We start from the raw sequence: 61,878 nt of genomic DNA, 5'->3' as shown, positions 1-61,878 counted from the left end.
GTCATAAGGTCACAGCATGTTTTGTAATTTGCTCGAAAGGTTTAAAAGTGATATAATAAAACCATTGTTATAAGATTACAGGAGCGTTGTTGTTGTAGTTTTTAATTTACGGTCCAAATTACACACGTTTCATCATTAATCTTGGCTTTCTGTATCAAATATCTACACAGAAATTTCGCTTAAAGTTAGAAACTAATTACTTCTCTGTCAATCACTTGTATTTGGATCCTGAGCTCTGGGCTGTTCAACAGAACCATTGGAATGCTTCAAGTTTACAATTCTTTCTCAAATAACAATCGGCAAATAATAACCTATTGAAATTATTGCCGCGGGATAAGTAAGATATAACCTACATCGCAAAGGGTAAATGTAATTTAAATCTTATCTGCATATCCTCAATTCATTCGAAGACCAAATTTATTTTTAAATTATTAAAGTTAGATCATTTCGGATGTTTCCTTTATTTAACATCCTTATTGAATATGTTAGAATAAACTATTTGTTATTATTGAAAAAAAAACTATTCTTAATATTGTTTTGAGATGTTTCAGTAACAACGGTAGTTATATATCAAATGATGCACTGTTGCCCACCCGTCCCCACTAAAGAAATGTATTTAACTAGGCTTTACATCCAGAATATAAGATAGCTACTGATTACAAGCAAGAGTGTATTATATACGTCATTTCATCTACTTGTTGGCTCAATATTAATTACAAGTCAGTCCTAATTTCACTGATCTGATTCATTACAAACGAAAGTGCATACTCTGTGAGGACTAGAAACCCACTTGAAGTAAAAATGTATGCTAAAGACTGTTGGTATAGGTATTGAAACTTTAATTAAAATAGAGTAAAGACCAACGTTTCGACCTTCTTAGGTCATCTTCAGGTTAGCGAAGGGAGTTTGCAACTGACCATTGTCGGGCGCATGTCTCAGGAACAAAAAATGTAAATGGGTACGGGATTGTAGGGGCGTTGTAGTTGGATGGTAGGTTATTAATTGTCATAGATATAAAGGGGTTCCCTTATATTGGTTTAATTTTCGTTTTAGTTGCTGTATAAGTAGGACTTCTTTGATCTTGCGTTTGTTTATGTTTGTTTCTTTATTTAGTATTTGGGTGTTTTCCATGGTTAAGTTGTGTTTATTTGACTTGCTGAAGTCGTTGCAGTTGTTACATTGTATTTTATAAATAATGTTGGTGTTGTGTGTGTCAGTGTAGTTTTTTACATAGTATGGACTTTAGTTTTGTACCTGGTTTTGAATAATTTTTGTGTTTACTGGATTGTTGGGTTTTGTTATAAGTTGGTTCTGTTTTGTTTTCCAAATGTTGGCTATTGTTTGGCTGATATCGGAAATACACGGTATGCAGCAGTATAAGGTTTGTAGTTTGTTGTTTCTTGGAATTTATTATTGTTTGTTTGTTGTTGATTGTGTTGTGCATGTACATGTACATATAATTTTCAACGGTTTTTGGAGGAAATTTGTTGATGTTGATGAAGTGTTGTTTTATTTTGTTGATTTCATCGGTTGAACATAATTTTATGGCTGTGTTTATTTAGTTCTTATTTACACTGCTGGCTAAAATCATAAGTCCATTGAACATAAAGACAAAATATGCATTTTGCGTTGTTAGACTCAACCACTTATTTTTCTTTATGTTCACTGATTTTGGCCAGCAGTGAATGTTGAGTTTTGCTTTTTCATGTGCTGGGGGTTTCAGAGGAATGTACAGTCCAGTATGGGTGATTTTTCTGTATAATTTTGTCTTGAATTGTGTATCGGTTCTAGTGATCTTGAGGTTGAGAAATGCTATTTAGTTTTCTCCTGTTCACAGGTGAACTTAATGTTGGAATGCATAGAGTTAACGTGGTTGAAAAATACTAAGTGTTGTGTTTTGTAGATGTGAATCCAGCAAATGTATCATCAGCATATCTGTACCAGTATAGTGGTGGATTTAAGGCTGAATTGATCGCTTCAGATTCAATCTGTGTCATACCAATGTTGGCTAGAACTGGTGACACAGGATTCCCCACACTTAGGCCTTTTATTTATACCTAGTTTTGGTCATTGAACATAAAGTTAGTTTTGGTGGTAGTAAATTCTATAAAGGTTGATAATTGGTTGCTGTGAATGTGTATCAATGGGTTGGGGGCCCCTGCCAGGTGGGTTAAGGCGTTCAACTCGTAAACTGAGGGTTTGGGTTCGAATCCCCATCGCACTAAACATGTTCGCTCTTCCAGCCGTTGGGGCGTTATAATGTGACAGTTAGTCCCACTATTCGTTGGTAAAAGAATAGCCCAGAGTTGGTGGTGGGTGGTGATGACTAGCTGCGTTCCCTCTATTCTTACACTACTAAATTAGGGACGGCTATCGCAGATAGTCTCATGTAGCTTTGCGCGAAATCCAAAATCCAAAATAAACAATAGCTTAGGGTTGTGGATATAAAGTTCCAAAGGTGTCTTGCAGGCCTCCCAGTGGTTGGGACTTCTGTGAAGAGCATACTGCTATTTTAAGTACCTAAGGACACAATTCTAATTAGAAGCGAGAGTGTATAGTAATATTTCAGCTCCCGTAATTGACCAATGCTAATCATAAGCGATTTTTCAATATTTAATTTCTTTATGGGTTAATTCCTTTTCTTCTTTTGATATGTTCCTTTATTACTTCACATTTTATACTATATCGTTTACTTATTTGTAAATCCGCTCAGAAAACTAGTCCCTACTCTTTCTGTTCCACCTCTGCCTTTGTTTCTTTACACATATACTCCGTTTGAGAATAAGTCGCGTTTTTACACTTCTATCATATAAAGAGAATGCGCATGTTGGTTCCATTGTATGTAACACAATGCCTTACACCTAATATACTGTATGGTGTTGGACATTTTTCATCTTTTGAGAGTCTAGAGTTGAAAATATAAAATAAAATCGAAAGAAAATTGAAGACAAAGTCCTCTTGTGATTCACCACAAGGTTACCAAAGTAAAGTAACCTTGTGGTGAATCCATAGTGATATCAATTTCCATGTGCATATTTGAATTAGGTGCCTTTAAGCTACAGCACAAACACTCAGTATAAATACTCAGAATGTAAATCTTTGTGTCTGTCAAACTCTACACAGTTGTAGAAGTACCAAACACTAAATTCTACCTTTTATTCTAACGTCATATTCCATAGCTTCTCTCTCATGGTATTTCTCAATGCTTACATAATTTTAAATTTTGTTTGATAATTAATAGTTTCACTCTTATTCATAAATTTTCAACATGTAACAGAATTTAATATGATATACATTTGCTGAGTGAGTTTAATACACGTAACCCCCCCCCAGAGGATATTTCCACTTGAAACATTCGATTACAATATTAGCTTCTTCTACACAAGATGTTCTCCCGTTGGTTCAGCGGTAAGTCCACAGATTTATCATGCTAAAATAAGAAGTTCGATTCCTCTCGGTGAACTCAGCAGATAGCCTGATGTGGCTTTGCTATAAGAAAAGCAGAAACACTCTAAACGAGATTAATACTTCTGTTTCATATATAATTTGTTATTATTACGTTGTAACAACGTGTTTAGAGAACTGTGCATTATACAAATACGCACGTTCTCAGACTATAGTCCAATGAAGTTGGAGGAACGTTTTAATTTTTTTGAAGTCATAAGAACTGAACTGAGTCGCTTACACCAAACACATTTTTATTAAAAAATTAATGGAGATACTTAATTATTGTTATTCTATACGTTGTCAACAAAATCATCTAGTTCTCAAACCTCTTGAGAGTTAGCTTGCATCTTGCAATTAGCTCTTGTTCAATAAAGCAAGTCGTTTAACAGTAGCAAAGACTTTTAATGGTAAATTAAGAACAGTGACTTTTCAAAGTTGACACTTATTCTTTTATATCATATTGGAGCTTAAGTAGCTCTGATTTATAAAAGTTAAGTACTTGCTAAGATGTATTTGTTTTACTATAAATTTTGTTGACAAAAACCAGCCATAGAATTCCTAAGGGGACATAGTGTTAATATAGTTCAGGAAAATATTCGTTCTTTAGCCTGGGAAAAGAAGTAATACCAATCATATTAAAACTTTATCGTGGTTGCTTATTTTTGTTTCTTTTGAGTTTCGCGCAAAGCTATTCAAGGGCTCTCTTCGCTAGCCATCCCTAATTTAGCAGTGTAAGACTAGAAGGAAAATAGCTAGTCATCACCACCCACCGCCAACTCTTGGAATACTCTCTTTACTAACGAATAGTGGGATTGACCGTCACATTATAACGCCCCACACGGCTGAAAGGGCAAGCATGTTTGGTGCGATCGGAGTTCGAACCAGCGACCCTCGAATTACGATTCGAACGCCTTAACCCACCTGGCCATGCCGGGCACTTTATCGTGAAGTAGAAAATATAACACATACATATAAAACAGTTCGTCATTACAAGCTTGTTTCATTACTTTCACTGTCTCATAGAATCTTTATATATATTTATATAGTATCACCGGTATAGCCTCAGACTGATAAATTATTGTCGTAGCGGATATATCTGTGGCAATAGCGCCCAAATGCACTAAGGATATCCCATCTATAAGATAAAATACAAACACTGATGTTAATCTAGTCAGCCGTCATTGAAAATTAAATAAAGGTTCTAAGCTAAGTGCTTACACGAACAACGTCCCAGCCCCTACTACCTTTTACTGTCTTAGCCAGTTATAGGAAGGCACTTACCTTTAAATTTGTTAAAATGGGTATGGAACCACCCTAACATTTCTACTGATCAGTAGTTTGAAACCTATTTAGATGGATAGATACATAATTAGATTTGGTCTTGTAGAGAAGGGAAAATAAATAAATAAGCGAAAAATAGTGTTCAAAATTTAAAAAAAACGCAACTATAAAAACAGACTAGGACGAAAAAAATAATAAGATGGGTCGTTATGTGTCATGTGCCCTGTTTCTTGAGACAGTACTTAGACCTATATTCTGTCTGGTGTAACCACAATTCTGCCGGTTTAATATCATTAATGAAACGCCCCAACATCCTACATATTTCGCTTTTTGCAGCCATAGGCGGGAAGGGTGATAGCTTGCAAAAATAATAAGAGTTTATAATTAGAGTATATACTATACATCAGTGGGGTCTGGCATAACTAGGTGGGTTAAGGCGTTCGACTCGTAATCTGAGGGTTACGGGTTTGAATCTCCTTCGCACCAATTATGCTCGCACTTTCAGCGTGGGGGCGTTATAATGTGACAGTCAATCCCACTATTCGTTGGTAAAAGTGAGTTGGCGGTGGGTGGTGATGACTAGCTGTCTTCCCTTTAGTCTTACAGTGCTAAATTAGGGACGGCTAACACAGATAGCCCTCGAGTAGCTTTGTGCGAAATTCAAAAACAAACAAAACAAACAAACATAAGCGTAACACACAGTTCTCTGCCTTTGGTAAGTACAACACATTTTGACAACTCATTGAAATGATGGCAAACTTTCTATATGCTATGTCTTGGTAAAAAAAAATGAAGAAAAACAGCACGTGTTTGTTTTTCGCGAACGAAGAACTAATGGTCGTGGGTCCCTTTCGGATCGCTATGGTGCAAACTAAATAGTTGGAGCTTCCAATGAAAACCCTTTTGACAACCTCGTCACGTCTTACACCAACAAACTTAATCTAAGAAAACATCCAATTCAAAAACATATTATCGGAAACTGGTGACTTTTTATGTCTTGACGCAAATTTAAATGGTGTCAAAAATATTAAAAACATATTTTTATTTTTATTTTTCGTTTCATGTTGACTTATGTTCTCAAGGATTGTTTGTCTAAGGTTCTGTTAAACACACAATCGAATAAACAGTTTTATTCAACTAATATTTAGATATTATGCAACATTTCGTGAGTAATGGAGATTGTCGGGATTTGTGTCCAATGTACTGGGCTGCGGGTGGGAAGGTTCAAGTTGCTATAGTTTTTTCCACGCCCTTTTCGCTTTCGGTGGTGTCTGGTATTACAATAATGACAGCCAACCCATATATTGCATTTAAAATATTCGCTGCTGACGTTCGCAGTTCTAAATTAAAGGTAATTATACCTAAAAGCCCTTAGGGGCATCTGGCCTAGCGGCTTAGACCATGTGTACATAGCAATAGGTTTTAATCAAACCGAAAATATCAAATACCTTAGGAAATATCTAAGCGAATTCCTTATGATTATACCTGTGTTTTCTGTTGTTGTTTTTAAAAAGATGATCTTCTATAATCATTATTTACTGTTAAAGTATTTGTTTGTTTGTTTTGGAATTTCTCACAAAGCTACTTGAGGGCTATCTGTGCTAGCCGTCCCTAATTTAGCAGTGTAAGACTAGAGGGAAGGCAGCTAGTCATCACCACCCACCGCCAACTCTTGGGCTACTCTTTTACCAACGAATAGTGGGATTGACCGTCACATTATACACCCCCACCGCTGGGAGGGCGAGCATGTTTAGCGCGACGCGGGCGCAAACCCGCGACCCTCGGATTACGAGTCGCACGCCTTATGCGCTTGGCCATGCCAGGCCACTGTTAAAGTAATACTTTAAGTTTCACTAAATATACACATGACAACAACAATACGATACTCGTAAGACACCAAAGTAAGGTAATCTGTTTTATAAATGTTGTTAATCAACTAGAATCTAATTTCCTTTTTTTCCTTATAAGAGGTTTCTATAATTGTTAAGCTATAAAGATGAGACATGGCATTGCGCATGCTCCTGACTTTTTTTTTTTTTTTTTAAGTTGGAATAAACAAACATAGCCGACCAAGATCTTAAATGTTAGATTAAGTATTTTTGAAAAGTTATGAACTGCTCTTGTGGTTCCGGTTCCAAGAGGAATAAATGTTTTGATTCAAAAACTCTGAAATGATATTGTTAAATATGTCACCTACGGGATTATGAGAAAGGGTTAGTATATATAATTAAAAAAACACGTCTTTGAACAAATCGTCTGCTTTGACTTAAGTTGGAATAACTGATTTTTTTCATAGAAACTTTTACAATTGTCACCATGTAGATGTTTAATGTAATTTTAAAAACATGTAATAGCATAAAGCGAACAAATCGATAACCGTTTGTTTGTTTGTTTGGAAATTTCGCACAAAGCTACTCGAGGGCTATCTGTGCTAGCCGTCCCTAATTTAGCAGTGTAAGACTAGAGGGAAGGCAGCTAGCCATCACCACCCACCGCCAACTCTTGGGCTACTCTTTACCAACGAATAGTGGGATTGACCGTCACATTATACACCCCCACGGCTGGGAGGGCGAGCATGTTTAGCGCGACGCGGGCGCGAACCCGCGACCCTCGGATTACGAGTCGCACGCCTTACGCGCTAGCCCATGCCGGGCCTCGATAACCGTTTCGTACGTTAGTGGCTTACTGTTCAAGTTTGCTGTTGGGTAACTACGAAACATTGTATATATATTAACTACTTTGGAGCGTGATTCCTGGAAAACACAATGTGAGTAAACTAGACTTATTCCTGCACCCTTTAAATTCAATCGATATTCTACTGTTGTATATACTGAGGGAAATTCACCTACAAATAACAACAATCACCATGACAACAACTACGTTCAGCTTAAGAGACGGCTGTGAACCAGAAATACAAAGGTTTAACTGGTCTAAATGTAAAAAAATAAGTTATTAGATAATCCTCTGCAGTGATCTGTAAAACAATGGAATCTACGAAGGAAAGAGTAAACAGCATGATCAAAGTTTATAAAGTTAGGTAAGACGATGGAATCATCACATGGAACATCGACAGAACGTTTCATTATTTGTAATAGGGTTAATGGCCTGGCATGGCCTAACGCGTTAAGGCGTGCGCTTCGCAATCTGAGGGTCGCGGGTTCGCGCCCGAGTCGCATAAACATTCTCGCCCTCCCAGCCGTGGGGGCGTTATAATGTACGGTCAATCCCACTATTCGTTGGTAAAAGAGTAGCCCAAGAGTTGGCGGTGGGTAGTGATGACTAGCTGCCTTCCCTCTAGTCTTACACTGCTAAATTAGGGACGGCTAGCACAGATAGCCCTCGAGTAGCTTTGTGCGAAATTCCAAAAACCAAACCAATAGGGTTAATCTGGTATTTTGTCCAAGAGATATACTGTTTTAATCTGTTTTAAGTTCTAAAACACTCCAGATTCACCCAATTAACCTGTTAATTTCTTATAATGCATATTCAACTGTAGGGTTAAGAGTTAGCGTTTTAATATACTTAAGTAAATTCCAGTAATGTTCGTATATCCGGTATCTCAGTTTTGTTTATATAATTTTATAAATGATTTTAAAAATCAAATATTTATTGTTATGGTGTGTCTCGTTCCGAGACCCACAGTTTTAGACTAACTATCTCGTGAAATGATTGGTTATTATAATGTAATATAATAATAATATAAGAGAAACGTAGATTTACACCTTTTATATCCTATTTTGGAGTTGGCTAGCTATAAATAACATTTTGTTGATAACTGCCTTGTTTTTTTTTGTAGTCAGCCCCCCCGCTAGTACAACGGTAAGTCTAAGGATTTATAAAGCTAAAATCAGGGGTTCGATTTCCCTCGGGAAGCTCAGCAGATAGCCTGATGTGGCTTTGCTTTAAGAAAACATACTCTTTTTGTAGTCAAAGCAAGATATTCGTATCAATTCATACTCGTCTTTTTGTTAAAGAGAAGCAAAATAAAAACGTTTTTGTTAAATTTTCTTCTTAGTAAATAGTTGAGCGATTAAAGAAATAATGCATAGTTTTGAGAGGTATAGTTTAATTTGTAACCTAGGCACGGATATGTGGTTATCTTGTGGGGTGACTGATAGGTGCAGAGTCCTAACCGTGATATGCCTCCGACCACTTCTCAGTTTCAGTTGCGGGGAGAGTAATAAATGTGACAGTCAATTCCGATATCCAGTTAAAAGCAACCGCGTAGGTGGCGGTTGCCATTTCTCTGCTAATAGTTATAAAATAGAAATAGTTATTTCTACAATCTGTAAATTCTTTCATTTCACCCACATGTCAGTGAGGTGCGTGCCTTGTCAAACATTCACTCTTTCTATATGAAACGCGTTACAGTATAAAAACAAATTCATAGTAGATAGCAAACTTTATGTCATAAGCAGTTAATAACAGAGCTATGAGACAATAACACTTGCCATCAGCTCAGTTAATGTGAAACAGACTGCTACCCTGAGGAGTTTTATTATAGTCATAGGAATTGAAGGTGACTTCACAGAATGAAAATAGGGCATTTCAGCCCACACAGCAATGTTAGCTTTCATCGTTAAAACTATCATTTAACGAAATATCATACAATTTGATACACACACACACACACACACACACACACACACATATGTATATATAGACCCATTGGTTTAATGTGAATCTATGAAATTTCCTTTCCTATATTTATGAGCGCTTTAAAAGTTTCAGTTAAAATTAATGTTTCAAAGAAAATAAAATATTAAATTAAGAAAACTCCAAACAAAAGGCATTTTAATCTTACAGTCGGACGTACAGATCAAGATGGACGACATTTACATAATAGAGCACTAAAATATCCACTCTTCCTACAAACGTAAAATGGGTTTCTACCTTGTTTTATAAACATTGAAAACGAGATTACGCACAGACAACTGATCTCCTTCAGTAGTACAGCTCTGTCAAAAATGATGGATTATGGCTGTTACTTTACCACATTCGGAAAATACAACGTAAATCCCATAAGCCTTCAATTTCGTTCCTAAGCTCCGAGTTTGGAAAATATTCAAAAGCTTGTTTTATGGTTAAAGAGGAAGTATTGTGGAAACCAGACGAAACAGTTGATTAATCTTTTAAAGCAATGAGAAATTAGATAGCAAATGGGTATTAGTTAAAAACCATGAATGTATTTGTAATAAAAGATCAGGTCTGATATTTTTCACATTAATTTATTGATATTGTGTCGAATTTAAATTTACCACACAAAACATGGGAGGTTTAACAATGGGATTATGGCCAAAAATCTCATTAACAGCGAGAGTACCCAACCGATGACATAATTAATTTTAATCTCTGTAAGTAACAACTGCCACATTAATTATTATTATTATTATATATACACACACATAAAGCAAACTAGGTAAACAATGGATTTTAAACCCTCTTCTGATGTCTTTGTTTGCTTTATATATATATATATACATACACACATATATATATACGCATATATATTGTTGTTTTGAATTAAGCACAAAGCTACGCAATGGGTAGCCAACCACGGGTATCAAAACCCGGTTTTTAGCGTTGTAAGTCCGTAAACATACCGCTGAGCTACTGGGGGACATACATATATATATCATCTAATAATTAATGTGGCAGTTGTAGAAGTATTAAAATAAGGCACAAATAATCTTATACGTGGGAAGGGGCCCGAGGTTTAAGAAGGTCCTTACCTGTATGATCTAATAAGTACATCGACCAAAATTTACAAAGCTTTAGAATACACTCTACAACCTAATAACCCACAGGGTTCATCTTATAAAAAGTAAATAAAAAGTATTAAGAAAAAAAAACATCGTTAAATAAAACAAGCCATGAAGGGATAACTACTGAACTTTAAGAAAGTGTAGGGTTAACTACTGAACTTTAAGAAAGTTTAGGGTTAACTACTGAACTTTAAGAAAGTGTAGGGATAACTACTGAACTTTAAGAAAGTGTAGGGATAACTACTGAACTTTAAGAAAGTGTAGGGTTAACTACTGAACTCTAAGAAAGGAACCAAACAACACAGGATGGAACTGAACTTATCGATCCGTCTACTGATTACATAGCAGACTAAGTCCCTACATTATCAACTTTCTCACTGGTAAAACAAATAGAACGAGAATTTCTAGTCGTTAAATGTTTCTCTAAATATTCACAAACGTAGTATTTTAAAATTAATTAAAAGAATGATATCATACTGAATCTGAGATTCTATTTAGACACCAAGCTTTGACAGAGAAAATGGAGAGTCCAGTAATGTATGGATTTATTCTAACCTAAAGTCTTGACAGCTTAATCTGTCTTGTAATATGTCCACTTCTGTCTTTTTTTGGCTAATTTTTTTCAAGTTCAGTAGCCAGTCCTAGATAGCTCTTTTTTATATTAACAATTTATTTTATTTATTTAAAACAGTTTTCCAAACAAAAACTATAAACTAATCACTGGTTAATTTCTTGTTCTTATGAGTAAGAATTTCCTCTTATTCTAAGAAAATACCAAGTATTCTAACAAGAGGATCCAGTTCGAATACGAGTTGCTATCACCTTATGTAGTTCTTCTCATGACCTCCTTGAAGACAGTAGCAGGTTAGCAGCCGCGACGTAAGATAAAACTAACTGGTAATTAGTAAGTAATAAAACTAAATAATTCATTCATTAATGAATGAATAGATTTGGAAAGTCATATGTGGGCTACTAACCATAACAATGATCCATCTGTCGAGCACATTGAATAACAGAGGTATAGGAAAAAATATTCAAATTTTATATTTAAGATGGTCTCGTGGATCGAATAATCTTAGTTTGTTTGTTTGTTTTGAATTTCGCGCAAAGCTACACGAGGGCTATCTGCACTAGCCGTCCCTAATTTAGCAGTGTAAGACTACAGGAACATAGTTATAGTCATCACCACTCACCGCCAACTCTTAGGCTATTATTTTTACCATCGAATAGTGGGATTAACAGCAACATTATAGCGCACCCAAGGCAGAAATGGCGAGCATGTTGGTTGATGTGACGAGATTCGAGCGCGACCCTCGAATTACGACTCGAGTGCTCTAACCACTAGACCATGCATGGCCAAATCAACTTCGTCATCTTCGTCAAACGTGCCCGCTTTCTCGGCTATGAGGGTATTGTAATGATATGGTCAATCTACTATAATGTTTTACCGACTGGTGAAGAAAATGGTTACGTAAAACATTAGTAAGTTTTTGTTTCTTCCCTTTTGCAAGGTCAGTTTCGCGCTTTTGTATTATTTTGAGAATCTGAGAATTTCAAAAAATAAACATTAAATAACACTTTTTGTTGATTTTGTAACGTTGGAATACAGTTGACATAAGAACACGGTAAGTTATAATTCATTCTCATGAGAAATTTTGTACTTTTGCTTTGACTAAAATGTTAAAAACTTTGATAGTTTTCTTCACCGAAGTAGCGTTAGAATGTTTATTACAGGAATTAATTTATGTTCTACCGAAGTAACGTTAGAATGTTTATTACAGGAATTAATTTATATTCTACCGAAGTAACGTTAGAATGTTTATTACAGGGAATAATTTATATTCTACCGAAGTAACGTTAGAATGTTTATTACAGGAATTAATTTATATTCTACCGAAGTAACGTTAGAATGTTTATTACAGGAATTAATTTATGTTCTACCGAAGTAACGTTAGAATGTTTATTACAGGAATTAATTTATATTCTACCGAAGTAACGTTAGAATGTTTATTACAGGGAATAATTTATATTCTACCGAAGTAACGTTAGAATGTTTATTACAGGAATTAATTTATATTCTACCGAAGTAACGTTAGAATGTTTATTACAGGAATTAATTTATATTCTACCGAAGTAACGTTAGAATGTTTATTACAGGAATTAATTTATATTCTACCGAAGTAACGTTAGAATGTTTATTACAGAAATTAATTTATATTCTACCGAAGTAACGTTAGAATGTTTATTACAGGAATTAATTTATATTCTACCGAAGTAACGTTAGAATGTTTATTACAGGAATTAATTTATATTCTACCGAAGTAACGTTAGAATGTTTATTACAGGAATTAATTTATGTTCTACCGAAGTAACGTTAGAATGTTTATTACAGGAATTAATTTATGTTCTACCGAAGTAACGTTAGAATGTTTATTACAGGAATTAATTTATATTCTACTTACACGTTAATAATTAATAAATTTAATGAATTTTCTAAAATAATTATCTCCTTGCTGGTACAGCGCAAAGTCTACGGATTTACAACGCTAAAATTAGAGGTTCGATTCCCCTCAGTGGAAGAAAACACACACACACACACACCAAAAATAATTTGTTAGGAAAACAGATGATAAGCATTATTTAAATATAAGATGAAACCATTTCAACAAGTAGAGTTTATTTGCCAATGAGTTAAGTGTTCGAGATTAAATATACCAACCTGATTGATTATTGACAACTAACGCATTCAAAATATTTTTCACTTCACAAAGATTATTTGTTTGTTTTTTTTTAATTTCGCGCAAAGCTACTCGAGGGAAATCTGTGCTAGCCGTCCCTAATTTAGCAGTGTAAGACTAGAGGGAAGGCAGCTAGTCATCACCACCCACCGCCAACTCTTGGGCTACTCTTTTACCAACGAATAGTGGGATTGACTGTCACATTATAACGCTCCCACGATAGAAAGGGCAAGCATGTTTGGCGCGACGGGGATGCGAACCCGCGACACTCAGATTATGAGTCGCACGCCTTAACACGCCTTTAATTAATTAACCAAACTTTTTAAACTGCTAATTCAACACCCTATAAGTAAAAAAGTAATTTTTTTACTTAATATTCGACTATCACTTTTGGTACCTCTTTGAAACAAAATCACACAGTAAACGTGCCGTACGTAGCCTAAACTTCAATGTGAATCCCATGTGATTTTGTCCTGTTACCCCTAAACGCGCTCTGCGATTGGTAGCCATAGACGTGTTATAAGAAAGAGAATCGAGCCCCGCTTTTTGTCAGACAAGAACAGCCAAAGGGTTAGCTCAGAGTGCTGTTTACTAATTCCACTCACTCAAGTCTATTGTTCTAAAATTAGGTTTGTTTGTAATTAAGCATAGATCTACACGAAGGTCTATCTGTGCTCTGTCCACCACGAGTATCGAAAACCAGTTTCTAGCTTTGTAAGTATAGAGAAATACCTCTGTGCCACTGGGGAACTTCAAAATTAGGTTAAAATAAATAGCCTTTTATGTAACGTTGCCTAAAAATTGTGTATTTTCAAACACAAACATAAACCGATAATTATTCAAGTTCGTGGTCATATAAATTGTAACTTATTTGGAAATTTTTCCGTATGTTCAAAAACTTTAATATCTATAAAATGAATACATATTAAGTGGCATGACATAAAATCATATTTTGCATTTTCTTGTACAACGGAGGGCAGGGGACAGATAACCCAACGTATAACTTTGTTCTTAAATTCAAACAAACAGGGCCCGACATGGTCTTGTGTGTTAAGGCATTCGACTTGTAAGTCGAGGGTCGAGGACTCGAATCCCCGTTGTACCAAACATGCTCACCCTTTTGAACTGTGGGGGCGTTTTAATGTCACAGTCAATTCCATTATTCGTTGGTAAAAGAGTAGCCCAAGAGACGGCAGTGGGTGGTGATGACTAGCTGTCTTCCCTCTAGTCTTACACTGCTAAATTAGGGACGGCTAACGCAGATAGCCTTCGAGTAGCTTTGAGCGAAATTCACAAAACAAACGAACAATATATTCTCCTATTTTATAAATCTAAAATAGAGAATTAAGTCTTGACTTTCGTTATTAACATTTGTATTTCCTCATATTTCTGTATTATTGTTACTGTGTACAGTTCTACTATGGCATATCATTTTCTCTCGTTCATTCATATTAATTTATATTTATATATATGCATGTGTTCGATAATGCATGACATTTCCATTGTTAAGACAGTTTTAATTGTTGCATCTAATCCTCTCGGCAATCATTTTGTAGTCGTATGTGATGCTGTAACTATGGAAACGTTGAGTTTGGGAAGAAAAAAAAATTTCTGGAGTGTGACTAGTCTTTTAGTGAAGACGATAATTTTGTAGATAAATACGACGAAGACCTGATTGAATTTCTAAAACTGAATTCTTACTTTTACGAATTAGTTAATTTAATACTAATCGTAGATTTATTTAACACGAAAAATAACAGTGGCGACACCTGGAGAGGTATAAATGAAGATTATCATAAGAGATAAGAAGGTGAACAGATACTATGAAGAACTTGTGAGCAGTTTAATAAGTTATTGTTGTCTATTAAATGTCACTGGTTTCTACCAGTTCTTTATTGTAGTTGATTTATTAAATATGTAGAATTCGAGGTTTGTGTTGAATGAGAGAAAGAATAAATGTTAGAATAGTTTTTCAAGGATAATAAAACTTCTACGTTAGCAAGTCCTTGGGTATGGATCACTTCTCTAGGTTTCTCATCAATAAATCAACATGGAGTGACACTCCAATAGTTTGTACGTGATGTTATTGTAAAAAAAAGTAAATTTGGATCATCAACAAATCATCCAGAAATCCGATTTCATCATCAGATTTACAGTGTGACTGGACTCGTGCCAGGAGCTGCATCTCATCGGGAGATTGAAGCATAATTAGTGAATAGGAGATTGTAGCATAATTAGTGAATAGGAGATTGTAGTACAATTAGTGAATAGGAGATTGTAGCATAATTAGTGAATAGGAGATTGTAGCATAATTAGTGAATAGGAGATTGTAGTACAATTAGTGAGTAGGAGATTGTAGCATAATTAGTGAATAGGAGATTGTAGTACAATTAGTGAATAGGAGATTGTAGTATAATTAGTAAATAGGAGATTGTAGCATAATTAGTGAATAGGAGATTGTAGCATAATTAGTGAGTAGGAGATTGTAGCATAATTAGTGAATAGGAGATTGTAGCATAATTAGTAAATATGAGATTGTAGCATAATTAGTGAATAGGAGATTGTAGTATAATTAGTGAGTAGGAGATTGTAGCATAATTAGTGAATAGGAGATTGTAGTATAATTAATAAATAGGAGATTGTAGCATAATTAGTGAATAGGAGATTGTAGCATAATTAGTAAATATGAGATTGTAGCATAATTAGTGAATAGGAGATTGTAGTATAATTAGTGAATAGGAGATTGTAGCATAATTAGTGAGTAGGAGATTGTAGCATAATTAGTGAATATGAGATTGTAGCATAATTAGTAAATAGGAGATTGTAGCATAATTAGTGAATATGAGATTGTAGCATAATTAGTGAGTAGAAGATTGTAGCATAATTAGTGAATAGGAGATTGTAGTATAATTAGTGAATAGGAAATTGTAGCATAATTAGTAGTAGTAGGAGATTGCTTAGCATAATTAGTGAATAGGAGATTGTAGTATAATTAGTGAATAGGAGATTGTAGCATAATTAGTGAATAGGACATTGTGGCATAATTAGTGAATAGGAGATTTTAGCATAATTAGTGAGTAGGAGATTGTAGTATAATTATTGAATAGGAGATTGTAGCATAATTAGTGAATAGGAGATTGTAGCATAATTAGTAAATATGAGATTGTAGCATAATTAGTGAATAGGAGATTGTAGCATAATTAGTGAGTAGGAGATTGTAGCATAACTAGTGAATAGGAGATTGTAGTATAATTAGTGAATAGGAGATTGTAGCATAATTAGTGAATAGGACATTGTGGCATAATTAGTGAATAGGAGATTGTAGCATAATTAGTGAGTAGGAGATTGTAGCATAATTAGTGAATAGGAGATTGTAGTATAATTAGTGAATAGGAGATTGTAGCATAATTAGTGAATAGGACATTGTGGCATAATTAGTGAATAGGAGATTGTAGCACAATTAGTGAGTAGGAGATTGTAGCATAATTAGTGAATTGGACATTGTGGCATAATTAGTGAATAGGAGATTGTAGCATAATTAGTGAATAGGAGATTGTAGTATAATTAGTGAATAGGAGATTGTAGTATAATTAGTGAATAGGAGATTGTAGCATAACTAGTGAATAGGAGATTGTATCATAGTTAGTAATTATAGCTCCATAACTTGAGGAAGTACATAACTAGCCACTGTTCCTCTAGTGCAGTGTTCTTAACCTGGGGGTCGTTTGAAGTTTCTCCGGGGTCACGGAAGGTTTGGGAATTATTGGAGAAATCACGGAGAAGATTATTGTTTTTGTGGCAAGTGCCTGAAACTGTCCACCAATGAGAAACACGCTAAAGTGCGGCAGTCAAACCGCGTCGAGATGCTTGTTGCGCAACCACCTGTCTAATTTTGAGTAAACATTTTCATATATTACAACGTTTTTAAACTATATAATATTATTACATCGAACTTAAAATTTAAATATAAAAGTTTTCATCGTATTTAGTATATTTTCTTATTATATATATATTATATCAACCCTCACACTGAATGAATAAGTAGGTTTTGTATGCTGTTCAGCAGTTCCATGGATTTTACATTTGTTTAGCACTTGTAGCATTTCTTATGGCCATTTATTTTTAACATTTTCGATAAATTAGAATCTTTATATTGTTTTGTTTTATTCTACCTTTACGCAAAGTTCACCATTACAAAAATTATTATAGGATCACGGTAATACCCTGGAGAGTCTCAGGGGGTAATACAAATGTTAAAAGGTTAAAAGCCACTGGTCTAGTGTGTCTACACACCTTCCCCAGTAACACAACGGTATGTATTTACAAAGTAGAAAACCGGGTTTAGATGCCAGTAGTGGACAGATAGTTTAGTTCATAGGTTTGTGCTTAACTTCAAACAAACAACCAAACTGTTGACAAAATTATAAAATTATATAGAGTTTGTGAATCCCTAAGTAATAAAAACTGGGCTCGGCATGGCCAAGCGTGTTAAGACGTGCGACTCGTAATCTGAGGGTCACGGGTTCGCATCCCCATTGCGCTAAACATGCTCGCCCTTTCAGCCGCGGGGGCGTCACAATGTGACGGTCAATCCCACTATTCGTTGGTAAAAGAGTAGCCCAAGAGTTGGCGGTGGGTGGTGATGACTAGCTACCTTCCTTCTAGTATTACACTGCTAAATTAGGGACGGCTAGCACAGATAGCCCTCGAGTAGCTTTGTACGAAATTCAAAAAACAAATAAACATTCGTTGGTGCATATTCTGGGCGCTAAAATTTTTATGTTACTCTTTATGACAGATATGGGTTGATTGGATATTTGTTTGTCCCAGTTGCTTTTCGAGAAACATTTGTTTCAGGTTATCAATATTATTTACATCTACAAAAGGTAAGGAGTTACTTGTCTACTTTTAACGTAAATTATATAGAATTCTTTTATTATTTAGATGTAACAAAAACTCGTTCAAAATTAGTGTCTCATATTCCCATAACACAAAAATATCATACACGCATCGAAGCCAAAGTAAAAAAAAAGGTGTAGTGTTTGTTGTTGTTTTTTAATTTCGCGAGAATCTACTCGAGGGCTATCTGCGCTAGCCGTCCCTAATTTAGAAGTGTAAAACTAAAGGGAAAGTAACTCGTCATCACTACCCACCCTCAACTCCTGGGCTACTCTTTTACAATCTAATGTTGGGATTTACCATTACATTATAACGCCCCCACGGCGAGAAAGGCGAGCAAGTTTCGTGTGACATGGATTCGAACCCGCGACCATCACATTACGAATCGAGCGCCCTAAGCATCTGGCCATGCCGAACCGAAGGTGTAGTGAAGATGAAATGATCGTAATCTCAAAATGTTGTATATAAATTTTAACAAAAACAGACGAGAAGGAAACCCAACGGAATACCATCCTCCATTTTGAAGTACTGATAGTTCTAAAGAAAACATCTAGATTCTAAGCATAATAATAGTAGGTTGAGAAGACTGGAAGTGAGACAACCCTGATTAGTAAATCTTCTACAATACTGATAGTATCAGAGATAGAAATACTCTCGAACAGGGAGATCACATCAAAACCAACAATGATGTCATCATTGTTATCTTTGTCCCTTATAACGTCAACGTACTATTGTGATTTTTTAAAGGACTATTCGAAATTCCCAGCTAAAGATCTTAAAGCATGATAAAAAAAAAATTTCAGAGTCATACCGAGGGGAATCAATAGGGCATACAATAGGTCGGAGACTTATGTCGGGCTTTTGAAGTTTTCGAAGACCATAAACCGTGGTGGAAGACAATGATCAAAAGATAACCGTTGATACGTATCTTTCGTTATCTCTGTCATAAGTTGCGAAAGAAAATCGTTTAGTTCCTTCACGTTTTTTTTAGTAGGGTCTGATTTTAAGAGTGTATATATACAGAGTCAGATAATGAATCGGTTACTTTATTTTCATAATCTTCCTTGTTTAAAAGAACAGTAGAGTTCCCTTTGTTTACTGGTAAAACCACAATATTGTAAAGATCTTTACGTTGTTCGAGATTTGTATCTTATTTCTTTTGACGTTTTTTTCCCCTTACGTCTAAAAACTTTGTTAGTAGTTTCCTTGATTTTAAAACAAACTTTGGTTCTTCTAAGTGACTGGCAACTTCTTGTGTAACAGCAATAATATTCGGAGTTTGACACACTGTTAGAAGTTGAAACTAAACCTAAAGGTAAAACTCTTTTTCTTCACGATTAGTCTAAACCTCATCATCAGACTGACAACAAGTTGTTTTTTAGTGTGGAATAATATAACGTTTTCTTATGAACAACAGGTTGTTTCTTAGTGAGAAATAATGTGACTTGTTGTTATGAACAATAGGTTGTTTTATTAGTGTGGAATAATATAACATTTACTTATGTTTACACTTATTAGAGTGCTGAATTTCTTGATCTGTCTTTCTTTTACCGTGTGTTTTTTTGTGTGTTTTCTTATAACAAAGCCACATTAGGCTATGTGCTCAGCGCACCGAGGGGAATCGAACCCCTGATTTTAGCGTTGTAAATCCGGAGACATACCGCTATACTGGCGGGAGCCCTCTCTTTTACCATCTTAAATTTATGCTCAATTCGTGTATGTGTAATTCTGTTAATATTATGAATGTTTTCAACAGAAAACATGGACTTTGTATGCTCATTAATATCCTGGAATTTTATTTTCGGATGTTGAGTTTTCTTTCTGCTGAAAGACGACCTTTCACGATTTGTAGCTTCTTCAGCACGTTGGATTATTATTCTATGTTTTATTATGTTGATATTGGACATTAGTTGGAGACCCTTAGGAATGATTCTGTTGCTCCGGTTCCTGGAAAACGTACAATGGTTAAGGAGTTTTAGTATGTTTTCACTTAGTCCCATAATCACCATCCATGGCGAGAAGAAAAGTCAATGTTCAGGTTTTAACGTGAGTACTTATATTTCTATTAAGCAATTTATTTCAACTATCACCACGTTCTTTCAGGTTTTCTAATGCACAAGCTTTCGGCTCAATAACTTAAGCTTTTAACAGTTACGAGTTGTTTAGTAAACAATAGGATATAATGGAGCAATTCGAATCACAAGTGGCCTAGCAACAACCAAAACAAGAAAGTGCCCTAAGTTTCTTTACAACAGTAAGCCTAAAGCCTAATAAATTAAAATAAATTAATGTTAGAAGATCAAATCAACAGTGAAAAGAAATAAAACAACAGAATGAAAAATAAAAGAAGCCATTGTAACAGCAGCCCACGTTTGTAGCTCTTTTATAACCATTAACCAAACTCATGGTTTCCCTCCTTTACGTCAGTGTTTACTTTTCAATAAATAAATTAAACCATGCATGACTAATGCTGTTATAAGCGTAGCCTAATTTGTTTTAATTTTTTTTTATAAACTGTACGATCTAACGAAGAGCGCATGTTCAAATGCTTTTTAAATATAAATATATAAAAGCTCGGAGATTGTTCGACCTGTTATTTAATTCTAACTTTAAACTGTAATAAGATTTGTACAAATACACGTTTAATTTAATAATGCAACTGAGAACTATAAATCAGCACAATTAATTTTTCAGCACTTGGGGAGAGAAAACACATCGTATGTTATGAATGTGTTTGACCTTTCACTTACAAATAAAACAAACAGCACACATTTGATATCTTAGAAAACATTTTGACGATGAAACATCATTTTCATGTTTTCGGGATATATCATACTTAGACAATATTATAACTTTATTATAACTATAATTGTCTTCAGAGTTTTGAAATAGCGTAGAAAAATCCATTTGTGTTGCTTCTGGCAAATTATTAATATGTTTTCTCTCTTCTTCTTTTTTTATATTGCAGATAAAGGTTCTTAATAGTTACTAGACGCAGCGTTATCCACGGCTGGGGTGCGACTTGTTGGAGGTCTTTTTCTGAATGGTCTAGCTCTCAAGTTAATCCATATTCATTGATTTACTAATGCCATTAAGTACAAGGGTATTCCTATCTTAGACATTATATATCCCCGATCTAAGCACATTTTTTATGCTTTGAATGTATAAATATTTTATGACAAAAATCGATAAATTTGCAGTAACGTCACTTTTTCTACGTCACACTGAACAATGTAGAAATGAAATATGTTACTTTCCATGGCAACTTTATATCGGCCGTAATTGTTATGTGGCTTGTCTGTTTGCATATTTAACTTCTTTTTAATATAACATGTCAAACCTTTTGCCTATCTTGTTCAGAGAATAAGAGTTTTCATAAGTACTTTGCAATATAAATATTAGCTCGAAGTACTTTCAATGGACGTAACGCTGTTTGAAAACCTCCACTGAGAAAAAATAACTAATCTTAAACCGTTGAAATAAGTATCAGACTACAATCAGTAGAATGAGCAAAATAGCAGGCTGGTGCTCATAACAGGTTTGGTTTGTTTTGAATTTCGCGCAGAGCTACACGAGGACAATCTGCGCTAGTCACCTCTAATTTAGTCGGGTTTGTGTTTTTAACGTATAAATTCAATCTGAAGTTGTCTGGCAACAATCACGGTTTGTACCGTAACAAGAAAAAAATTGCATCACAAACAACTTTCATCGACAGTAAAACAAAACTGGAGATCAATGGAAGTTTGGAGCTGCATCTGAGATAATCTTATCGAAGACCCACGCGAAACTGAAGGCCTTGAGCACTGACAAGACAGACAGATTTTCAATTAACATACTATCCCCTCAGTAGCTAGAATAATATGCCTGGGATTTATTTTCGAACAGCACAATAAATCCAAGCACACAGCAAATGTGGTGAAATGGTGTCTTTGTGGAAAAGGAAACGAAAGAACAAATACATTCCTAGCTAAGCCTCCGTAAGGCCCTCTTCTGGACATTCTTAAAGTTGTACAAGCTTATGAAAAACTAAAAAGGTCAAAAGGCTTAATTGTAGGGAATTAATACAGAAAATTATTAGTCTTAATATTTTTAATACTTGTTATTTATTTGTAATACCTTTTCCATATTTGTTTTTATTTTTTAGTCCTACCCATTTAACAGTCTTTAATAATGATATTTCAAATATATCTTTATTTTTCTTCATCGATGTTCAATATATTTTTGTTTCAGATTATTTTCTAGCCATTTTATGTCTAACATTTTCTTTTTCTGACTTATTGCTCAACGGAAACCATTTTCGTCTTCAACACACCTCTGTAAGCTAATCAAAACATTTTTGTGTTGCCATGGTAGTCTTACCACAACGTCGTTCAAGTTTTTCTCACATTTTAATTAATTAATTCATTACTGATTTCCCGTGATATAGAATGTTCTGGAGTTTTTAGAGATCGTTATTTTGTCTTTAACTGATTATAGATCTTACTTGTTTTCGTGTCATGAGCATTTGTAACAATATTATTTGTAACATTATCTTACTTTTTTCGTTTTTTTATAACAGGACCCGGCATGGCCAGGTGGTTAAGGCACTCGACTTGTATTCTGAGGGTCGCTGGTTCGAATCTCCGTCATACCAAACATGCTTGCCCTTTCAGCCGTGGAGACGTTATAATGTGACGGTCAATCTCACTATTAGTTGGTAAACGATTAGCCCAAGAGTTGGCGGTAGGTGGTGATGACTAGCTTCCTTCTCTCTAGTCTTACTCTACTAAATTAAGAACGGCTAGCGCAGATAGCCCTCGAGTAGCTTTGCGCGAAATTCAAAAAACATTGTTTGTTTGTTTGTTTTCTTATAGCAAAGCCACATTAGACTATCTGCCGAGCCCACCGAGGGGAATCGAACTTCTGATTTAAGCGTTGTAAATCCTGAGACTTACCGCTGTACCAGCGGAGGGCCTCAAAAACAAACAATCTTTTTATAACATCTTGAACATTTGTAAGAATATTCCAACTCATATCTTTAATCGTTTTGATCCTAGAGTTTTTCACAGCATCACAAATATTTACAAAACATTTCCCAATCGTACATTTGTGAATGATATGGTAGCAAGAAAACAACGTTTACTGCTGTATGTGTGAAATAAGTACAAAATATGAACAGAGTGAGTAATTTATTCACTCCTCTTCACCAGTTCCAGTGGAAATGTTTTGTTTTACACAAATATATTTAAAGTATTAAAACATATCTAAAACCAACAAAAAGGTCATTCGTCAATATCATATGTAACAATCTCTTAACAATCGTAAACAGTACAGAGACACCAGATTGGCGAACTATCAGAAAATGTATTATAATGAGCATATTTGAATAAAATACACCTTCAGTTTGTATAGTTTTTGTTTCTGGTAACTTGTTGCTACGTATAAAGCCCCACGCTAGTACAGCGGTATGTCTACGGATTTACAACGCTAAAATCAGGGGTTCGATTCCTCGCGGTGGGCTTAGCAGATAGCCTATGTGGTTTTGCTATAAGAAGAACACATGCTATGTATGAAAAATAACACATTTGAATGTACTACTTTTTTTCCATTGGAGTTGACAAATAAAATAAATACTCACGTCTTCGTGTACTACTTTTTTTTTCCATTGGAGTTGACAAATAAAATAAATACTCACGTCTTCGGGTTAGTTGACAAATAAAATAAATACTCACGTCTTCGGGTTAGTTTTATATTTCAAAGTAGTTTCATATATTAAAGAACAAATCTTAACACGAATGTATATTCGTTAATGTATGGATTAATTTTTGAATTGAACAGTTGTTGTAACAAAGCTTTAAATCCTGCTATCATATTCCTCCGAAGAAGCGATTTTATTATGACACTTATTGGCTTTGGTCCGGCATGGCCAAGCGCGTAAGGCATGCGACTCGTAATCAGAGGGTCGCGAGTTCGCGCCCGCGTCGCGCCAAACATACTCTCCCTCCCAGCCGTGGGGCGTTATAATGTGACGGTCAATCCCACTATTCGTTGGTAAAAAAAGTAGCGCAAGAGTTGGCGGTGGGTGGTGATGACTAGCTGCCTTCCTTCTAGTCTTACACTACTAAATTAGGGACGGCTCGGTGCAGTGGGCTAACAACCTACTCACTTAAATACCTGTTGAAGAATCCGCAAGCAATTGCGGCACTATGTTCCTTGATGGAATCGAGTGGTGAATGATTATGATATTGGTTTTATTTTATGTAAGTGGAACAGGTTCCTTTGATCCAGCTAAAACTAATATTCAGAGTACGTCTGATTCAGTTGATAATAGAAATCAAATATTAATCGTGTCTCTGATTAAGTTGCTAATGAATAAAGATATTCGAGATGTTTCTATTGTGTAGTGTGTAGCTACTTTAAATATCTTTTTACAAAGACATTCTGCTTATTTATGTTTCAAGTGTCTCTACTTTTAAACATCATTGGAGTAATTCTACGTATTTATGTTTATGTGTCACTACGACATTCTAAGTGTCTCTACTTTTAAATATCATTTTACAAAGATATTCTGCTTATTTATGTTTCAAGTGTCTCTGCAAATAAACATTCTAAGTATCCTCTTTAAATACAGAACAAATTTATCCTTATTCATGGATCTATGTGAGTGACCAGTATCACAGTATCTCACTGTGAGTAACTATGATTCATAGGCTAATATTTTCCCAAGTACCAATATAACAACTTTTTCAACACTCAGCTTAATTTAGGTACTGTGATTGGCTTCATTCTCTAAAGTACATCAGTTCAAAGTTAGGGTTTGCTATCACAGACGGACTCGTGGCGCTGGCGTGAATGTTTGAAACAAATCAAAACAATTGCAACTCTGCTGCTTTTGTCACCAATTCACAAACGTAGTTAATTAAATGTAAGTAACTACTGGTGACTCGTAATTAGCAACATAAATGTTTTAGTGCACGAAATTGGTAAGTCCATTGGTTGCTTCATTTCTTCAAAGTTATGAATATTCTTCATTTATTTCAACTTCTGGTTCATTAAATTTCCCTCAAGTTGTTATAATTACATTTCGTGATTATTCAAATTGCTTAATCAGAAAAGTAAGCACGACGTGATAATCTATAACCAATAATCATCAGTTTAAATTACTTAGTTTTACATCAGAACGAATACAGGTTTTCCCTCAATAAATTACCTAAACTTTGTCTAAAGACTTGCCCTCCAGTGGCTCAGCGGTATGTCTGCGGAATTACAACGCTAGAAACTGGGTTTCGATACCCGTGATGGGCAGAGCACAGATAGCCCATTATGTAGCTTTGTGCTTAATTCAAAACAACAACAACGTCTAAATACTTTGTTCTGTTCCAATAAAGATTATGCGGGATTTTTGTTTTATCATTATGAAAAATTGCCGTCTCAGTCTTCATAAAAAATTGGCCCCGGCATGGCCAGGTGGTTAAGGCTTTCGACCCGCGATCCGATTTTTTTTTAATTCGAGATTTAATCATTTAGTATACATTTTATAACTTTGAAATACCGCCAATTACATTTCGTTTTTTCTTATGTAATAAGTTTTAACAATGCATAATATAAAACTAAAATAAATATGGGGAAATATGAACCATCGAGCCGTGATTAAAAGTTTTACAAAACGACTTTACAACAAATATATTTTACAAACGTGTAAACATGATGTCTATCAGAATTAGTCTGTCAATTGGAATGACAATAGGAAGGTGGAAACAAACAGGCCTGGTATACTTTTTTATATATACTACCCTCAATATAAGTGTCCTCTAGATGTGTGCTAGAAGCCAGTGTGTCTTAAATTAAATAAATCTGATAGAGAAGACGTTATAACACTGTGTAAATAGGAGATCGATACGTGTAAGCCTTATTAATATGCGTGCTCACGAGCAGTCTACTCTGTGTGAGACACTTCACAAAATACCGAGATTTAATAGCGTAATATCAAAACAAATGTCCATTTGTCGTAAGTATTAAGGAAACGTGATAAGTGTAATACTTTCCAAGAAATTTGTTAGAACAGTCTTTGCAACTGTGTTTTTTTTCTATAATTTTATATTTTGGGTATTCAGCGTGATCACATGTAAAGAGGTCCCATTTTTGAAGACACTGGAAGACAGTATCAATATATTGATATATTTTTTCAACCTAAACGAGTCGTTTTTACATATATATCATTTTTTTCTACAAGTGGGTTTTCTCGACATCACTGATTAGTATAAATAAATACGTGTATTTATGAAAGTGGAAGTTCATAAACCGTATTTCACTCTCATAAAGCTAGGCTGTGTTGTCCCTGATGAAAAAACCGTCGATAGTGATACCTTGACAACGGTAATTATGAGAACTCCATCTGATCTTAAACTGATGGAAGGGTATATGATCCTTAGGCATACAGGAAAGGAACGTGACCTTAACTGTATTTTACCCTGTGTAAAAGATTGATTGTGAAGAGAATATTGCATCATGGGTTGTATACTGTGCATTTGGCATAGCTCCGATTAGTAAAGTCTATATACCCATAACTGCCCTCGAGTATCCAAAATTCCAGAGGTCGTGGTCAAATTTTGCGAGAATGTTACTGAATATTTTTCTGTAAATTAATACTTGGTGTCATTAAACATGCACATTTCGTTAATAATTTAAAATAACAATAAGCTAATTAAAATGGACTACTTAAAATAACTTTTATAGTCCTACAGAACACCTTGGAAACCATCTTGACGGTGGATGGGTTTGATACAAGATGTTACGAAATAGGATTTCTACTTGCATTTATTAATAACTACCGAGCTTTGGAAACAGTAATAACGAAATCTAGTTGATACAATATATCTTACAATAGCAGTATTAACTAAGACTAAAGGTAAAGTTATACATCGTTAACTAAGGCTAGAGTCTATTACTGGGTGACGGGGTGGCTTTTGTTTGCATTGTTATAAGAAACCTTAACAATATTCAACTTTACAGCAGCGTATTATGAGAAATAAAAATATTAGCACAGTCTCAGTAATTTTGTATGTGTCATAATTAGGTGCGAGTTTTAGTTTCAGCTAATATTTTATTTTATACCACATTTCTAGAATCACCAATTCTATATTAAACTTGAACGTGAAATATAGTGATTAGCAATTTCTGTAGCAAAATAAGAAGGAATTTGATTTGCAATCAAGGAAATTAAGTTTGTTTGTTTGTTTTTTTAATTTCGCACAAAGCTACTCGAGGGCTAACTGTGCTAGCCGTCCCTAATTTAGCAGTGTAAGACTAGAGGGAAGGCAGCTAGTCATCACCACCCACCGCCAACTCTTGGACTTCTCTTTACCAACGAATAGTGTGATTGACCGTCACATTATAACGCCCCTACTGCTGTATGGTGTGACGGGGATTAAAACCCGCGACCCTCGGATTACGAGTCGCACGCCTTACGCGCTTGGCCATGCCAGGCCTTGGAAATTAAGTTAAAGAGCAACTTGGTTTGGTTTGAATTTCGCGTAAAGGTACTCGAGGGCCATCTGCATTAACCATCCCTAATTTAGCAGTGTAAGACTAGAGAGAAGGCAGCTAGTCATCACCACCCACCGCCAACTCTTGAACTACTCTTTTACCAACGAATAGTGGGATTGAGTGTAATATTATAACGCCCCCACGGCTGAAAGGGCGAGCATGTTTGGTGTGATGGGGATTTGAACCCACGACCCTTAGAATATGAGTCGAGTGCCTTAACCACCTGGTCATGCCGGGCCAAAGAGCAACTTTGTCCTGAAAAATTCGCTTCTTTCTTTAAACACAAAACCACTGTGCTGTGTCCACCGTGGAGATTTAAGCCCTGGATCGTAACGTTATAAACTCATCGCTGTCCCACCGGGGAACCTCTGAAAAGATAGATATATTTTATAAAAACTGTTAGCTTTCGATAAAAAAAAAAAGAAAGGCTTACGTCCACCTATACAGACATCTGTCAGCTTACAACCAAGATTGGATCATAAAGGTATTGATAGAAAGAATCATGGTGTATAGTTTGTGTAAAAAGTACAGATAGGTATTGCTACTAATTATTATTCATGAAATTTTAAACTCTAACTTATAGATCCCACGGAACCTTGACAAACTCACTTGTCATATAACAAATATAAAACCTAAAGTGGCTAAATTCAAGGACACGACATAACCAGATGATTAAATGCACTCGACCCACAATCCGAGTGTCGCGGGTTCGAATTCCCGTCACACCAAATATACACGCCCTTTCAGCCGTGGGGCGTTCTAATGTTCCCGTCAATCCTACTATTTTGGTAAAAGAGTAGCTGAAGAGTTGACGGCAGGTGGTGATGACCAGCTGCCTTCCCTCTAGTGTTACACTGCTAAATTAGGGACGGCTAGCACTGATATCCCTCGTGTAGCTTTGCTCGAAATTCAAAAACAAACAAGCAGTCAAGCTAAATTTATTTGTTTTCCATTAAACTTTTCGTTTTCTTCGTTACTTTGTTTCATAAAGTAACTGTTACAGTGGCTTTGTGTTAATTTCAAGAAAGTCTAAATGTTCCAACAGGGAGTTGTTTTAAATAAGAGTTTAGAAATGTAATTAAGTTGAAAGTTCTACTGGCGAACTGAGATAAAAATAATTCCTGTTTAAAAGTTAGAATTGTAATTGTCATTTCATAAAAACGTGTAAATATGAAGTAGAAACCCAAGTTGAAATTAACAAGTACTAGTCGCTGGTGTTTTCAACTGTCATACAAGTAACTACAGTGTAGTCACTGATGTTCTGAAATCTGTTAGCAGTAATCGTAAAGCAGTCGTTGATGCTCTGAAATCTGTTGGGAGTGATAGTATTAAAATGGACTCCATAATACTTAAAGTTCTGAAGTGCACTTGGACTCTGAAGAAAAAAATATGTAAATTAAAGACATATAATAACATTTAAAGTTGTGAGACTATCCAGGATAATACGACAAACGTAAAGAGGCTTGCTAAAGTTTTAGATTATTTCAATAAAAAAGTTACTACACTGTTTTTATCTTACGTATGAAAAGTCTTTGTTTCATTATATATTTAAAAACGGCTGTTATGGGTATAGAAGACACTAATAGAGGAGCGAACAACGTTTCGACCTTCTTCGGTTATCGTCAGATTCACAAAGAAAGAAAGGGTTACTGACCGGTAGCTGACCACATGTTTGAAAGCGGTTGTGTAACTGAGTTTAGGAATGTAGAGGGCGTGCTTTGATGATTGAATATATTTTTTAATATAGGTATAAAGGTGTTCCTTTGTATTGGTTTATTTTGGGTTTAAGTTGTTGTATAAGTAAGGCTTCTTTAATTTTGTATTTGTTTATGTTTGTTTCTTTATTTAGTATTTGGGTGTTTTCTATGGTTAAGTTGTGTTTATTTGATTTGCAGTGTTCGAAAACGTGTGAAGGTGACTTTTTGTGTTCTTTGAATCTGGTTTCCATTTTTCTACTTGTTTCTCCAATATATAAGTCGTGGCAGTTATCACATTGTATTTTATAAATAATGTTGGTGTGGTGTTTGTCAGTGTAGTTTTTACATAGTATAGACCTCAGTTTTGTACCTGATTTTTGAATAAATTTAGTATTAACTAGAATGTCATATTTTGTTACTAGTTTTTTGCCAAATGTTGGTTATTTTTCTGCTGATGTCAGGAATATATGGCATGCAACAGTATATGGTTTCGTGATTTTTTGATTCGTGAGATATATTTACTTTTGTTAGTTGATTTTGCTTTTTGTCTAGGTGAGTGCGCATAATATTTTCTACGGTTTGTGGAGGAAACTTATTAATGTTGATGAAGTATTGTTTTATTTTGTCTAATTCATCGTTAATTTTATCTGGTGAGCATAGTTTTATGGCTGTGTTTATTTGGTATCTTAGTATGTTGAGTTTTTGTTTTGTTTCATGTGCTGAATCCCAAGGAATGTATAGTCCAGTATGGGTGATTTTTCGGTGGATTTCTGTTTTAAATTGTGTGTCGGTTCTTGTAATTTTGAGGTTAAGAAATGATATTTGATTGCTTTCTTCCTGTTCACATGTGAAGTTAATGTTGGGATGTATAGAGTTAATGTGATTGAAAATAATAAGTATGTGTTCTGTAGATTTGAATACCGCATCGTGTCATCTACATATCTGTACCAGTATAGTGGTGGATGTAATGCTGTGTTAATTGCTTGTGTTTCAACTTGTGTAATAAAAATATTGGCTAAAACTGGTGATACTGGGTTGCCCATACTTAGGGCGTTTGTTTGTATATAGTTGTGGTTGTTGAACATAAAGTTTGTCTTCATCGTGGTGAATTCCATGAGGGTCGCTAATTGGTTGCTGGAAATGTCTATTGATAGGTTATGGTTTCGGATATAGAGTTCTAAGGCTATCTTGCAGGCTTCAGTGGTTGGGACTTCTGTAAAGAGGGATATAACATCGAAACTGGCCATTAAGGCTTTATGATTAAGTTGATTAAGATTAGACTTAAAATTAAAAGAGTCTTTGATGAATGAGCTGGCTGATGTTACATATCTGGAGAATGCTCATGCTATGTATTTACCAAGGTTGTAATTAAACGATTCATATGTGGACATTATTGGTCGTAATGGCCAATCTGGTTTATGAGGTTTGGGGATGCCGTATATTTGTGGTGTGAGTGAATCGGTTTAACGTAGGTAGGAATAAAGTGTTTGTGAAATTGTGTTGGCTTTTTTTTTTTTTTCGTTTTCAGTGGTATTTTGTTTAATTGCATTTCGTGTGTCTTTGTTGGATTTGTGTGTATTCGTTTAAATTTGTTTGTGTCTGATGGAATGTTTGTCATTTTTTGGATGTATTCATTCGTGTTTATTATGAATATAGAGTTTGCTTTATCTGCTTTTAGAATTTTAATGTTTTTGTCTTGTTTTAGGTTTTTAGTAATCCATATCCAAATTTTAAAGTGTGTGTGTGTGTGTTTATTTTTGAATTTCGCACAAAGCTACTCGAAGGCTATCTGTGCTAGTTGTCCCTAATTTAGTAGTGTAAGACTAGAGGGAAGGCAACTAGTCATCACCACCCACCGCCAACTCTTGGGTTACGTTTTCAACAACGAATAGTGGGATTGACCGTCACATTATAACGCCCCGACAGCTGAAAGGGCGGATATATCTGGCGCGATGGGGATGCGAACCTGCGACCCTCAGATTATGAGTCGCACGCCTTAACACTCTTGGCCATGCCGGGCCTCAAATTTTAAAGAGTCAAAGAAATATTTTGTGTTCTACTATTTACGTTTATCATATAAATATAAGGTTTTATGCTATGTAAAGATAAGTTAGTATTCAAAGTAGCTGACTACAAACGATTTCGAAGGAATGAATTGGAAATAACCATAAATTGGCTATGTAGTTATAACACTATTAAAGTTTTGTTAAGTTTCATTGGTAAATATTCATTAAATAATAAATTATATTTCCAAGACCGAACAGACAGTTAATAATGTTCAAAAGGTAAAACGTCATAAATGTTTTGCAGGAATTTTAGTGCCAAACATAAAGCTAATACTCTCCAAATACACAATACTTTAGTTACTTGACAAGTTGTTTGAGCAATTTAAAGTTTAAAAGCAAACTTGACTATGGAACGACGGTTCCAATCACTCAAGCGGAAGTGAACACGACAAGTCAATTTGGAATCCTATATCAATTCACGTCTTGCGTTTGTGCATTAGTTTGTTCGTTCGAAAAGTTCTCTCACATTTTTGGGGCTAGCAGGACCAAACTTTGCAGCAGATACCGGGCTTTATTTTCTATATTGAGTAGCCCACTTCAGAGGGGAAATAAAACTCGATGGAAAGGTTTGTTTGTTTTGTTTTTGAATTTCGCGCAAAGCTACACGAGAACTATCTGTGCTAGCCGTCCCTAATTTAGTAGTGTAAGACTAGAGCGAAGTCAGCTAGTCATCATCACCCGCCGTAATTCTTCGGTTACTCTTTTACCAACGAATAGTGGGATTGACCGTCACATTATATTTCCCCCACGACTGAAAGGGCGAGTATGTTTGGTGTGACGGGGATTCAAACCCGCGCGCTAAGGAGGTCACACATGTATAAAGGGGGTTTGGAAGCAGGTTTTCAAATTAGCCAAACCAGAATCTGTCGTCAGATTTCGTCTCTACTGGCTTCCATATGGATCTCTGTAGATTAAGATTGAAAGTGTGTTATTCAGTGACATTACATAACGTCCGGTAATGGGAGGACCCTCACGATAACAACGGCCTGCGATTGGAAGTCAGGTAATCTGACAATAATAATAGAAGGTTTAAATCTTGTGGCCAGTAATTAATCACTTTACTTTAAGTGTCGAATTTGCACGGACTTATTTATGTTGTAATCTTTTTAGAATCGGTAGGTGTGTCAATGTTCTGTTCGTCCGTGATTTACCTTGGACGAGCTTCCAATTTATTATGTTACATATTAAAGTTTAAAATAACCTAAAAGTATAATTTAGAATACGATATGTATCAAACCTGTGATATTTACCAACAAGATTGATACACACAATTTTAACAAACAAGCATTAATACAACCCGTACTGACTGGTATTACAAATAGTTGTTACAAATAATGATTTAAACAGAAAGGTTTTACCAACAATATCGAGTCTTCTATCTGGTCTAAAACTGAATATTTCATTGATTTGTTTTGAATTTCGCGGAAAGCTACACGCGGGCAATATACGCTATCCGTCCCTAATTTAGCAGTGTAAGACTAGAGGGAAGGCAACTAGTCATCACCACCCACCGCCAACACTTGGGTTACTCTTTTACCAACGAATAGTGGGATTGACTGTAATATTATAATGCTCTCACGGCTGAGGGGACGAGCATGTTTGGTGTGACGGGGATTCGAACACAAAACCCTCGGAGTACGAGTTGAACGCCTTAACCCACCTGACCATGCCGGGCCATATTTTATTGACGGAAGCTAGTTTCTTCATCAAGCACGTGTAAGGTTTTTTTCCTCGACGACAACATCTAATATTCTCTTAGAAATACTAATATTTAAAGTTAATTCACTGAAGTTAAACAGTTTGTTATTTTTCGAAATCTATCAACATTCCTGGTCAGATATCTGTAGTTTCCTAACTAATAAGTGTTTATCTGAGATTCATAGTATACCAACCGAAGCAAACCAACAACATATAATATCTCTTAGCGCGTCAATTTACAATCTTTATCCGAGGTTCTAGAAATTTCACTTGACAACAATACTGACAATACGCTAGTGTTTTGGTAAAATATACGTTGTTGATTTTAACACTCGAGAATCTTCTACAAATTTAAAGAATGGGCGGTTCTTTCGCAACACACATTTAACAGTAAAAGTTACATGCACTCCCAAATACATATTTAAGTAAAACAGACAGCGATAGATACTAAAATAATATATAATAGTCGTAAATGTGTTACACTGTGCACGTAGGGCCATCACTATTGTGCAGGACCCGCTGGAAGAAGTGCAGAGACTTTTTGTGTTTCTTTTGTTTTTCCGCGCACATTTTTCATTTTCTTTTGCGAATGACTTAACACATAACAACGTTTGATTTCATAGGAAGAAGAAACTAATTACGAATTAAGATTAAAAGGAAATAAGTCAATCAAATCATTTCGTTTAAATAAATGTAATTAAATGTGGTTAAAAGCTGAAAACAAAGAATGTTACATTAAATAAAACATGTTTTGTGATGACTGACATTTGGGAAATATAACTGTGAGAAAAACATAAAAACATATGTAATAATAAACTATAAGTCGCATAATTTATTAGTGGCTAATTTTGAAAAAAAGAGCCACATGAGAAGAGTTTTTTTGCTGAAGAGATAGAGTTACTCCCCGCCCCACACACAATACTTTATGTAACTATTCCTCCACCTACACTCACAAGCTAATACTACCCAATATGGCAAACGTTTTCTGGTACTACGAGCGGGAGTTCTAATGATGGTACCAACCCACCTTCAAGTGGCCCGACATGGCCAGGTGGTTAAGGCACTCAACTCGTAATCCGAGGGTTGCGAGTTCGAATCCACATCGCGCCAAACATGCTCGCTCTTTCAGCCATGAGGGCCTTATAATATGACGGTACATCCCACTATTCGTTAGCAAAAGAGTAGCCCAAGAGTTGGCGGTGGGTGGTGATGACTAGCTGTCTTCCCTCTAGTCTTACACTGCTAAATTAGGGACGGCTAGCGCAGATAGCCCTCGAGTAGCTTTGTGCGAAATTCAAAAAACAAACAAAAAAAACAACAAAAACTAAACTTAAAGATTGTTGTCATGGTTACCAAACATCATCCGAAAGGTTCTACCAATTGGAACACTGAAAGTGAATGAAAACAACAACTTAAAAATATTAAATGAGAGCAGAAATGGAATAATTTATTAGACTGCTTAACTGCTTAATTCAGCTTTAAAATCAGACGACTAGCTCACACTCAGACCATAAAGACCATCCGTGCAATTTTTAATAGCATCATTTCATTGGTAGCACCTGCTTACCTTTGTTTAGGTTCGGTTGAAAGAAAGGGGTGTTTTATATTGTAACAGAAGTATTTTTATACCAGGATTAATTTTATACGACAAAAGATAAATTTTATCGGATGGAGCTTCAGTAATTAAATTGGCACGAGTTATTAAAAAAGAAAAAGGAAAGAAAAGGAAAATTGGGAAGTAGAATGCTATCGCTACTTGTGATGACTTATTTTTATACGTCAACTTTAACTTTCTGGCACAGAAATGAAAAGAAAAATGTATTATACTGAATTTATTCTACTGGTGAACCTAACGTCCATCTCCGCTATTTTGTATATTTTTGAATTTTTTTAAAGAACAAATCTGGGTTAATTAGAAGCACAGGCCGTACAATGTACGTTAAAACACATCACACTAAATTCAATGTGTTGGGTTCTTCAGAACCACACCAAATATATAGGTTACGAACTTTAATTTTACTATACCTTGTACAGCGCAAAAAAAGTTTCATCGAATCACGTGGAAGTATCATGTCATTTATCTTATAAATCCAGTTCTTCTAAAAAAACTGAAACAGATTTATTTGATCAATTCACATAAACAGAATGACGTTAAATTCAAGTGAGAGACATTTGAACAATATTGCAAAGAGCGGTAATTACGTATCAAGATAACATTTGTTTTTGTTTTTTTGGAATTTCGCACAAAGCTACTCGAGGGCTATCTGTGCTAGCCGTCCCTAATTTAGCAGTGTAAGACTAGAGGGAAGACAGCTAGTCATCACCACCCACCGCCAACTCTTGGGCTACTCTTTTACCAACGAAAAGTGGGATTGACCGTCACATTATAACGCCACCACGGCTGGGAGGGCGAGCATGTTTAGCGCGACGCGGGCGCGAATTCGCGACCCTCGGATTACGAGTCGCGCGCCTTACGCGCTTGGCCATGCCGGGCCATAAGATAACAAAAGAAGACATACAAGAAATTCTGAAACACACACACACACACTATATATACATATATATTAAACTATTAATTTTCCCACTTAACACAAGGTGAGAGAACATTTATTAATTATTGTTGTTTGATTTGTTTGTTTGTTCTGAAATTTGCACAGGGCCGGCATGGCCACTTGGTTAAGGCACTCGACTCGTAATCTGGCGTTCGTGGCATCGAATCCCCCATCACATCAAACATAATCGTCCTTTCAGCCGTGGGGGAAGTTATAACGTGACGATCAATCCCAGAATTCGTGGCGGTTGGTGGTGATGACTAACTGCCTTCACTCTAGTCTTACATTGCGAAATTAGGGACACACTGAGTTTTGAATGTATCTATTATTAAGTGAAAAGAACAAACCGCAATGTTTATCTATTTTATGAATTCATAATTTAATTCAGTGGCTTATGATCATTCAGACCTTTCCTTATGGACTGATTAAGTTTTATTTTGTATTTAAGATTTTGTTGTTGTTGTTTTTTGAACAATTTAAAAGTAGAGAAATGTTTTGAGGTTCATGATACATATGTATATAAACAATACATATAATTATTGTATTTGCCGAGAATACTTAATGCTTTATAATATGAACAATTAGAGCTTTTGCAATTAGAAATTATAATAATGATCTAGACTTTCGAAATCTACAGAACGTATTGTGGCTTGTTTTGAATTTTGAGCAAAGCTACTCAAGGACTATTTGCATTCGTTGTCTCTAATTCAGCAGCGTAAGACCAGAGGGAAGACAGCTAGTCATCACTACCCACCACCAACTCTTGGGCTACTCTTTTACCAACGAATAGTGGGATTGACTGTCACATTATAAGGCCCCCACGACTGAAAGGGAGAGCATATTTGGTGCGACTAGGATTCAAACCTGCGACCCTTAGATTACGAGTCGAACGTCTCAACCCACCTGGCCATGCCGGGTCATGAACGTATTGTGACCCATAACTCTAACACTGAGAAATAGAACCCACTAATGAATCGTTACACAATAATGTTTCTATGTAAAAACAGTTGTTCTCATGGTTACCGAACGCTATCTCAAAGGCTAATAATATAACAGAAGATTCTTCTACTAAGAAAACTGAAACTAAAACTGAAATAATATCAGAAAGAATCTAATTTATCTTGCTCTATAATCTTGTTTACACAATAATATTCTTAATTAGAAAAAAATGTTTAATCTGGTTATTTACATAAAAAATTGAAACATATTTCAACAGCACCCATACATAAAGTTTATAAACATTTGGATATCACGAGGTTTAATAACATCTCGCTCGAGTAACCCCCCTCCCTCCCCCCAGTCATAGGTGGAAATAGTGTAAGTTCATGATTAATGAAAGATTATCTTAGAACATGAAAAGGAGTTGTAAAAAAAACGCAAAAATACCATTAAAAAAGGAAAACATAAGGCGTGAAACCGGAAGTTTTTATGTATCTCCCCACGGACCCAACAAACCTTCGTGCCAAAGTTCGCGAAGATCCATCAAGATAAATCGAAGTAGTTGCACAAAATCCCCATAAAATCTGCAAAGCCCAAATTGCAAAACTCAATATGTGTAAGTATCACTCCACGGATCTGATGAACCTCCACATTTATTTTGATTAAGATCTATCTACACCGTGCGAAGCAGTTAGACGAGCATGCAAGAGACTGTACTTGTATAGATTCTACCTCAGAGCTAGTTAATTCCGAATATAACTAAAAAAAAGAAAAACTCTAAACGTGACGATTTTACTGTCACCTGTAAAGAAAAAAATCTATACATTTATAAACGTTATTTTCTCTCCTCAATGTCAAAAAAATTATATTAAACATCTCGGCTACCCTTTCATCTTTTATTTCCCATTATCTTACGCTGTCATCACATTAACTTAAATATGTTTGTTTCACACTCACAAAGGCAAATGTGCGCACGCTTGCGTTGTGGAGGTCGATTGATTCATTTCGAACATAAGTGTTCACACAAGCGAGTTTCACGGAGAATAAACCTGATCCATTCTCTCGTGTACATCTTAGAACGAGAAACTACGAGAGTTGAAAAGAAGCATTCTTCAGCCATGTGTGCTCGTATTCGTTAAGACATCTCATTCATTGGCACCTTTAGTCGTATGACGATTGATAAAGTAAGTACGAATGGCTTGAACTTGAAACATGTAGATTTTCAAAATTAATTTAATAAATCCTCAAATAAAATCTGTTGTTAAAACGAATGGTATGGGTGATGAGTGGTTTGAAATACGTTTCTTATACTTTATAAAAAACTGACATATATTTATTTCATTTTATTCGATTGTTGAATAGCTTTACATCTTATACGTTCACAGCGCGTTTTAATAAGCATTCAAGATAAAATAATTCCCAAAGTATAACAGTGTGGTTGATACATAAAAAATAATATTTCGCATAATTAACTCAGACGAAGAAATTCAAGAATGCATTTATCTAGCAAAAAAATTACACTTTATTTAATTAAGAATTTATAATTTAAGAATATATATACTTTAGTCTTAAAATGCCTGGGTGTGGACTGCTGATTACGTCACTTGGATTGTGAATCCGAGCATTTTTTTTTTTTTTTTGTTCACGACCCATTGTAGTGAAAATGCGTTTCCCATTTTGGTGTTCGCCAAGTCTTACTATTAGATCAGGCTTAGCTCCAATCTTCCTATTTAAAATTCAGGTATGTTGGTGGCTCTGTACAGGCGGTCCATGTGTGATGTTTCAGGAATAGTTGAGAAATAAAACGTTGTTATTATAGGTATTAAGTATGTGTGGAGCTTCCTCCACCTCAAGCGTTCTGGTAAAAACACTCTCAGCATGCTCACGAGCTATCATACAAAGTATTGCTTATTTTTAAATTTCGCGCAAAGCTATACAAGGACTATCTGTGCTAGCCGTCCTTAATTTAGCATTGTAGGACTAGAGGGAGGCAGCTAGTAATCACCACCCACTACAAACTCTTGGGCTACTCTTTTACCAACGAATAAAGGGATTGACCATCAAATTATAACGTCCCCACGGTTGAAAGGGCGAGAATGTTTGGTGTGACGGAGATTGGAACTCGCGACCCCTCAGGTTACGAGTCGAACGCCTTAACCCATCTGGCCATGCCACATTTACAAAGTTTACAAAGTAAACGTTAACGTTTGGGAAAGAAAAACACACGATAAATGTACCACCTTTCCAAGTGTAGTGTCCTCTCTTTCAATAAACATAAAAAACAAAACTCTAAAAGTGTCAGCTGATCAGTTCACTTTCCTTGATCATCAAATTTTAAACTGCATTCTTTCTTACTGTTCGTTATACTTCCCAAGTAAGAGTGAGTTGATTTAAGTTCAGCAAAGAAAAAGCTCTGTTATGCTCTAAGGAAATATTGATCTAAATATCATTAGAGCAAAGTTCATGTTTTTATAATACACAGCACTGCTGTTTAGACAGAAGTAAAAATGTTTGCAAGCTGAGAAACAAAAAGCAGTAACATGTTAATTTAATTTAATAATTAATTTAATAAATTATAAGTTGTTAATTATTTTAGCAGTGTAAGACTAGAGAGAAGGCGACTGGTTATCACCACCCACCGCCAACTTTTGGAGCTACTCTTTCACCAACGAATAGTGTGATTGACTGTCTCGTTGTCACGCTCCCAAAGGCTGAAAGTGCGAGCATGTTTGGTGTTATCCTAAGAGTGCGAGTCACGTCCTAACCACGTGACCATGCGGAGTCCCTTGTGATCGTAGTCTTTTTGTTTTTATGGCTCTTTACGAGTTTATTTCGTTAACAATCCATTTTCTCTTATAGACATCCTGAGAATCCTCAGTAGATGTTACTTGTTAGCTTATATTATGATCTATCAAACTTCTCTCATAAACGCCTTGTGGATTCTTATTAAATTTTACTTTTTAGGTTATGACGACATCCATCGAATCTCCCATAACCGCCTATAGTATCATTTAGTTTATTTTATATGTTAGTTTGCGATACTGTGTAAAAGTCTTAAAACAAGAGAATATTTAGTCATTATTTCTATTTTATGGGACTACTTCTTCCATGTCATTACATAATGTAAATTACAACACTATGATAATGCTTCACTGTTGACAACTAAATGAACCAGGGTAAGAATACTTATCATTCTTTATAATTACCACATACTTGTACCAAGGGCATGTCATAAGGGTTCTGTTTGAATGAACACAGTGGTCAAATGTATGGTCTGATATAACTGTCATGGTACACCATGAAGTGTCTTTACTATATGAAAAGAAGCCAGCAAGGAGCTGGCATATGGTACTGGTATATGTTAGAAGAAATTAATTTAAAAGTACATCACAGAGAAACCCTGATAAAAACAGTGTTTGACACTATATATTAAAGTTATGACGTCATGCCACGGCCCAAAAAAGCGTAGAGAATTGTCAGTATAAGAGAGAGTTTTCATAAAAGCTTTACGTCATGCTGGCTGAACCTTCCCCTTAAATTGCTGCAGATACGAGATGTTCCCCAAACAAGGTCACATGCATCCTATATCGTGAGACCCAGACAGGTAAATTTGAAGATAGGAAAGTAAGCAGAAAAACACCTGAACTCAGTGATACTGATGTTAAGTATCATTGTTTATGTAGCCTTCAGGACAGAAGGAAGACTGTTACTGATCTCCAGCATGAGATAAACAACCATGAACCAAATAATGGAAAAGTGTCCAGATCTACAGTATCATGAAGACCAGTTGGAAGAGGGTGTTATGGACGAATGCGTTTACGTTTGAAATATTTGGTTGAAAGCGTAGATTTTACGTCCGGCTAAACAAAGGTGAAAGATATCTCAATGCATACCACTACTATGAACCATGGAGTAGGTGTTTCTCCGCGAAGGCGACATGAGATATTTCCAAAATTGATGGAATAAGGTACCAGCAGAAGTACCATTAGATACTGAATCGTTATGGTTTACCAAGTGGTTTGAGTATTCTTGGTAAAGGATTCTGCTACCAAGAAGATAATGACTCCAAATGCTCATCCAACTTATGCAGAAGTTACTTAATTAAGAAAGAAACTGCTGGAGTCATTCAAATGGTGACAATGGCCCCCCTCACATCCCCATTAAGCATATTAGAGATTTGCTGGATCAAAAAACAAACTCGACAAATCAAACGTTACTTCCAAACAAACATTACTGGAGCGTATTAGGAACATTTGCAGTAAAATATCCAAAAACAATATGATTAAATATGTTGCAACAATGCCTGAAAGATTCTGTGTAGTTGTTGAAACAAAAGATTTATTTGTTTGGGAATTTCGCACAAAGCTACTCGAGGGCTATCTGTCCCTAATTTATCAGTGTAAGACTAGAGGGAGGCAGCTAGTCATCACCACCCACCGCCAACTCTTGGGCTACTCTTTTACCAACAATTAGGGGGATTGACCGTCACATTATAACGCCCCCACGGCTGGGAGGGCGAGCATGTTTGGCACGACTCGGGCGCGAACCCGCCACCCTCAGATTACGAAGCGCACGCCTTAACGCGCTAGGCCATGCCAGGCCCTTGAAACAAAAGAGAAAACACAAAATATTAACTGTTTACTGAACTCACGCAGTTTCAGTGGGTTTTATGTTGCACTGTATAATAAAATGTTGATGTTTCATCTTTCATTGTTCTTTAAAGTAGCATGAAACTTACTGTCATGTGTAGTACTCAGATAAGCCTTTCATAAACACCGTATGGGTTATCAGTAGCTTGATTTTTTTCCCCGCAAAGCTACACGAGGGCTATCTGCGCTAGCCCTCTCTAATTTAGCAGTGTAAGACTAGAGGGAAGGCGGATAGTCATCATCACCCACCGCCAACTTTTAGGTTGCTCCTTTACCAACGAATAGTTGGATTGGCCGTCACATTATAACCCCCCATGGCTGAAAGGGTAAGCATGTTTGGTGTGACTTAGATTCGGATTCGCGACCTTCGGATTACGAGTAGAGTGCCTTAACCACCTGCCCATGCCGGGTCCCTTTATTTTAGTTTATACGACATTCTCCATCAACTATCACGTCATAACAAGACTAAACACTTGAAGTTGTATTGTTTTCATTTATTGCTGCATGTAGCTTTTCAAAGGACTTATTTTGTTGATTACTATTAGGGTATCGTCGAGCCGACTCCAACCATTAAAATCAATCTTTCTTTCCAGCTGTAACAGTATTTGCCTAGTTATTGCAGCCGTGGAATGAACCTGTAAATTAGGGTATAAAAAATAGTGCTGTACATTTTAAACTCGATAAATACGATTAGATATATTTCTCTCTTTTTTAACCTTTCTTACTTTTTGTTTCATGAAATTTATAGGCTTAACGAACGTTTAGTAAAGTTTTATCTACTTTAGTATCTTTTTATTCTCTTTTTATGTATTAATATGAAGCAGGAATTAATACTGTATTCGTGCGCTTAAAATAAAGATGAAAAGTAGATCCGGAAACTGTAATGGGTTAATTTGTGTGGTAAAAATATTTTTAATACTATAAATAATTTTGATTTTCTTTTACTGAACGTATAATGTCGCTTTTAATAAATAAAAATAACCAAAAACGATGTTATCTGGAAACGGTTTAGTTTTTCTCCTCGAAAGCTGTGTATAATAGAAGGAAGATTTTAAAGGGAAATAAAAATCACAGTTCCACCAGTCTCCACCTAAAAAAAAAGTTTATGAGCAGCTAATATTAAATACAACAGAGGTCACGTTGTTTTGTCCAACACATTTTCACTGTTCACTAACTGATAACAAAGTAATTCGTGTAAATACTGACGTACAAGAATGATGTGCAAGAAAAAAATTTGAAACATAACTACAGCCCATCTGTGTTTTTGTTGTTGGAACTGTAACATAACTACAGCCCATCTGTGTTTTTGTTGTTGGAACTGTAACAGAACTACAGCCCATCTGTGTTTTTGTTGTTGGAACTGTAACAGAACTACAGCCCATCTGTGTTTTTGTTGTTGGAACTGTAACAGAACTACAGCCCATCTGTGTTTTTGTTGTTGGAACTGTAACAGAACTACAGCCCATCTGTGTTTTTGTTGTTGGAACTGTAACAGAACTACAGCCCATCTGTGTTTTTTTGTTGTTGAACTGTAACAGAACTACAGCCCATCTGTGTTTTTGTTGTTGGAACTGTAACAGAACTACAGCTCATCTGTGTTTTTGTTGTTGAAATTGTAACAGAACTACAGCCCATATGTGTTTTTGTTGTTGGAACTGTAACAGAACTACAGCTCATCTGTGTTTTTGTTGTTGGAACTGTAACAGAACTACAGCCCATATGTGTTTTTGTTGTTGGAACTGTAACAGAACTACAGCCCATCTGTGTTTTTGTTGTTGGAACTGTAACAGAACTACAGCCCATCTGTGTTTTTGTTGTTGGAACTGTAACAGAACTACAGCCCATATGTGTTTTTGTTGTTGAAATTGTAACAGAACTACAGCTCATCTGTGTTTTTGTTGTTGGAACTGTAACAGAACTACAGCCCATATGTGTTTTTGTTGTTGGAACTGTAACAGAACTACAGCCCATCTGTGTTTTTGTTGTTGGAACTGTAACATAACTACAGCCCATATGTGTTTTTGTTGTTGGAACTGTAACATAACTACAGCCCATATGTGTTTTTGTTGTTGGAACTGTAACATAACTACAGCCCATATGTGTTTTTGTTGTTGGAACTGTAACAGAACTACAGCTCATCTGTGTTTTTGTTGTTGGAACTGTAACAGAACTACAGCCCATCTGTGTTTTTGTTGTTGGAACTGTAACAGAACTACAGCCCATATGTGTTTTTGTTGTTGGAACTGTAACAGAACTACAGCCCATATGTGTTTTTGTTGTTGGAACTGTAACAGAACTACAGCCCATCTGTGTTTTTCTTGTTGAAATTGTAACAGAACTACAGCCCACCTGTGTTTTTCTTGTTGGAACTGTAACAGAACTACAGCCCATCTGTGTTTTTGTTGTTGATATTGTAGCCATTCTGTCTTTTCTTTCATCTTGTTATTAACTGTTTTAACTCTTTGCCACAAAAACGCGTTCCGCACACTAGATCCATGATTGTGCTACTATCAAGCCCTGTTATTCGGTGAGATAAAAATAGCCCATGAGGTGGGTGGCTGTGGGTGCTTTGACTGGATGTCTGCCATCATGTTCATCACTCCAAAATATGGGTCGGCTGTTCGCAGATATCCGTTGAACATAGCGTTGAATCTAAATTTTGAAACAGTAAAAATTTTATTTAAAGTAAAATAAATGCGATTAAACTGTCACTACATAAAATACGTTCAATGTTAATATACAGTGAACGTGAAAAATGATTTACGTACACATTACTTTATATACACTCAATGGTTCATATTTCGTTTGGTCAAAGTAAATGTAAATTCACATGTAAATCACATTACGCATAATGGTAGTATATCATGCTAAAACTCTGCGTGGCCAGGTTATTAGGGGCGCTTGTCTCGCGATCTGAGGGTGGCGGGCTCAACTTCCCATACCACCAAACATGTTCGCCATTTCAGTCGTAGGAGCGTTATATTGTGACGGTCAATCTCACTATTCGTTGGTATAAGAGTTGGCGGTGGGTCGTGATGACTAGCTGTCATACCTCTAGTCTTACACTGCTAAATTAGGAACGGTTAGCGCAGATAGCCCTCGTGTAGCTTTGCGCGAAGTTTAACCCAAACAAACTAATCACGTTTTTTTAAATGAAAGTAGACATAAAGTTATTTAATCATGTCAATAAAGGTTTGTTTAATACTCATTATTTAGAAGTAAGTCAGACCAGACATAATGATATTTAATCTCCTTAATAAAGGTTTGTTTAATACTCATTATTTAGAAGTAAGTCAGACCAGACATAATGGTATTTAATCTCCTTAGTAAAGTTTTGTTTAATACTCATTATTTAGAAGTAAGTCAGACCAGATATAATGGTATTTAATCTCCTTAATAAAGGTTTGCTTAATACCTATTATTTAGAAGTAAGTCAGACCAGACATAATGGTATTTAATCTCCTTAATAAAGGTTTGTTTAATACTCATTATTTAGAAGTAAGTCAGACCAGACATAATGGTATTTAATCTCCTTAATAAAGTTTTGTTTAATACTCATTATTTAGAAGTAAGTCAGACCAGATATAATGGTATTTAATCTCCTTAATAAAGGTTTGCTTAATACCTATTATTTAGAAGTAAGTCAGACCAGACATAATGGTATTTAATCTCCTTAATAAAGGTTTGTTTAATACTCATTATTTAGAAGTAAGTCAGACCAGACATAATGGTATTTAATCTCCTTAATAAAGTTTTGTTTAATACTCATTATTTAGAAGTAAGTCAGACCAGACATAATGGTATTTAATCTCCTTAATAAAGGTTTGTTTAATACTCATTATTTAGAAGTAAGTCAGACCAGATATAATGTTATTTAATCATGTCAATAAAGGTTTGTTTAATACTCATTATTTAGAAGTAAGTCAGACCAGACATAATGGTATTTAATCTCCTTAATAAAGTTTTGTTTAATACTCATTATTTAGAAGTAAGTCAGACCAGACATAATGGTATTTAATCTCCTTAATAAAGGTTTGTTTAATACTCATTATTTAGAAGTAAGTCAGACCAGATATAATGTTATTTAATCATGTCAATAAAGGTTTGTTTAATACTCATTATTTAGAAGTAAGTCAGACCAGACATAATGGTATTTAATCTCCTTAATAAAGTTTTGTTTAATACTCATTATTTAGAAGTAAATCAGACCAGACATAATGGTATTTAATCTCCTTAATAAAGTTTTGTTTAATACTCATTATTTAGAAGTAAATCAGACCAGACATAATGGTATTTAATCTCCTTAATAAAGTTTTGTTTAATACTCATTATTTAGAAGTAAATCAGACCAGACATAATGGTATTTAATCTCCTTAATAAAGGTTTGTTTAATACTCATTATTTAGAAGTAAGTCAGACCAGACATAATGGTATTTAATCTCCTTAATAAAGGTTTGTTTAATACTTATTACTTAGAAGTAAGTCAGACCAGACATAATGGTATTTAATCTCCTTAATAAAGGTTTGTTTAATACTCATTATTTAGAAGTAAGTCAGACCAGACATAATGGTATTTAATCTCCTTAATAAAGTTTTGTTTAATACTCATTATTTAGAAGTAAATCAGACCAGACATAATGGTATTTAATCTCCTTAATAAAGGTTTGTTATTATTTATATATATATATATAGGTTGTTAAAATAAGTATACCTTTCTCTGTTCAATATTTAATGTTTTTCTAGAATAAAGTATTGTTTCTACCAGTGTAGAAACTTTTTACACTAGATTACCGAGTTATTTACAGACTTCACTTTACATAAGGTATAGTTTGTTTAAAGATTCAAGTCACATGTAGAACAAAGTCTCTTCTCAGTATTTATATCTTACTACTCTCTTTCCCTTAAAAGATACACCACATGGTGTCGATGGTGTGAATTTTAGTGTTATCATTGGAAACTAATAGCCAGTGCATTTTGCCAACAAATGGTTCCTAATAATCCCAGATTAACTTGAAAATTAGCCATTCACACGTACATAAGGTAGTATAATAATTACTTGTAACTGAGGGTCACATCTTTCTAATTAGGTTTAAAGTAAAAAACAAAAAAGTTATAACCAACAGTAACAACACGTGTTCACCACTAAGCATCTCAGAGAGCTTTGTTTTAATCATACAGAACCAAGTTACAGAAAGACAGCCTTCCTCTAGTGCAGCGGTAACGTCTACGGATTTACAACGCTACAATCAGGGGTTCGATTCCCCTCGGTGGACTCAGCAGATAGCCCCATGTGACTTTGCTATAAGAAAAAACACACACACAAAACCTCTGTCCGAGAACGAAAATTTTGCTATAAGAGTCCATGATCTCTTTCTAAAGTAAAATGTTCTAAAAATAACTTGGAATTTCTCTAGATGTACAAAGCACAAAATTAAAATTATCTTTTTCTTACAGATTTTTGTTGCGTTTTGAGCAAACAAAATAATGCAGACATTTCGTACGACCATTTCCACCTACATCTTCCTTTACTGTCTCAAGATCTCAAGGTTGGCTCTTGTTTCTTTTTTAATTAATTTATTAATTTCAAATATTTTTGTGATATTTCGTAAGTCGTTTCAAATTAGTTTCTCAGAATGATTTCCAATTTTTGACAATGCTCCTTATACTCTGTGCATAACGAACAAAATGAAATTATGTAAATTTGTGTTTTTTGTACTTCAGAGTTCTATTTGTATGTGTATTAATTTCACAAATTTTCATCTTTCGTGCCCAAAACAGTTTTGTGATCTTTCCTGATAATGTAAAATGATACGAAAATAGTTGCAAAACTATGCTGTTTCCTTTTTCTTATTATTATGTTATAATCATCACATAATAATGTAAATCAGCGGTAAGCCTTAAAGCTTATAGTGATAAAATCTGGGTTTCGATACCTTTGATGAAAATAGCACAGAGAGCCATTCTGTAACTTTGTGCTTAACAAAAAACAAAGCTAGACTAAAGTTAGAACCTCTTCTTCTCAAGTTATACAGTCCAATATACTTGGTTAAAAAAGCTTCTTGGTTTTACCACACTCTATTCCTACAATGAACGTCTTCCCATTACGCGAATTCCCAAACCAGTGACTCAAAGGCCCACTTGAGAGTTTTGTAACCATGAGGTCGATCCGTGATGTTAGCACATCACATAACCCATTGTACAGTGTTATTTTTTATTACATGAGTTATTCATAGAGATACAGAGTCTGCTGTACAGAAACCTATATAACACATTATTTTACTGAGGTAACACGCTTTAATATAAACGTGTTTTCACTGATCCAAATTAGAAACTTTTTATTTCATCTCAGTTTTATTTTGAAAAATAAAACATTATCGTTGAACATGAGGTAAATTTTTAATGAACGTAAAATTATATCAATAGTGTATTCCCACTAGTGCCGCTTACTGTGTGTGTTTGGTTTTAGCGCAAATCTACACAGCGGGACATCGAATTTCGTGTTTGTTTGTTTGTTTCACATTTCGCGCAAAGCTACACAAGGGCTATCTGCGCTAGCCGTCCCTAATTTAGCAGTGTAAAACTAGAGGGTAGGCAGCTAGTTATCACCACCCACCGCCGCCTCTTGGGTTACTCTTTTTACAAACGAATAGTGCAACTAACCATCACATTATAATGCCCCCACGACTAAAAGGGCAAGCATGTTTGGTGCGACGGGGATTTGAACGCGGGACCCTCAGATTATAAGTCGAACTTCTTACCCACCTAGCCATGCCGAACCAATTTAAAAGATAAGAACAGTTGTTAAAAGGTGTTTACTTTTTTTTAACACATTTACAGATTTACTGTTTACTTTGGGACACCTTAAAAACATCGTCTTTCCATTATGTTAGTTCAGAATATTTATCATGAGATATAAGTTATTAAATCTACAGTTTTACTGTCTTCGTAGACAAGAGGTTCTAGAATTTGATAACATACTTCCCAAGAATCCACGAGACTACGACAGTCTACAGCCGCCTAAGGAAAACGGTAAGTGGAAACTGTACGCCATATTGACGAAATTAATATTAGAGCAATATTATGGACAGGAATGTTCTCTTTATGAGTGTGCTCCTGCGTACAATGTGACTAAATAATATATCTTATTTGATACTAAGTATTCCATATCTCAATGTGGGGGGAAAACTAACTATTAATAAACTAAACTTCTTATTAGAATATAAATAAAAATATATTCAGTGTTTGGGTAACGTACCAGACCTTCGTAACAGGAGAGTTCACTATGTAATTAGAGTCTTAATGAATTACGTATGTGCGATTTCTATTCAGTTGTGTTACTTCTATCACATTCATACAGTCACATACGTAACGTTGAGAAATTAATTAAATTTTGATTAAAATTCTAGCATCGCTAGAGCAGATATTAATTTGTGATATTATGTACTTATTTGGCAACCTAAAGAACAGCGTTTCGTTGGGAATACGGCACTAATTTGTCTTAACGATTTTAGTAATTTGTAAAACAATAAAAAAATGCAATAATTATCGAAAATAATCAGTGCATCACACTTGTTGACTGTGAACAACATTTATATCTGTAGAATATTGAGTTTGTGTTCATGAAAAGTTAATATTATTCCGAGATTCTAACCTGTGCCCTACAGTGGTTTGGTTTAAATATTGCGCAAAGCTACGCAAGTGCTATCTGCACTAGCCGTCCTTAATTTTGCAGTGTAGGACTGGAGGAAGGCAGCTAGTCATCATCACCCACCGCCAATTCTTGGGCTTCTTTTATCAACGAATGATGTGATTGACCGTCACTTTATAACGCCCCCAAGGCTGAAAGGGCGAACATGTTTGGTGTGATGGGATTCGAACCCACGACCCTCATATTATGAGTCAAGTGCCTTAATCACCTGGCCATGCTGGGCCAGGTCTACAGTGAGTGGAGATAGTTTAAAAAAATAAAACTTTGAGCGAAACTACCCTAACTCTATCCTTTAATAACTGTTAACATGATAATAACATACAGTAAAGACGTTATATCCTGTTACGCTTGCTGAAATAATTACTATTAAAATATATCATTGACTCTAGAAGTTTAAAACACGTCAAATTCTACTTCACTACATTTTAAAATTATGAAGGAAACATTTCAACCTTAACATTCATAACAAGTAATGCTCATTTTTTAACATTAGAACAATATAAATAATTTGTTTGCTCTTAAATTTCGCGTAAAGCTACACGAGGGCTATCTGCACTAACCTTCCCTAATTTAGCACTGTAAGACTAGAGAGAAGGCAGCTAGTTATCATCACCAATCGCCAACTCTCAGGCTACTCTTTTACAGATGAATAGTGGGACTGACCGTCACATTATAACGCCCCTACAGCTCAAAGGGCGAGAATGTTTGGTGTGACGGGGGATTCGAACCCGCGACCGTCGGGTTACGAATCGAGTGCATTAACCCACCTGGCCATGCCGGGCCACCGGCATGAGTGAAACAACGCTAATATGCATTGACCTAATTTGCAACGAAAGTTTCTACTATTTGCATAGTTGCTAGGGTACCTCTGTTATTAAAACTCTCAGCGTTACTGATAATTATATCCTGTCATAATTATAACTTTAAGAAAAAATAATTTGAGAGATATGTAATTCCGTACAGTTTTGTTGATAATTATGGTGACTGCCAGAAAATATGATTTATGAACAAAAACTGTAGTTAAACTAATGGTTCAGAACTTAAATCACAATTTATTTTGTACTCCTCCGTTATAAAACGCGGACCTCATAGTAATAGGTGATACCTACAGTGACGTCAATAAGATATGCTGCTGATGTAAAACGTTGATTGCTTTTTTACTCCGTTAAAATAAATCAGAATTGTGGAAGCAGTCCAGTTATTAAAAAGTTAAATCTTTCACTGGAATTCACTTTGTAACTTGGCTCTAATATTTTCAACCTAATGAAAAATACGCGGGTGAACAAAACGTGAAAACAGTTTTACATCTTATTATATAAATACCTTTAGCGTCTTCAAGTGCCAGTACTTTTACGCAGCTGAGTTGCCTTATAACAAAACATATAAACAAAAAAAATTTCATTATTTTCTCACAAGCACGATTTTCAAAATGAATTCCCAAAAACTCAGACAGATTGTAAACTTTGATAAAATATTATTATGCAAATTACTATCGTCTTGGTAAAACCAGGTGGAGTTAGGGCACTCGACTCTCAATGTGAGGGTCACGGGTTCGATTCCCCTTCACACCAAACATGCTCTCTCTTTCAGCCGTATGGGCTTTATAATGTTTAGTCAGTCCAACTATTAGTTTATAAAAGAGTAGCCCAAGAGTTGGCGGTAGATAGTGATGACTAATCTTACACTGCTAAATTAGGGACAGCTGGCGCAGATAGCTCTCGTGTTGCTTCGCGAGAAATTCAGAACAAACCAAGTCACCAGCATTAATTTCAGATTATAAAATGAATAAAGGTGACAAGTTTAGCACTCATTTCAGCTATGGATAGAGTAGTAAGCTTTTAATATTTTCTAAAGTAAAAAAAAAACAACTAAATTTGCATTCCAATTATTAAAAAACTGAGACATTTAGTCAGTTTCTGAGGCCGTTATTAAACATTAGGTAAAACAAACTGAGATGTCATAACACAAGGTCGTTATTAAACAGTAGATAAAACAAACTGAGATGTCATAACACATTTTGGTTTGTCTGCGCCACTTGTTCAAAGCTGTTGGTAACTTGTCAGAGGTCAATTACAATTATGAATTACTCTAATTAAGTTACATGTTTTGACCGTCACTCTTATAACCCACTTACTGCTAATTTTGTAACAAAATGATGGGAACAGTGGAAACTCGGATCCACAGTCCAGCACGCTAACTACTAGGTCGCCATCTTGCAAAAACTTTTAATTTTTTTCTTACGTTATAAATATGAACTACCAGGTGGAGATTCGGTAAACCTCAAAATCGGGTTTTAGGTGATTATGCTTTTGTTTTACAAAAAAAAAAAGGTCAGCTTTAACGTCAGCTGAAACTCGAAGTTTAATTGAAATATAAATTTTAGCTCTCTTCTGTATAAAAAAACTGTGTGGATACTTCACAGAACAATCAATGGAACCGTTGGTAATAAGTATAGTTAATTAAATATTCTATAACCACATTATCACCTGTGAAGATAAGAATGACTTGTTTCATCCTTTGGGTGTCATAACTTTTATCAACATTTTCGGCTGTGATCCCAATAATACATAAGGTGGTTCGATCATTTAGGCAATTTAAGTTAGCTTTAAATTGCAACACTAAACTGACAACGTAATAATCATCTCTATAGTAAAAGGGCCACCCCTGCATATTAAGAGTTACGGCGTGCTACTATCTAGAGTAAACAATTGGTTTGGTTTGAATTTCGCGCAAAGCTACTCGAGGGCTATCTGCGCTAGCCGTCCCAAATTTAGCAGTGTGAGACTAGAGGGAAGACAGCTAGTCATCACCACCCCACCGCCAACTCTTGGGCTACTTTTCTTTCCAACGAATAGTGGGATTGACCATCACTGTATAACGCCCTCACAGCTTCTAGAGTAAATCGTGTGTAATTATTGTTTGCGTAACCTCGTGCACAAACACACAGGTGGACGAATTCGAACGTGAATGATCAAAGTGCGGCTTCAGTTTTCGATTTTTTGTTTTATCAATTTCATTTTTTTGAACATTATATTCAATATTCTAAACGATTTCCAAGCACAAGACGTCCTTTTTGTTCAATATTTTAAAAAAATGTATGTCCCGTTCGTCTTTCATTACTAATGGCATTTGTAATAAAACAGGATTAGTTCTTAAACTTTTCGTTTTTCAACAACACTTGTCTTAACTTGACGAAAATCCTATTCAAAGTTAAAAAACCCGTCTTACTTCATATTCTCCCTACTGTTAACGAAAGTAAAATTAGAGACATAATAAACCACATTTTAAGTTTATTTTTCCTAGCCTCTACTATAAATATAGAAGTAATATTGAAAGAAATTGGTTTGTAAATGGATCCAATAATAATAATCTAAACAAAGATTTAGATCAGCCTTACTGTTTTAATAAAAAAATCTTAATAAGAACTATTTATGTGACATTTTATGAATGAATTTCAGGTTGAGTTGGTATCATTAAAAAACCTATCACTTTTAAGTGCATTTAGGGTTAACGTTTATCTAGATGTTAGCCTTTCATACCACCTTATATTTAATAACCTGGTGTTTAATTTAGAAAATTAAATCTTTGAAGCACTAAAATGTTTGTATATATATATATATATATATATATATATATAATTTTAAATTAAGTTTGTTCATTTTCCAGCTTACTCTAAGATCTATACTTTTTATGGGAAATACAGACAAAAAACAATACGAATGGTAAAAGTACATGTTTCAACTTCTCACATTGTGTACGTTCTGGGATTTATTGATTGATATTTTTCAAAAAATGAACACAGCAGAAAAGATTGTTTTATATCTGACTACCCTTGATAATGTTTTTGACATGTAGAAGGTTTAAGATAGACGACCCTTATACAAAAAAATAACGTTTTTTTCTCATAAAACCTATTTTTTTTTTTCTGTACAGGATAGAATTCGTCGTTTTACCTGAAATGTTTCGAGTTTTTGTTTTTCTATCTTCAAAGAAAATCAATTTCGCTATATAATATTTCGTATGTGTGTGTGTGTTGTTTTTTCAGATGATTTGTGTGAAGTTTACGATCTCATAAACTAATTTAGTACACTAATTTAGTTAATTGAAATTAAAAGAAACTTCTGATTGTTCATTTATTATTTTTTTCTCAAATAAATTATGATAATGAATTATTATTAAAAAAGCTAAAGAAACCTCTAATTATTCGTTTATTATTTTTTCAAATAAATTATGATAATGAATTAATATTATTAAAAGAAGCTAGCTTTTGAGAAAAGATGTAAAGTACAGTTTAAAATTAGACTTAATATTTTGGGTCTCGTCTCAAAAGATTCAAAGTTTTGTAGGTGATCCTGTGCGCTAACTTCATAACCAGAATTAAAATTAATCATGTTAGTTTTAAAACTATATCATAAAAATACTTTAAAATACACGTGTTTATAATGAGTAACTTTAAATAAAACATATATTGCATATTTTTTCTGTGATTATTAGAAATTTTATTTTAACTAAACTAAGTTATTTTTGAGCTGATGTGTAAATATTTCTTACTTATTCAGGCGAACCTACGGTCGTACGCTTTCATGTTTGGGTTTTAAATTTAGATTCGATCGACGAAGGCTCTATGGTAAGTTTTATATTATAATTCGAATGTAGTAAAACGTGTTAAGTACTAATAGTGTGGAAACTGGTTAAGAAAGTAAAATAATATATTGATAAAAGCCAATTTAAACAAAACACTACCGCTTTCTAAATAGTTCTCAAATATTGTGGGAAAACTAAACCTACTTAAAAAGAACTTGGTATTCCAAACATGATCTAAGTTTTGTTACTTTATTCGGTTAAGTTTGAAAAATGTTAACTTTTTTTCTTTTTGTAAGTGCTGGAGATATTTGAGCTCTATGTCACTTTAGTAAGATTAACTAGAAAATATCACAGTCGTAAAAAAACGCGTTAAATATTTTCGTAAAAGTGTCTGTTTAAAATATTTTACGGGTTTCTAATTTTTGCGATGTCTTCTCTCTAGATATATATACATCAATCCGTTGTAATAAAATAAGGAAATAATTATACTTGCAAAACAAACGACACATTATTGAATGACCTTTATTTCTAACCTATTTAAAGAATGTGTCATATAGAACTACTTACATAAATGTACAAACTCATTCATATAGAACTACTTACATAAATGTACAAACTCATTCATATAGAACCACTTACATAAATGTACAAACTCATTCATATAAAACCACTTACATAAATGTACAAACTCATTCATATAGAACCACTTACATAAATGTACAAACTCATTCATACAGAACCACCTACATAAATGTACAAACTCATTCATACAGAACCACCTACATAAATGTACAAACTCATTCATATAGAACCACTTACATAAATGTACAAACTCATTCATACAGAACCACCTACATAAATGTACAAACTCTTTCATATAGAACCGCTTACATAAATGTACAAACTCATTCATATAAAACCGCTTACATAAATGTACAAACTCATTCATATAGAACTGCTTACATAAATGTACAAACTCATTCATACAGAACCACCTAAATAAATGTACAAACTCATTCATACAGAACCACCTAAATAAATGTACAAACTCATTCATACAGAACCACCTAAATAAATGTACAAACTCATTCATACAGAACCACCTACATAAATGTACAAACTCATTCATATAGAACCGCTTACATAAATGTACAAACTCATTCATATAGAACCGCTTACATAAATGTACAAACTCATTCATATAGAACCGCTTACATAAATGTACAAACTCATTCATACAGAACCACCTAAATAAATGTACAAACTCATTCATACAGAACCACCTAAATAAATGTACAAACTCATTCATACAGAACCACCTAAATAAATGTACAAACTCATTCATACAGAACCATCTACATAAATGTACAAACTCATTCATATAGAACCGCTTACATAAATGTACAAACTCATTCATATAAAACCGCTTACATAAATGTACAAACTCATTCATATAGAACCGCTTACATAAATGTACAAACTCATTCATACAGAACCACCTAAATAAATGTACAAACTCATTCATACAGAACCACCTAAATAAATGTACAAACTCATTCATACAGAACCACCTACATAAATGTACAAACTCATTCATATAGAACCGCTTACATAAATGTACAAACTCATTCATATAGAACCGCTTACATAAATGTACAAACTCATTCATATAGAACCGCTTACATAAATGTACAAACTCATTCATATAGAACCGCTTACATAAATGTACAAACTCATTCATATAGAACCGCTTACATAAATGTACAAACTCATTCATATAGAACCGCTTACATAAATGTACAAACTCATTCATATAGAACCGCTTACATAAATGTGCAAACTCATTCATATAGAACCACCTACATAAATGTACAAACTTGTTCATATAGGATCATTTACATAAATGTAAAAACTCATTCATATAGAACCACCTACATAAATGTACAAACTTGTTCATATAGGATCATTTACATAAATGTAAAAACTCATACGATACATAATAATAGAGTATTCGAAGCCAATCAAATGTAGAACAGTCGTTTATTTGTTTGTGAGAGATGTCCACGTGTCTCCAATTAGCTCTCCAACAGCACAGCGGAACGTCTGCGAATATACGCTGTTAGAAACTGGGTTTCGATACACGTAGTGAGCAGAGCACAGATAGTCATTTGCTCAGCTTTCTGCTTAGTAACAAACGAGAACATCTGTAATTACTCAGAGCGGACTAGAGGATTTATGGTCTAATCGTTGAGTGACATAACATATATTTCTTTATCCTTCATTGTTTCCAATAGCAAAGAGACAGGTAGAAAAACAACTAGTTATCCGTGCGGGTACTGATAGATAAACAGATGGAAAATACACAGAGCTTCGTGTAAAGAATGTTGGACTTTTATTTAGCAGAGGAAAGTGAGGGAAGAGATATATGTTTGATCCTTTTAAAGTGCGATTGAATTAGTTGACAGAAGGACAGATAAGTGAACTAATATGTGTGTTTCGTGACAGAATCGATAATTAGGAATACGAAAATATACAGGGAAAAATCGATCGATCATGTGTAGATACTGATCAGTTGATTTATTTATCTATTGATTGAGTATAACTTTACATAAGCAGAAGGATAGCTAGTACGTGAGTTCGATTAATACCTAGAAAATGTTTGGTAAATGAATCACTCATTAGGTTCATAAAGGTCAGTGCAAATCTTTAGTGATTAATAGGAAAAAGTGATTTATTGGATGGCTTTATTTAAATATTGGCCCAATAAATTGATTTAGTGATTCCAGATAAGTTGTAAAATTCTAAAAAATAGCAATAAACAGACAAACACCTTAATGTTTAAAACATACACAAACACCTTAATGTTTAAATAACATACAAAAAACCTTAATGTACAATAACATACACAAACACCTTAGTGTTTAAATATCATACACAAACACCTTAATGTACAAATAACATACACAAGCACCTCAATGTATAAATAACATAACAAGCACTTTAATGTTTAAATAACATACACAAGCACCTCAATGTATAAATAATATACACAAACACCTTAATGTTTAAATAACATACACAAACACCTTAATGTTTAAATAACATACAAAAACACCTTAATGTACAAATAACATACACAAAAACACCTTAATGTTTAAATAACATACACAAGCACCTTAATGTTTAAATAACATACATACAAAATTTCTTAGAAAATGTAAAAATTAAAACGGAAGTGTTTCGTTGCTTTATTATTACAGAATACAGAACAACAATCGTTAAATTATTAATTGAAGATATCTCACCAGGATATATATATATAGAAGGCACTAAAACGCCATAGAAAATAATCTACACAATTGTAGAACAATAACTTAACATTTCGTTCTGCAGTTTGTTTTTCAAAACGTGAAAAATACCGGAAAAAAAAACGAGTAATTTTGGAAAAATACAACTAATATCTGGCTTGGGTCCCGAAAATTGAATTTTTATAACGTTTTGCTCGCAAACCTTTTGTTACAAGAATGCTTTTCATCTCGAGCAAAGAATCTTAAAATTGCAGCGCAAAGCGTAAGGATAAGGGATAACGATGTGAACCGTAGCATGCTTTAACAATGACGGTCTCGTGACGTGAATGGCACCATGTTCCACACTCTATTAATCAAATTATTTAACTGAAAATACTCTTGAATCAAATGTATATTGCGCTCTTTGAACTAGAAACGAAAGTATATAAATTTCAATTGAATGATGAAAAATATAATGAAATTCCGAAAAAAAAGATTAAATAAAGAATCTTCATGTGACTCTGAAAACTAAATAAACAACGTAAGATCACGTGCAGCTATTCTAGAGGTAACACGGGGTCACATATAAATGTGCGAAAAAAAATATGATTTAAGTACAGCTGAATTATGAAAAACTGACTTACATACACCTGAACTACATACAAAACTGACTTACATACACCTGAACTACTGACAAAACTGACTTACATACACCTGAACTACTGACAAAACTGATTTCCATACACCTGAACTACAAACAAAACTGATCTACATACACCTGAACTACATACAAAACTGACTTACATACACCTGAGCTACTAACAAAACTGACTTACATACACCTGAACTACTGACAAAACTGACTTACATACACCTGAACTACTAACAAAACTGACTTACATACACCTGAACTACTGACAAAACTGACTTACATACACCTGAACTACAAACAAAACTGATCTACATACACCTGAACTACTGACAAAACTGACTTACATACACCTGAACTACTGACAAAACTGATTTCCATACACCTGAACCTACAAACAAAACTTATCTAGATACACCTGAACTACAAACAAAACTTATCTACATACACCTGAACTACTGACAAAACTGACTTACATACACCTGAACTACTGACGAAACTGATTTCCATACACCTGAACTACAAACAAAACTGATCTACATACACCTGAACTACTGACAAAACTGACTTACATACACCTGAACTACTGACAAAACTGATTTCCATACACCTGAACTACAAACAAAACTTATCTACATACACCTGAACTACTAACAAAACTGATTTAAAAAAACCTGAACTACAAACAAAACTGATTTCCATACACCTGAATTACATACAAAACTGACTTACATACACCTGAACTACTGACAAAACTGACTTACATACACCTGAACTACTGACAAAACTGATTTCCATACACCTGAACTACAAACAAAACTGATCTACATACACCTGAACTACTGACAAAACTGACTTACATACACCTGAACTACTGACAAAACTGATTTCCATACACCTGAACTACATACAAAACTGACTTACATACACCTGAACTACTGACAAAACTGACTTACATACACCTGAACTACAAACAAAACTGATCTACATACATCTGAACTACAAACAAAACTGATCTACATACACCTGAAGTACAAATAAAACTGACTTCCATACACCTGAACTACTGACAAAACTGACTTACATACACCTGAACTACTGACAAAACTGATTTCCATACACCTGAACTACAAACAAAACTGATCTACATACACCTGAACTACAAACAAAACTGACATACATACACCTGAACTACTAACAAAACTGATTTCCATACACCTGAACTACTGACAAAACTGACTTACATACACCTGAACTACTGACAAAACTGATTTCCATACACCTGAACTACAAACAAAACTGATCTACATACACCTGAACTACAAACAAAACTGATCTACATACACCTGAACTACAAACAAAACTGACCTACATACACCTGAACTAAAAATAAAATTGACATGAATGCAGTTGAACTAGAGAGTTTCCAAGCAATAAATAACGTGTTTTTGTTTATTTTCCAAATTATGTCAACAACTAGACTAGTTTTACTTTAGTGACAAACAACTAGAATACAGTTTTACCTTAGTCACGAACAACTAAAATACAGTACTACCTTAGTAACAAGCAACTAGAATACAGTATTACCTCAGTGACAATCAACTAAAATACAGTTTTACCTTGGTGACAAACAACTAAAATACAGTTTTACCTTGGTGACAAACAACTAAAATACAGTTTTACCTTGGTGACAAACAACTAAAAATACAGTTTTACCTTAGCGACAAACAACTAGAATACAGTACTACCTTAGTGACAATCAACTAAAATACAGTACTACCTTAGTGACAATCAACTAAAATACAGTACTACCTTAGTGACAATCAACTAAAATACAGTTTTACCTTAGTGACAATCAACTAAAATACAGTTGTACCTTAGTCACAATCAACCAGAATACAGTATTACCTTGGTGACAAACAACTAAAATACAGTTTTACCTTAGTGACAATCAACTAGAATACAGTATTACCTTGGTGACAAACAACTAAAATACAGTTTTACCTGAGTGACAATCAACTAGAATACAGTACTACCTTAGTGACAAACAACTAAAATACAGTTTTACCTTAGCGACAAACAACTAAAATACAGTTTTACCTTAGTGACAATCAACCAGAATACAGTATTACCTTGGTGACAATCAACTAAAATACAGTTTTACCTTAGTGACAATCAACTAGAATACAGTTTTACCTTGGTGACAAACAACTAAAATACAGTTTTACCTTAGTGACAATCAACTAAAATATAGTTTTACCTTAGTGACAATCAACTAGAATACAGTTTTACCTTAGTGACAATCAACTAGAATACAGTATTACCTTAGTGACAATCAACTAGAATACAGTTTTACCTTAGTGACAATCAACTAGAATACAGTATTACTTTAGTGACAATCAACTAGAATACAGTACTACCTTAGTGACAATCAACTAAAATACAGTTTTACCTTTGTGACAAACAACTAGAATACAGTTTTACCTTAGTGACAATCAACTAGAATACAGTATTACCTTAGTAACAAACAACTAAAATACAGTTTTATCTTAGTGACAATCAACTAAAATACAGTTTTACCTTAGTGACTCAGCTATTAGCACTTCTATATTCATCCCCTTGTTTCAAAAGAATGTCGAATCTTTAAATATCAACCAAGAGGAACATTATATATATATAATCATATATTGGAATTTATATCACTTAATATCTTTTTTCCCGGTGGGTATTCAGTAGCTTAACGGATTTACAATGCTAAAATTCGGAATTCATTTCTCCGCCGTGAAAACATTTGTTGTCAAATTAGTAACTTTATATGTAACAGTACTAATTTATTTTTCCAGACATACGTAGCAGATATTTTTATGTCCCAGAGTTGGAAGGACTACCGACTAAGACTACCAGAAAACATGACTACATATTACCGTCTTCTGCCTGTAAGTTGGTTAAAACAAATGTGGAGACCAGACTCGTTCTTCAAGAACGCTAAAAAGGTGACATTCCAAGAAATGACCATCCCCAATCACTACATCTGGTTATACAGTGATAAAACCATTCTTTACATGGTAAAGTAAGTAGTTATTTGTAGTTTCTTTACTATTTATAATAAGACGACATGAAATATCGTCGTATTTAAAACTAAACAATTATTTGACAAACGAATTTATTGTTTTTTAGTGAGGATTCGTGAGTGTAAAAGTACGTGTGCGTGAATTGTGCGCGTGCTTATAACTGACGAACCGTTTGAGCGATTTTCATCATACCTGCCACATACTCTTAAGAGCTCAGAGAAATGACGTAAGTGGTCGGCGTTTGGCTTAGACTGTTCTATGTTGCCCCCATTGGTCACTGTGTCCTTTTTATACGTTGAAAAAGTACGTCTGCTAGGACTAAATATAAAGATCTTTCAAACTCAAAAGCAGAGTAGAAATGATTGCTCTTAACAACTTTACTATAACAGTTTCCCAAACACTGGGCTGGTTTTAAGTACTGGCTCTTAAGTTGATATCTGTCTTTAATATTTTGTTAAATTCCTTTGTTTTAGGGGAAAGCCATATTGGACTATCTGCCATGATCACCCAACTTTTATTGTTGAAAGTCCAGAGACTTACCGCTGTCCCACCGATGTATTAATATTATCTAGTTACGTTTAGGCTTAAGTACGCTTACACCGAGCAAGAAGCTCGAAACTCCCTTGTTCAACGAATCCGTCATTATTGTATTCCAACGATACAAAAGTACGAATTATTTAAAATAAGTGTAAAGAAACTCTTTCTGCGAGTTTGATGTTGTTAAGCCCAAATCTACACAATTGACGACCATAGTTGTGGTAATAAACCTTGATTTTAAATGTTCAAAGGTTAAATTAATATTATGCTAAGTAACTGTAAATATTTCGCAATCCTCAAATGTAGAATTGAGGATGACTCAGTTGCTACTCTTTTGACTATGGACCATTGGGTTCAACATTCCGGTTCGTTACTGCAAAAAAATAATAATAGCCACTCTCTGCACTTTGAGACAACGGGTTTATTATAAGTGTAATAATCAAACCCATTATTTGGTGAAACAAAATTAATCTAAAAGCCATCTAAAAAAAAGCTGGGTGTTCTTGACAGTTTGACTTTCTATTTGTTCAAAATTAAAGACGGCTAGTGCAGATAGCCTCTAAGTAGCTTTGTTCTAATACCCGAAAAAAAATCAAATATCAAATCCCTGATGAATCTCTCAACACACACAAAATTCTTTTAGGATTACCATCAGCGATGCTTGTTATTCTATTAAAACATGAACTATCTAAAAAGTGTCCCTCTTTTATATACAGAATTGAATAGATTGATCATTGTTTGTTCATTTTTAATTTCCCGCAAAGCTACACGAGGGCTATCTGCGCT

At 34.6% G+C, this 61,878-nt stretch overlaps 1 protein-coding gene across 1 annotated transcript; it reads left to right on the top strand.

The window, feature by feature from the left end:
- Positions 1-37,612: 37,612 nt before the first annotated feature.
- LOC143258098 (glycine receptor subunit alpha-2-like) lies at positions 37,613-60,558 on the top strand. The gene is made up of 5 exons (XM_076517116.1): positions 37,613-37,791; positions 46,711-46,802; positions 48,206-48,285; positions 53,524-53,591; positions 60,328-60,558. Exons 2-5 carry the CDS (start codon positions 46,741-46,743, stop codon positions 60,556-60,558), a joined length of 441 nt encoding a protein of 146 aa, XP_076373231.1. The 5' UTR covers positions 37,613-37,791; positions 46,711-46,740.
- Positions 60,559-61,878: the final 1,320 nt, after the last annotated feature.

This window comes from Tachypleus tridentatus, chromosome 7 (genome assembly GCF_004210375.1).
Source record: "Tachypleus tridentatus isolate NWPU-2018 chromosome 7, ASM421037v1, whole genome shotgun sequence".
NCBI lineage: Eukaryota > Metazoa > Arthropoda > Merostomata > Xiphosura > Limulidae > Tachypleus > Tachypleus tridentatus.
Note: the sequence above shows the minus strand (reverse complement) of the source record. Positions and strands in the feature narration are given on the sequence as shown.

Bases quoted from the DNA above. Each gene is read 5' to 3' on its own strand.
- LOC143258098 (XM_076517116.1), top strand. From the start codon at position 46,741: ATGCAGACATTTCGTACGACCATTTCCACCTACATCTTCCTTTACTGT. The intron at 46,803-48,205 runs GTTGGCTCTTGT...CTGTCTTCGTAG, and splicing joins TACTGTCTCAAGATCTCAAG to ACAAGAGGTTCTAGAATTTG. The intron at 48,286-53,523 runs GTAAGTGGAAAC...TTACTTATTCAG, and splicing joins ACAGCCGCCTAAGGAAAACG to GCGAACCTACGGTCGTACGC.